The sequence below is a fragment of the Ixodes scapularis genome, unplaced genomic scaffold (genome assembly GCF_016920785.2).
Source record: "Ixodes scapularis isolate PalLabHiFi unplaced genomic scaffold, ASM1692078v2 PGA_scaffold0__279_contigs__length_252992795, whole genome shotgun sequence".
In the NCBI taxonomy this organism is placed as follows: Eukaryota; Metazoa; Arthropoda; class Arachnida; order Ixodida; family Ixodidae; genus Ixodes; species Ixodes scapularis.
Genome location: NW_024609835.1, coordinates 222,449,391 through 222,521,479, shown reverse-complemented (window position 1 = coordinate 222,521,479; position 72,089 = coordinate 222,449,391). Strand labels below are relative to the sequence as shown.

The 72,089-nt window shown below is 45.2% G+C and overlaps 2 protein-coding genes across 2 annotated transcripts; both read right to left on the bottom strand.

Annotated features, from left to right (window-relative positions):
- Positions 1-19,027: 19,027 nt before the first annotated feature.
- On the bottom strand, positions 19,028-26,986 carry LOC121838092 (cytochrome P450 3A9-like). Its single transcript, XM_042294156.1, has 3 exons — positions 26,902-26,986; positions 25,494-25,641; positions 19,028-19,227 (listed from the first exon to the last, which is right to left on the bottom strand). Exons 1-3 carry the CDS (start codon positions 26,983-26,985, stop codon positions 19,028-19,030), a joined length of 432 nt encoding a protein of 143 aa, XP_042150090.1. The 5' UTR covers position 26,986.
- A 6,058-nt stretch (positions 26,987-33,044) lies between these two features.
- LOC8030858 (cytochrome P450 3A25-like) lies at positions 33,045-55,602 on the bottom strand. Its single transcript, XM_042286687.1, has 6 exons — positions 55,538-55,602; positions 52,114-52,210; positions 43,909-43,961; positions 43,726-43,822; positions 35,657-35,773; positions 33,045-33,171 (listed from the first exon to the last, which is right to left on the bottom strand). The coding sequence occupies exons 1-6, from the start codon at positions 55,600-55,602 to the stop codon at positions 33,112-33,114; spliced, it is 489 nt and encodes a 162-aa protein (XP_042142621.1). The 3' UTR covers positions 33,045-33,111.
- Between the last annotated feature and the right edge of the window lie 16,487 nt (positions 55,603-72,089).

Sequence of the window (72,089 nt, the reverse complement as noted above, 5' to 3'; positions counted from 1 at the left end):
CTGCTCAATTTAGAGGATTTCGTGAAGTTCAAGTAAGCACAATGGGCAGCTGACATCCAAGCCAAGCCAACACTCAAGGTGTTTTCAAGCCAGATGAATGCCGGCGTTGTGTACAAGCTCCACTGATCTCAATGACAATTGCTGGATCGCGCTTGCCACTCCCGCAAGTGAAGCCACCGGGCGTCACTCGCTTGGGATACGATTTGCCGTTTTTGCTAGCCTTTGCTGCGGTTTTCCAGCGTGCTGACGACACGTTTTCTACTCGTTCGTCGTCATTCGCCGAAGAAGTTTTTTGAAGACTCTGTGTATTGTTGAGACTTTCCGTTGTGAACACGTGGAAAATTTTACGAAAGTGCAGTGTCGCAGGAAAAAGGCACAACGCGTCGAAAGGAAGGGCTGGCGGCGTGTTCAAAGCATCCTTGGCACGCCGAAGTGCCGTGTCTCTGTGCCTTCGCGCGCTTGGATACCGACCAAGAACCGACGCCGTGTGAATGTGTTTAGCGAGTGCAATGTGCGTGAAGCCGTATCAAAAGGTACAACTCGTCGAAAACGTGTCGCCGGTGTCGCGGCGTGATCAAAGCTTCCTTGGCACGCCGAGTGATGCATCTTTGTGCCTTCGCACGCTTGGATACCGGTCAAGAATTGACGCCGCGCCAAAGTTCTGAACGTGTGTCGCGCGAAGATGCCTTTAGATCATTTATATATATCGGCCACGGAGTTCTGGATCGTCCAGCTGTTCCGGTGAGTTGCTATCAATAAAAGGGGGAGATCTGTACGTATTCGTATGTACTATATTAACCATGGCTATGTCCCAAATCTACTCTAATAGATTCCGTGGGAGCACGAATAGGGCAACGTTGTACGTGGAGCCAGGGGGGTTTTCGAAAGCAAAAGTACAAGACGGCGAGAATGAAAATCTTTGAAGCGCGGCCGATATGGTCGTGTGCAATCTGTTGACCAATTACAATTAGGCGAGTCGCGTAGGTTGATAATAAGCCAGCACTGATCAGTGATGAGGAGCTGTTGTGCACGGTATTGTGTAAATCGTCTAAGGACGAAAAAAAGACGTACCTTCTCCCCATCTTCCGTCGCTAGTGGACGCTGGATTAAGCTCGTTCCTAAACCGCGAGGGGAAAAGACGCTGATCCAGAGGCACGAACAGCTTCACGCACATTGCACTCGCTGAACACATACACACGGCGTCGGTTCTTGGTCGGTATCCAAGCGTGCGAAGGCACAGAGACACGGCACTTCGGCGTGCCAAGGATGCTTTGAACACGCCGCCAGCCCTTCCTTTCGACGCGTTGTGCCTTTTTCCTGCGACACTGCACTTTCGTAAAATTTTCCACGTGTTCACAACGGAAAGTCTCAACAATACACAGAGTCTTCAAAAAACTTCTTCGGCGAATGACGACGAACGAGTAGAAAACGTGTCGTCAGCACGCTGGAAAACCGCAGCAAAGGCTAGCAAAAACGGCACATCGTATCCCAAGCGAGTGAAACCTGGTGGCTTCACTTGCGCTGCAGCGAACAAGCGGGGAAGCGCGATCCAGCAATTGTCATAGAGATCAGTGACAAGCTCCTTGGCAGTGTTGCCATTTTAGCGATTTTGTCGCTAGATTTAGCGATTTTCTATACATTTAGCGAGTGATTTTTTTAATTTAGCGGCTAGCGACTTTTTTAGTGACTTTGGTGTTCAACCGTAATCTTGTTATTTGGAACAATTTTAGAGATGCTCGTGGGCTAAACCTTTTTGCTTCTCTAGCCGAGTTTGCTTTGGGTATATGCTCAATTTAGCGGCGCACTTTAAAAAATTGTCAACACTATCAACACTGCAGACCATCTCTCCCGCGTCCACGTACCCACGTGCTCTCCGCCAAACGTCATCCTGACCATAATAGCTGGCCTCAAAAGGCACGCAAAGACGTGTTTCGACTAAGGATTTCCAGAAGTAGTTTTTCGGCGAACTGGCACAGCTGAAGCCTACAAAGCTGGCAATGAACGGTCGACATCGGCAGATTTAGGTGACTTGAGCGCAGTCACCATCGAGGAAGAACTCTTCTTCTTCTAGACTGTTCCGTTGAACTGTTCTTGAAGACAAAACAGGCATTATTTCCGTGTTAAAATTACCAAGAACCCGTTTCTTATTCGTACTTTCGTACTTACCGCCTAGTTGTTTCCCCCCCCCCCAAAAAACATTACAAATAGAAAACGTCCTAGTTGTTTTTCAGTGTAAATATAACCTCTCAAAATACCTGAGATAAGATTATGTCAGGTTCACTTACTTTAAAAGGGTTTAATAAGCTTTTGGAATTCAGCGAATATTTTAGCGACTTCCCGGCGAATCTAGCGACTGTTTAGTGACTTCCTGGTCTCAATTTAGCGACGCGCGCAAAAAAAAGATGGCAACACTGCTCCTTGGTTGTTTACGTGCAAGCGACCACGAAAATAGCATCGGTTACTCACGCACTTCTGCTCAGAATGGTGAGACCACATCGGTTCTATTATGATACATTCCTTCTTATCCTGAGATGTACTAAAGCGAAGGCTAGACGTGCGAGACGGTTCGGGCTCACAGGTTTACTGTGAGCCTGTACCGTAAAGGTCGGTTCCGACACTTGCGTTTGAGTGTGTTTGTCTGCGTTGCGTTTAGAACCGAAAACGAGTCACCGGCACATCTGTGCTTCGTATGAAGCGTGGATTCCAATTCAAAGAATCATCTTGGCACGCGATATAAGCAGCAGGGATGTCCTGGTTTCTCGCAGCCGCAACGCGGTCAAACGCAACTGTTTGAACCAGGCTTTACGTGGTTGTCCTGTGCTTGTCCCTCGCGCTTTATTCTTTCGATTTTAAGCACCGCGCGCCGCTCGCCGCTATGCGCACTACAGGCGCACCGCGCGGCATTTTCCGTACCGACCAGCGACGCGACGCTGCGAGGCGCTTACGTCACGGCGACGTAGGGACGCGCCAGCACCGGTTGCCGGCGAAGTGCCGGGGCAGGCGAAGTGAATCGGTGAAGTGCTGACAGTTTAAATTAAGTATTCATTTTCAACTCGCTCGCTTTTAACAGTACTAGTAGATACTCAGGCTGCACGAGGGTTCGTGCAGTGCGACCATCTAGCGATGCTATGAGCTTGTGCTCGAACCTTGGCTTTAATGGGCAATCATCGGGGATATATGACACACGATGATGCCAAGTCTGTTCACGGCGGACTCTCGTGCTGTTCTGATTGGAGGAGAAGGGGCGTGTAAAAAATTGGCAAATGGAACATGGTTAGCGACAGCGCAAATATATGTTGGAAAAAGTTCAGAACATTGAAGTGCAGCAGCCTGAAACTTTGGAGTTAAGCAATTAGAGAATCATTTGAAGACATCTTTAGAGGTTCAGCCTTCTCTCCCCCCACACCAATATCGAAGGCTGCTAGGATATTGGTTCAGGCTAAGCCCTCTGTCTTTCAGTCAGCGAACTCGAGCCGTTCCACCTGACCTTGTTATTTCATAACAGATATGTTAGAAAATGGAATGCAGATTTTCTTTACACGGCCAAAACATAAAGTGTTATCAAATAATACCTGCCATATTCATATTCTACATTTACAGACCGGGGCTAGGGTGAAGATGCGAGCAGCCTCGAAGCCCACCAACAGTGGTTGTGTGCTGAGAGCGAAAGCTGGTGCCTGACGAAGGCCAGATTGATCTTCGAAAGGATGCGACTGCCTGCAAATGGCTACATGTGTTGACATTGATGGGCATATAGACTGCACAGAATGCTTATCCCTACCTGATGGATGCTAGGAGGGTATGCGTTCCATATTTTTTTACTGATCTCTACGACAATTGCTAAATTGCGCTTCCCCGTTCCGTGATTGCGGCTGCCGGACGACCATCTTGGGACACGGAAAATTAACCTTTTGGAGCATTGCAGAGGCTGGCCGGCAGCGTGCTGAAGACATGTTTTTTGCTCGTTTGTCGTCATTGGGAGCGTTAAAGTGGCCCTGCAATAACTTTTTGACTGGTTTTTAATTTGGACCGAACCTGAGCGCATTGAACGTAGTAATTTAAAGAAACTTTTCTTTTCTCAAATTTCGCTTTATTTTAAAAGTTATAGGCAAATTAGACTTACAGAAACAAGCAAAAAATAACATCCTTCATGACGTCGTAGGTCCTGGTTTGAGTGGCCGTGAAGTAGTGAGCTCATCGAGCGCTCACGGCTGCCGCACTCAGTGTCAACGGCTCGAGAGGGTGCCACTAAAGCACGTGTTGACTAGGCTGTATGAAGCGGGCGGCCAGGGCAGCTCGCATTGCATTTGCCGCGCGATTAAAGACTAATTCGGCATAACACTTCATTGGCCACAAACGACGGCAAACACGGGGTAAAGATCAGTTCAGAACGAGAGCCACTTCGCGCTGCCATACCGCCAAAGGGTCAAATCGCCAGCCAAGCCCGCGGCGAAAGCCTTGGGAACGCTCGGAACCGGTCGGATTTTCGAGCCGGTATACGACCGCAGTGCCACCGCGTACATCCGGGACCTTTCTAAGCCCATTGTTCGTCGGAGCCTCATCCCACTACGCCTTTCTAGTATGCGCCGTTTTTTTTCACCGCTTGGTGGCGGGTATGATGAGAAGTCATTTTTTGTTTCCGTACTTTATAAACTGCATTCGTTTCTTTTCTGATCTAAAATACTGAACAAAAACTACTTTCATACATAATTGAAACGGTTCGCGACACCTATATTTTGTATCGACTAAAAAAAAAAGCTTTTAGCGGCTCTGACCAGTAGTAAGCCCAGGACCAAAGACGTCACATATTCCGCGCTTTCGGCAACACGGGTCGCCCTCGTAGGTGGAGGAGGTTTCCGCGTCGTCCGGTTAAAATATGACTCACTGATATTTAGTTATTCTCTCCGTGCCCGCTGGCTTACCCGAACCCAAAGAGACGTGGAAACCGCAAAAGAGGTAGACGCTTAAGTATGATTGCAGCTCCCCTTTAAGTCCACACTCCTTTACTCCTACTCTGACGCTCCGAGTTTCATACTCCAGGCACAGCAACTAAACGGCGCATGGCGTACACACCAAATCTATTGACGAGCCGCACAAGCTCCTTCCCACCGCACGGTTATGACGAACCTGGCATCCCGTGGATACGGGTGGGAGAAGCCAAAATTATTTCGGTGGTAAATTAATTAAAGCCAGTGTAGAGCGGCAGGGTACAAAGTAAAAGAGACGGCGACGTTATGAAGTTTCTACGAACGTTTAAGTATTTCTGAGAGGTTTGGAGACTCGCTTCGAGCACGTGCGGGGAAAGGCACCTTGGCTGATCTATTTATTGACCGTGCAAGCTGTTTATATTTGACCGTGCAAGCTGTTTTCAGGCGAGATGCACGAACAAACCTTTCCCGCAATGCTAACTGATGCTTCGGCTTTCCAATCTAAGTATCTTTATTCGCTGCAGCTGGACTAAGCAGTTTAAAAAGGGCAGCCGTCCCACTGTCTTCTCGGCAACTTTTCTGTCGCCGAGCTATCAGCACGCTCGTTCGATAGATCACTTTGTTCTCAGGCAAGGCACATGAACAAACCTTTTCCGGAATGCTAATTGCTGTCTTGGCTTTCAAATCAAATTGTTTTTACCTGCTGGATTAACCACTAATGGACTGAAAAGGAGCAGCTGTCCGGCTACGCCTTTTGTTTCAACAATCTCAACAATGGCACAGCCATCTTGTTTGTGGACGTGACATCACGGAGCGCAAAGAAGTCACTTGTGCTCCAAGAAATGCTCGGAGCACGAAGAGCACGCTCGAGTGTCAGTCTCCGGCGGCGCTCCCCTCTGTTTAGTGAAAGGAGCGCCAAACGCTCGCAATGTGTAAACAATAAGAATTTCCTTTGAAAACGCATAAAATATTTTGCAACAGCGCGGCACCGCAGGAAAAAGGCACAACTTGTCGAACGTCGAGTCGCGCCGGTCTTGCGGCGTAATCAAAGCTTCCTTGGCCTGCCAAACTGCTGCGTCTCTGTGCCTTTTCACGCTTGGATACTTATCAAGAATCAATGCCATGGCAGAGCTTTGAAGGTATGTCGTACATAGGTGTCTTCTCTATCACCCAGCTGTTCCAGCGAGTTGCTATCAATAGGAAACGAAATCGGTGGTTGCTATTATGGATTAATCATGGCTATGTTCCAAATCTACTCAAATGGATCACATGACAGCACAAATAGAGCAATGCTGTGGAAGAAGGTAGGTTTTCGAAGGCAAAAGTATGAAGCCTGTCCATATAGTTGTGTGCAATCTGTCGCCGTCGCCATAGCCTCCTACCCCTCCTTTTTCGCCACTGGATCATGCCCGCTTCTGGACTGCAAGTGCCGCAAGTTACAAATACAGTCGTAAGAGTAAAGTAAAATGCTGCTCCAGAGGCACATGCATCTTCATGCTCTTTGCACTCACGAAACAAATCCACACGGCGTTAATTCTTGATCGGTATTCAAGCGTGCGAAGACAAAGATGCAGCACTTTGGCATGCCAAGGAAGCTTTGATCATGCCGCCAGAACGGTAAGATTTGCGTTAGACGAGTTGCCCCTTTTTCTTGCGGTGCTGAGCTTTCATAAAAATTTCCACGTGTTCTCAAACGCAATTCTCACCGTTCGGGGTTTTAACAAACTTCTTCGGTAAATGACAACGAACGAGCAGAAAACATGTCTTCAGCTTACTGCCGCGCAGCCTCCACGACGCTCCAAAAGGTTGACTGATAATCTTTGTCCCAAGGTGGCCATCCGGTGGCCGCACCTGAGCTGCAACGACCAAGCGGAGACGCGCGATCCAGCAAATTGTCGTGGAGATCAATGGTATTGCTTGCACAGCGTACTATTAGTCTTCAGAGCAAACACAAGTGTCGCTGCGGTCGCCACGTCTTGATTGGGTGAGGTGTACCGTGACGTCTGGTCACGGACTCCGCTTCGCGTTCTGGCATCTAGCTGGCTTCCCTGCACCCGTTTCCTCACGATCGGAGGTTTGTGATCATGCTGACCTACTGTTCAGCGCTGCAATGCAATTTCCAAAAAGAAGCTGGTATCATATTCTACCACCCGAAAACTTCGAGATTAAAAAGAGCGTGGACAGTCAGACTAAGGATGGGAAAGGCACCGTCAACATCGGCCGTTGTGAGCTGTAAGCACGTTGAGAAGCGGGGCTTTGTTTACCCAGTGTACAAGGCGCTGGGTGAGACTTATGCCGACAGAATTTTCATAGCTTTTCCAACCGTGTTTGTCACGTTTACCCTTATAATTGGGTTATAAGTATGGAAAGCTATCGGTGGAGGCAACTCCGTCGATGAACCGCCCCCGCCCCCTCCACACGATATAAGGCGGTTGTGCAAGGGGTTGTGGAAGCGGCGGTGTAAGTGTTTCAGACACTGAAATTCTGTTCTTTGCAGATTCATGAGTTAAGCACGAGACACATGCGCGAAAAATCCATCCGATCCGACGTCCGATCCGACAGTACGACTGCCTGATCCGAAAAATTTGGTCGCTTCAGGCGTCAGATCGGCGATCCGACATGCGTCAAACGCGCCAGATAGTTTCGCACGGCGGACGGATTGTCGGATGCGTCCAGCCAATGACAGCACAGCTAGCGCGAACGTCATGATGACATACTTGGTCTGTCGGGACGAATAAGAAAACGGGACGGGCGACGGGAAGCCGGACGCATAGATCCCGCTGATCCATTCGAGAAAGATGGCCCCGGCAAAGAATGCACGCGCTAACAAGAACGAGCTCCTAGCTTCGCTCGTGCGAGCTAAACCATCAATCTGGGACCAGAGATCTATGAACGCGGACCTCCGCTGGAGTGCTTGGAAGTTGGATCTCCTGGGCGGAGCCGAACGGATTGTTGTGTCGCTTGCAAGGTCGGAAGCGTGTGCGTGTGTCTCAATTCGGAGCGGCGTTCGGACTGTCGGATCGGACGATTCTGCCGTCCATTTGTCTCGCGCTTTAGGAGAACATCAGACCCCGCTTTGCGGGCATAGAAATGGCATCTAAGTCAAAGGCCTTTGGGCGGTCTCACTTGTGATTTTCTCCCCATGGCCCAGAATATATTTAACATGTTGCTCGAGCAGAGTGCAGCTTTTTCGCTGAGACGTTTTTGTTTAGAAACAAAGTTGAAAAAAACCTCTTAATTTATTCAAATCATCAGCAGCGTTGATTGTGCGAGATGTAAATATACTGCAATGCTCCTGCAAGTGTGGTGGCATTTCTTCCTTTTCATATACCATCTGTGATTCATGCACTGTCTGCCCTGGAAACCATGCTCGGAATGTTGGTTGAAGTTTCGCCTGCAGCTACAGACCATACCTCAATAAGGCCGCATATAATAATTCGCATTTCCTACGTAAAATGCGCACAAAAAAACAAGAAAAAAACGAAAGTAATATGCCGACAGCTAACGCCGTCTCGGCCTTTGTAGGGCGAGTGAGGGGGTAAATTTTGTCCTCAGCAGGACGTCGCCCCGGCTCGCTGTAAAAGGTCGCCTCCCAAACTTCTCGGTGCGAATACTCTCACCATACAATGCACCTGTTATTTGTTTGGCCCCTGGTCATGAAATCATTCTCAGTTTGCCATTCCATCTCACCGAGAGCCCGATTTTGGTCATTGAGGTCTCAACCGGCTTGCACTGAAGAAGTATTAGCGAGTTTGTTTCACGGCACCCGCAGCGTGGAGCGGGTTCGTTTCAGCCGGCACTCCACAAGTGGTTGCACTCTCCGAGTTCGTTTCATTGCTGACACCCCACGCGTGCATGCACTCGCTGCACCGAGAAAATCGAGATTGCGCCAAAATGCAATCCCGTCGTGCCTCGCTCCGGCTAGGCCGGCAAGGTGCTGGAGCAGATGACGAAAGTTTGTCTGCTACGATGTGTCGCAGAACTGAAAGGAAAAAAAGTAGATTTCCTGATAGAAATTGCGTCCCGCGGGCAACGGAATCAAACGCGAGCTTGAACTGTGAGCGTCTCCTATTTCATGAAGGAAGCAGTTGACAAACCGTGCTTTATTTGGAGGTTTTAAGTCACTCTGTTGCCGTAAAAACGCTGAAATATACCAGTGTGTAAAGAAATGCTCAGAACAAATGCATCAGCGGCCCCCGAGATATTTATCACCAACTTGTGCGGGTGAAAAATTGAACATTTGTCGACAAAACTGCCCCAGCAGAAACTTTGACTGCCCAATAAGCATCAGAGAAAGCTAAATTTAGTGATCTTACCCGAGGCTTGGGCAACATCATCATGTTTAACATTTACCTACTTCAGCTAACTTGCCCCGTCATATTTTGTTCGAGAAAGCTCTCGTTCTCGACGCCCTCACCAAAGCTAATATCTGATCCACCTGTAATGACGATCGAAATCGAAAAGTTTTGCTGGGTATTCCAGCAGACTAGTTTTAAGGCGTACCCTTTTAGTGGTCCACGCATAATGCCATGCTGAAATGGATCAAGCTTCTGCTCGGACAGCATCATCCATTTTCTTCAGTGTAAACGGTTATGAGAATTGAAAGATCGCAACCAGCTGCTTTGTAGACAGCTGGTTGCGCAAATTTACGCCGTCTGTAACTATCCCTATGACAGCCGAGTTGCTTGAAGTCATCGCAACTATAAACTACAGGCTGCAGCGACCAACGTTTGTAGATAAACGTTGGTAGCGACTGTACTCTCGCATTCCCACCCATCACTCCGAACAGCAAGGCGCCAGTTTCGGTTTGAGGTCGGTATTCTTTCTACAACATAGCAGCATCAGTCTTCCGCACTTGGTGCATTTGGCGAATTCGTTTGAGTCCAGTTCTCAGTGCAACACTCTGCGAGTGCGATGCATTCTGGGAGAGAACTCGAACGGTGCCAGTGCGTGTGAAGCGAACTCGCTATAAAATACCGCTACCAGACGCATCGTCTGCTAACATGAGGGAATAATAATGAGTTTGTTTGCTACTAGGTAGGTATCATTCTCTGACAGAAACAAAACGACGAACAGACTTGTTCGTCGATTGTCCCTTTTTGGCTCTGCGAACAGAGCCAAAAAGGGACAATCGTCTGCTATGAATTGTGTGCTGCGCAGAGTGAGATCAAAAACTAATTGAAATATGGAACATCGGCTATTTTACGGATGCAATTGTCCTGTGCTTCGTTTGGCTATGCTGATTTGTTTTCTGGCTGTGTGTAACTTGACACCCACTGGTGCTAAAACAAGAGCTTGGGACAAGCACCCACCTTACCACGATACCAATCTCACTATCCGAAAGAGTATTGGATTTAATTACTGAGTGCCTTTTCCATTGACAAGAAGGCCCCAACATTTTCTAAGAACTCCAGTAGGGTTTTGTTGTTGCATCTTTATACTCGCAACTCATTCACTTTGCCAATTTCGTTTTTCTAGCCTGGCTCAGCTGGCAAGCTGAGTGGCGAGTCTGAAACTGTACCAATATTGTTTCCGGTCAGACTGTCCATTATTATTTATTGTTCTTCCCTGCTATTGTGATATGTCTGCACAGTAGTCATGACAGGGGCTTGAATGGTAGCTCCTACTTTCTACACATGGGTCCTAGGAAACATTTTGTAAGTGATGAGGTGCCCACAATCATGGGCGTCAGCAAAGTGGCGGAAAAGGGGGGGGGGGGGATTATTCTGAAGGGGTGTAGCTTTCAAACCTATAACTTTGAAAGAAAACAAGGTTTGCCCCCCTCCCCCTCCTTTTCCTGCAAAACGTACTGCAGATGCCCATGCCCGCAATCTAGGCCAACAGTTCTGGAAAGAGGGTTTGTGAAACCTCCCTCTTTCTTTTGAAAAAAAAAAAATTATTGCCGGCAGAGTTTTGCAGACTCCTAAAATGCCTTTACGGAGAGGTTCCACAAACCCTCTTTCCAGAACCTCTCTGTAAAGGCATTTTAGGAGTCCGCAAAACTCTGCCGGCAATAATTTCTTTTTTTTATATATGATTTGGGGCATTGAGTTGAGCCTGGTCCGGCCATGGCACATTCACAGCTCCGGGAGAAAGAGGAATCTACAGAAGAATACCTCCTCTCACTCTTCCCCCTTTTTATTACTGGTAAACACGTTTGCAGTCCACCCCCTTCCCCTTTTTTTACACTGCCTGGCGTCTCCCATCACTTCTGCCAGTCCAAAAAGGGTTTGCCTGCCACGATTGGCAGTTTCCTTCTTTTCTCTATAGCATCCTTTCTGCTAAAGTGGAAAGAGTGTAGACGGAGCTTCTTCCCCTCACCGTACCGTCTTAACCTGCAACATACTATACCCTCGGGAACAAGATAATAGCCTTGTATCTTTTCTGCTGCCACAAATGCTGTGCTTAGCATGTTTTTGGCAGAGCCTTTTGCTGCCACCACATGCCACGCTATGAAGTGGAGTGCCACGGTGTGTGCGTGCCACCTGTCGCATAAAGCAGTGCACTTTCAAACTGCGTGGATGCAATGACGGCAGAAAAAACACCAGCAGAGCGGACAATACAGAGCATGTTATTAACAGCACTGGTTAATTCCCAATAAATCACTATCTGGATCATTACTGTAAAACCATTTACTTTTGCAAATCGGTCACAGAGGACATAATCGCGGCCACTAAATTTTGCGAATTCCAGACGCCTGCATTCAAACTCTTAAAGAGATTATAAAAGCAATTTTGAAATTTTATTTGATGTCTGAAATGGGCGTTGGGCTCATCTCAGACACTGTTGACCAAGTTCCAGCCCGAACAGAAGTTTGTGTGCCGCACCAATCAATTAAACAGTTGTGGTAATATTTGCGCGGGGACAATGCCTGAGACCCCCCCCCCCCCCCCAAAAGACGGCGGCAGAAAGGTGAACTAAAGTGCGCCGTCAAAGCGTGACGACAACGGGCTCCTCGTCAGGCGATTGCTTCAAACGGTTTAAACGAATGATGCGCTCTTGGTTTAGAATTCGGTAGTGAGATGTCATACAAAAAAGTAATTTGAATGTTGGATAATTTTTTTAAAGCTGTAGTTCGGAATTAATAGGTTTCATAGTGTGTATAGGAATAGGTTCCATAGCATGTGTAGCGTGTGGGATGACAAGGAAGATGACTTGTGGAAATAAATGACAGCTGTATGCTGTGCTGGTTTTGAGACGGTGGTGTGTATGTTCCTTTTTGTTTTCCTTGTCTCAAGGAAACAAAATTTTGACAGCAAATTTTGAACCCTGCTAGTGTACACGTTTCTGATCCAAAACTGACTTCGAGACCCAGTAGGTTTCAAAGCCGGTTTCAAATAAGAAAACCAACGCAAAAGTCAACTTCGAAACCTGGGATGTTTTGAAGTGATTTTTGGCATTAGTTCCCGAAAAGATATGTCATCAGTTTGGTGGCCGGGAGCTAAAAGCATTTCATGCTTAAAATCATACTCATCAGTGCGGCCTTTATTATTCTCTGACTGAATCAATTCTGCTTTAATATGCAGGAGGGAACCATTTGGCTTTTCGAAGGCTTTACTGTGGTCATGGCGGCCTACTGGCTTTTCGGCTTCGCCCATGGCCAGAAGACGTACAATAGGAGCTGCCTTCTTGAGAGGCTTTGTCTTATTCTAATCTACTCACAGCTACGGCCAGTTGCAATCAAGGTGATTAATACAATCAAGAAAACACCTGTAGCCTGATTGCTGATCACATAGTGCAATCGCCAAAGTCTGTGAAACTCCTGCCAGGATTGTTCTGATTTTCGAAATCATTAAAGGCTTTGTTTGTTTTTCTTGAGATGGCAGCTGCAAGTTGTGTGGCTCACATACCTAAGTATGCTTCAATTCATGACCAGCTTTATTCATTTATATTCATCACATTTCTCTAGTCCTCCGTGTTGTTTCCTAGTCATCAAACTATTAGGCACCTGTATGGAGTAGTTACATTTTGTTTTTACGTTTTTATCAAAACGGTTTGTGTCACCCTGTCTGGAATTCATCACCCTTGCTACGAAATGTCAAATTAATCTCACGTTGAGATACTTTTTAAAAGTGGAGATGACCGGCATTAAATTTTGTGTTTCTTTATCACTCCTGTTCATATTTTGTATATTACTTCAGTCAAAAGACACCACCAGTGTTCAATACGCCCCGTCCGAGCACAAGCTTTTCAGCCTGGATAAGGTGAGCGTGAGTGAGCACGTACTAAGCAGTACCGAAGGTAATGAGCGTGCACTGCTGCATTTTCAAAGTTTCATAAATGCTCTTTTTTAGAAAAAAATAAAAGCCAGGCATTGTTGTGGTATATTCATAACATTGTGGCTTTCTTGAAGAATGCGGGCATTCTGAAGGTGTTGCCGAAGGCTTGCCAGGGTGACAGCGCGGTCGAAGACAAGTGCGAGCTAGTACACGCTCTATCGCAAGCTCTTGTTCTGCGAAAGCGCTTCTCAAAGTCGCTCTTGCATGCCTGTAGCCTTTGCTGCCCTACAGTGGTAATGGTAGGCAACTCCGGCTGACACAAGAAATCATCCAATCGCTGCCACACTCCGTTTCCCTTTAAAGGGCTGGTGAACCGAAATTTGGATTTCAGAAAACGATGCAGAAGCCGTAGGCGGGAGGCTACAATCCCTAAAACACTACTCGTAGTCACAAGGCGATATCTCGAATGGACGGCCGTATTTTTGGAGAAAGAGGTTGAGATTGAACAAGGCCGATGAGGCGCGTGACGTCAAGATATCTCGTTTTCTCCTCTCTGCTTCGCCCACTCAAGGCGGCGAGGCGGAGAAGACGCGAGGTCGTTCCCTTTCCTTCTCGGAGAAACAAGACAAACAAATCTGTCAAATGCGCCTCCTATTTTTAAAAGTAAGGTCATCCATTCGAAATATCGCTGTATGAGTGATGTTTTGGTGTTTGTAGCATCTTGTTACACGCTTTTGCCGCCGTGTTTTATGGAATCCAGATTTCGGTTCAACATCCCTTTAAGTGCAAGTGAAACTGAAATGCCAAGAATGAGCACGTTGTCCTGAACGACAGTTGCACTGCACAAGCGCGCATGCTTAGCAACATTCAAAGCATGGAGCTTGCTCTTAAAGCCTCTGCATCAGGCTTCCTGTTGCAGCTCGTGGTACCGAAGCAAGCTTTTGGGCAGACACTTTTTTATAAGCAGAAACTTCACCTGGCACCGCAGAGCTCCGACCGGTACTCGGAGTACTTAGTTGCGGTACTTTAGATAAAACAGAAGGGCAACAGGTGAAGTAGAAACTTCACCTGCACCGCAGTGCTCCGACCAGTACTCGGAGTACTTAGTTGCGGTATTTTAGATAAAACAGAAGGGCATTGAGCAGTGCAAACTACGATTATTGTCAGGTAAGAAGTATTCAGTTGCAGTAATTGTTTTGCTTTACATACAAAAAGGCTGGAGTATGCTTAAATGCTGGGCTAGCAACCGATTGCTACCAGGGGCCCTATGCTACACGACGGGACCAAGCGGAATCAAGGGACCGGGAGCCATCCAGCGACCTGGATGCAAAGATGGGTTCAGCTTTCACGGGATTGGTGCCACCTGGATCTTGTCCCAAAGGGCCAGCAGCAGCTGGATAGCCTCGCATTGCGATGCGGGGATGGGGATGCCGAGCGAGCTCGGGGCATGCCGCCCACTCAGTGTGAGGGCCAGGTGCTCCCACTGACTGGCTAGGTGCATGTTGATGAGTTCCTGGAAGGTGTTGTTTACACTTAGCAGCCGGAGCTTGGCGCTCGACGCGTACGGCGGCACCCCCAGTGCCAGCTAGTACCCCTTGCGAATAATCACGTCCATCTTGCCCTTACCTCTCGACAGCAGGTCAGGTTGAGATACGGATTTGCGCAGGCGATGTGACTCACGACGAGTGGTTGGGTCAGCCGGATCAGGTCCGACTCCTAGAGCCCGTGTCTGTGACTCGTTATCCTTCTCACCATGCGCATGACTTGCGTGGTTGTCTTGACGAGTCGGTCGACCGTGTACCTGGCTCCGCCGTCCCGCTGGAGGTGAAGGCCCCAGTATCCGAACCCGCTTCACCACCGGCACGGGGGTACCATCCTTTAACGTGAGGCGGATGTCCGCCTTCTTCTTCTTCGGGAATTGGCTTGCCCGCGTGGAGGAGCAACAGCTGAGACTTATCGGGGGCGCGCTGGAGGTTGCCGGCCTCGAGGTAGTTCTGCACCGTCTCAATGACTTCTTTGAGGAAGTCTTGCCTCCCGCTGTCCGATCCCGACGTAGCCCAAATCGTCAGGTCGTCCACATAGAGTGGCATAGAGTGTATGCTTCATCCGGGGAATCCGTTCCAGTAGAGGAGGCGGCTTGCACATCGCCAGGTAACAAGGTGGGTGACAGGACCGAGCCTTGCCGGTTGCCCTTGCTCGGTATCGGGATGGTGCTTGTGCGGATGGACTCGATTCCGATGGTAGCCATCCAGTTGCTCAGGAAGTCCCGCACATAATCATACATCCGGGGCCCGCACCCAGTTGAGGCCAAGTTCTCGAACACCAGCGTGTGACTGACGTTGTCAAAGGCGCCCTTTATATCCAGGGCCAGGACCGCCCGCGTTGTCGTACAGGAGATTCTGTCAAGGATATCCTTGATCTGAAGCAGGACATCCTGCGTGGAGGTGTGACCAGAACCCAAAAATGGTGTTCATGGTGGCATTGAGTTCAATACAGGATGGTCCCCTCAAATATCGCTGTAAACAGCTCATCAGGGCATGGGCATTTAAAAAACTGAAATGGAGTGTCCAGGTCTGTGACGCTCGGCGGTATACCTGATAACCTCTATTTCTTTTGGATCCTTTTCAAGGGAGTATATTTTCCACTTCGGGGCACTTTTCTTGTTTCTGGCACTTACTACTGCAGGAACTGTTTCACCCTCACTTTCTTCTTTGCTTTCACAGCACTCATTTGATGTTAATGTGGAAGGGAATTGGCCGGATTCCACTCTTCGTTCCTACGTAAAATGTGCTGGCGTCCAATACCTGCCACAAAAAGGGTACTTAAGATTCCAAAAATGACTAAGAGTGTGTAAACATATGATGCCAGCATTTCTTTTTTTTATTTCCAATGAGCAACATTATATTATGCCAAAACTCTCCCTAAATGCACACTGCATTTCACAGCGCGCTAAACTCTGCCGGAAAAATCGGCGCCTGCACGCAAAGGGGCGTCGTTTCCTCAGCAGTGTATTTTACCTTGTAAAATTTTAAGGCGCTCCTTTCTTTTGCAGCTAGAACATCCTTAAAAATACTAAAAATGCGTTCGCCACGGACGACCGAGTCTTCCGCTGGCAAACGCTGTCGTTTGCGTACAATACGCCCTGAAATTTTCACCCCATGGTCGATCAGGCGCCGATTTTTCCGGTTGCTTTCCCATACCTTGAGCCACCCAGAAACACCGCGCGCCCCCGTAAATAAAAAAAAAAGAAAAAAAAAAAAGAATGGAACGGCATTGAGTGTTTTGTTTACTTACCGACTTTGTGCGTGGACCGCGCCACGTTGCGCTGCCTGATGCACCCGCGTTTTGGAACTAATTCAGTTGACAGATCCCTCCGAAGATGAAGCCACTGAAGCCACGGCGGTAATCGTACTGGTAGGCTGTTCCCTTTCGAACGGGCGGAAGAAGACTACGAAGAATTCGGCAGCGAACGGGCGGAAACTCGATTACGTACAGCTTCAGTAGTCGACGCTTTGTTTTTTCGATTGCGTTCGCGGCGTTCACCGTGGACTCGCGCACTCGGCCGTAGCCGAACCAGCCGAACGGCCGAACCAGCTGGACGGCTGCCGGCGCACGTACCAGGGTTGCCAGGTGTTTGAACTCCAACCCGCCAAACGTCTACGAGATATAGCCCAAAAATAGCCAAATGTCGATCCAGAAAAATAACCCAAAAAAAACTCACCATTTGAAACGTTTATTTTGAAAAGAAAAGACACATAATACATTTTTATCCATCAAATGCCCCAGAAATTGCGTCCCTTGCACGTTCGGCGAACTTCCTGAAACGCGCGTACAAGCGCATGACAACATACCTTCCACTACATTGGGACGCTTGGTGACCAGAATGACGTCACGGGAGAACTATGCAGAATTCAGACAACCTAAAGAATGCGCAGAACAGGTGCTGTTAAGGCCGCAAGGAATCGCGCCGTCACTTCTTGAGATTGAGGAATAACAGCACATGCTTGGCATTCGGAGATAAACAATTGCACAAAGCGCGCAAAAAGAAGACGAATTAGTTTGCTGTCGCAAACTTATCAGGGTTAAGGGACTGAAGCGCCAAATGTTCACGTAACTTACTTTAAAAATACATTCGAACCTATAAACCCAAGTGCTTTCAGACATTTTGGTTTCAGCACAGGTCAGAAATTGCTCAGTGCACAGGTCAGAAATAGCCCAATGCACAGGTTAGAAATAGCCCAATACTAGCCAAATAGCCAACTACCATTTTTTCCCGCCAACTGCAAATAAAACTAGCCCAATTTGGCTATTTATAGCCCAACCTGGCAACCCTGGCGCGTACCGACAGCGTCGCCATAGCAACCACGCCGCGAGTGTGGTTGCCAGACAGAATTCACACAATTTTTTTTTCTCGTCACTCACGTTGAGTTACTAGAAGTTAGGCGCGTATCATTATAATACATTATGCTGTAAGAAGTTATTAAGGGATATGTGTACCTACCTAAGACAAATGCAGAAAAAATATTATTGAAAAATAAAATTGGCGTAATCTTTTCATATCTTGATTAAGACTAGCGTGGTCACTGGGCTAACCGATGCGCGAAATAGGAGGGCATATATACCGCTCGGGGCAGTTGTCGGTTTGTATAAGTAGGTTGTATGTACTATTTGTTGTGTGTTGTGCTATTGATCAGTGCTTGTATGCACGTGTGTAAGTAGAGTGTTGTGTGTATGTCGATGTCGTGAGTGAATGTAACCGCGCGGTGGGCAGCAAAATAACTGCTGTTTTCTTTTTTCAAATGTTTATCACTTTTTGTTTTCGTCGCTAGATGGGGGTTGTCGCCGCCCAATTTGAAAAGTGTGGCGGTTGGTGATCTATAACTACTAGAGGTATTAGAGGGCTGGATGCCATTAGTCCATCCGTCGTGTTGATCGCTCCGAGTTGTTCGGTTCCGCTGGCAGCTGTGTCGCCGTGTTATGCTGCCTGATTGCAACAAAAGGAGGTTAGGCGGCTTCCCCAGCGCGTGTTCTAGGTGCTGAATGCCGCTGTTCACGCACAAACGTTCATGAGTGGATAACGCACGTAACAGAGGTGAGCACAGGCTATAGTTAATCGAGAGCCGCACGGAGCGCGAGTGCGATACCTCCTAGCCGCTGTCGACAGAGGGTGTCGGAGCGATTCATTGTCAACTTGTCCACGGCAAGTGGGCGTTTTGTTCAATAAAGCCAGCCTGTCAGTGTTTTGTAAAGCTATCCCTTCTTTATAAGCGCTTCTGATGCGATGAAAATGCGACCGGCATTGAGCAGGCCGAGCGAGACTTCGGCGACAGTCTCGGCTGTTCAGTCTCCAGCGGTTTCGGCCTTACTCGTATTATTTGCGGTGTTGGCGCTTGGACATAGAGATGTTTGGAAAGTTTTTTGCGCCTACAGATGACACCAAACGAGCGTGCGAGCCGTATGCTCTTGCTCCGGCGAGAAGCCGCGTACGGCTCGCCAGGCTCGTATCGCCTGTCGCATACTGGCCGCCATATTGTTTTTAGGGTGTTAGCAGTTAACACGATTTTCACCACCTCCGGCGGCTAACACCCTTACACGAATAAAGGCGTTAGCCAGAGGACGAGCCACTTACACGAATAAGGGTGTAAAAATTTTAAGTGTGTAGAGTGAAAGCTCGCACCGCAAAACCCCGAGATCCTCGGATCAAAAGCAACCCCTGCCCATTTCAATAGAGATAAGCATCATAATGGCGTGCGGTCGTGTACCACTACTTTTCGATGCACATCAAAGATTGCAACTTACCATTGGAGCTGCACTGGCTAATTTTCTGTTCTTCGGAGGAAGCACCAGACGATCGTTCGGGTCAAATAACTTCCCGCTGTCTTAGCTAACCCACAACACAATCTTCATCAAACTACTTACGTGTTGTTGGAAGCACTCATCCGCTTCTTCCCTCAGCTTTGTTTGGATTTCAGGATGAAGCGCCAGAAGGTACAGAGTATATGCGATCGTGGACAACGTGGTATCTTGACCGGCGAGAAAGAAGAGAACGCACTGAGCCAAGGCCTCGTCTTCGGTTAGGGCTGCGAGAAACAAAGAACAATGCGAATGAGCAAATCTGCGAAATATTCATAGCGTGATATCATAATTGGTATGGTCACTGACAGGATGAGAACGGTCTCTCTTGAATGTCCGGCCTCCAGCACGTGCTCTTTACATTTTGTCATAGCCTCCTCTATACTCACAAAGCCTGGACGTTCGACGACGGAGCCATACAGAGCCGTGTATTGGAAATGTTTGGCCAATAGGCGGAGCAAAGGCCGCCGCCAGCGCCGAATATTCCTCCCACGCTCAGAGCGTTAACTGAATTTGTGAAACAGCGTCGACCAATCAGGAGACCGCGACGTCAGAATATTGCAAACGACATTTAAAGCATGAAATTGAAGTGTTCAATCTCAGCCTCTCTACTCCATCTCACAAATGTCGGCAGTGAACACAAAGGCAGAGGCGCGTGAGCCTAGCTCATGCAAAACGCTTTTGTTTGTACGAGAACTCGTGCATAGAAGGCACTTTCTAAAGCCACGCGCTCGTGCCCATGCCTTTGTCTACACTGCTGATGTTTGTTCGCTCTGGGGCGGCTTGCTATGACAGCGTCCTGAGACTGGCTGAAAGAAAACAGTGCAAACGGTGGAGCGCGCGAGCGTCTTGAGACGCAGAGTCCCGCTCGGCTCGTGCGGTGACTTTGGCAGTGCTTTCTTTCCCCGTCTCAGCTGAGACGCTGTTTCTAGCAAGTCGGCCCTGGTTTGGAGCGCACGTTCGTTTATTTATTTATTTATTTATTTATTTATTCATTCATTCATTCCCTCAGGGCCCGAAAGCATTATAGAGGGGAGTGGACACACACATCCTATGGACGTTTTCCACATACCGACGGCACCAGGCGGTGGCTGCACGAACTAAAAATCGAGGAAGTGACCTACCTGCGCTACCAATCGATAATGGGAGCTACGCTACCAGTTTCTTCGCTCTCTGAGCAGCGGCGCCTGCCCAGCGCGACTTTAAAGAGGGGCATCGGTGGCGTCACCCCAAACGTCGCGTTTTCCTTTCCGTCGACGTTCTTTTTTTTGTGTAACACAATTATATATATGCTGCAGTTACCTGTTCTACTCGCTGATATACAGCCTCCTTCCGAATTTCCTCGATTTTTCGTTCCGACTTCCGTCGCTTGGCATCGGGCGCTCGCGCGTGCGCAGAACGCTTCTCGGAAAAGGTCCATTGCACACGAAGACAAACAGTAATTAGGCAGGTAAGCATAAAAATCCAAAAACAGAACATTGTTAAAACAAAACACTGTCAACCAAAATCCAAAAAATATTCGCAAAGTGCAGCTTTGAATCCGGCACTCTCGGCTATGCTGGCAACAGGTGCGGGAAGGCGATTCCAGTCCAGTGATGTCATGGGTATCAAAGACTGATGAAAGCTTGAAGTGCGACACTGAGGGATGCCAACTTTATTTTGATGGTCGAAACGTGATAAGACGTATGATGGTTGTGTTAACAGATGCTGACGAATATTTGCATTAATTGTGGTGGTAAATTTTATAAAATAAACATAGACGAGATATTTTTCTACGTAGGGAGAGGTCAGGCAAGCTTAGGGTAGTTTTCATTGCTGTTACGCTAGATGTGCGATGATAGCTATGTAGTAGGAATCGAACGGAACGGTTTTGAGCAGCTTCTAATGATAATGCAAGCGTTACACCGGGGTCCCAAATAGCGGAAGAATACTCAAGTTTGCTGCGGACCAATGATTTGTAAAGAAGTAGTCTTCAGGACAGTGGGGCAAGAGAGAAGTTCCTTTTTAGAAAGCCCAACATGCGGTTAGCGTTTTTAATTATATACTCAATATGAATGTTCCATGAGAGGTTGTTACTGATGTGAACACCAAGATATTTAAATGAGGACACGGATTCCAGCTCAACAGTTCTTATATACGGTACGAGGGACAGGTGTTATTTTGACGTGATACTCTCATAAATTTGCACTTGTTAATATTGAGTTCCATTTGCCATTTATGACACCAACGAGAAATACTGTCAAGGTCAGACTGGGGTGTAAGAACGTCAAAATCATTAGTTACTTCAGAATAGATGACACAATTGTCTGCGAAGAGACCAACTGAGGATGAGATATGCGAAGGAAGGTCATTAATATATATTAAAAACAAAAGAGGGCCGAGTACTGAACCCTGGGGGACACCAGAAGTCACAGGAGAGGGGTGCGAGTTAATGCCATTAACATGAACAAATTGCGAACGGTTAGTTAAAAAGGCGTTGATACAAGTCAAAACATGAGAGTCAATGTTCAGTTCACTGAGTTTATACAAAAGGAGCCTATGTGAAACCTTGTCAAATGCCTTAGAGAAATCTAAAAAAATGCAGTCAACCTGACATGAACGATCGAGGCAAGCGTGAAGGTTATGCGTAAGTGTTAATAGCTGAGTTTCGCACGAGAACAGTTTTCTAAAGCCATGTTGAGCAGGAGAAAAGAATGTATGGGAATTAAGAAAATTAACGAGATGCGAATAGATTATGTGCTCTAAAATTTTGCAAGGGACACTTGTTAAGGATATCGGGCGATAATTACTTGAGCTGGATTTGTCACCACCTTTATGGATAGGAATCACCTTCCCCACCCTCCAGTCCTCGGGAAGGCTTCCGAGTTCGAGTGATTGCCGAAATAGCTTTGTTAAGATTAATAGAGGAACACATAGTATTGTTTTTGAGAAACTTCGAGTTAATATTATCAATTCCACACGATGACGATAGTTTAAGGTTGGCGATGACTTTCACTATATCCGCAGATTCTATATCAATGGAATTCATAGCACAAATATTGTATTCATAAACATCCGGATAGGAACTAGTGGTTAAATTTGAAAACGATTTTGTGAATAATTCGTTTAGCACAGCTGCACACTCATTCGACGCTATCGTCTCATCATCCTCGTTTTTCAGCACTACGTCAAGCCTCTCAGAAGGGTTTACGACGTTCCAAAATTGTTGAGGGTTGTTGCGCAACATGGTGGGTAGGGTACATTCGAAACAACTGAGCTTGTCTTCGGCAGTAGACGTCTTATCCACTGCTGCAGTAGAATAATATGCTGCCCAACGATGCTCTGCGTTGGGAAACACGGATAACTTTGCAGCACGAAACATCCTTTTTTTCCTATTTGAGAGCCTTCTGAGCGTCTGGTTGAACCATAAGGAGTGAGTGTAATTACGTACAGTTCGTGCAGGTACATATCTATTTGTAAGGGAGGCAACTTTTTCTTTGAACAACATCCAATTATCCTCAACAGAGCGCTCAGAAAAATTACGCAGGAAGTCGCTTAAAAAAGTACCCAATTCATGATTAATAGCTCCAAAATCCGCTCGGGCATAGTCAGATATCCGTTTTACTTGCACTGGAGAGCGACACACGGGAACAACAAAATCAAAATGGAGCAATGAATGATCACTGACACCAGGTAGGTACGTGAGAGACGATATAAGCTCGCGTGACGTCGTCAGCACAAGGTCCAGCACCGTGGCCGAAGATCAAGTAACCCGAGTAGGCTGCGTACCAACCCGAGTGAAGTTAAAATCGCCGCACAGATTTGAAAAGTCATTGGATTCTGTGGAAAACGTACTTAAACAGGGGCCGTCGTTTGACCACGTAATGTTCAGATAATTAAAGTCTCCTAACAGTAAGACTGGGACGTCAGGGAAACGGACTGTGACAGCATTCACGACGTCATGAAGGTCATAAACAAAGGTAGAACTTCTCGAAGGAGCACGATAGCAAACGCCTAAAACATATTTACGATGATTAAAACAAATGCAAATCCACAGGATCTCCAGATTCGTGGCAACGTTTACAAGAAATGAAGAAATATCAGTTACAGCTTGCATAACACCACCGCCACTTTTACCAACTCTATCTTGCCGATAGACATTAAACTTCTTTTGACAGTGCAAAATTTCACTGTTACAAATCTTACTTGTCAGCCAAGTTTGTCAAAACAACAATACTAGCATTTGATGATTCAATTATTGAACAAAGGTCGTCCCGTTTATTGATAACACTCCTAATATATGTAAAAAGAATCGAGAGTTGCGCAGAGCACGATGTCCTGAATAGGGCCACCACCCCTCGCAACATGCTACAACGTAGGTGCTGCATGACTGGCATTTTGAGTTTGGTTATTTACAGCGATAATGGGGGCAGACAAGCCGCCACTGCGCAGGTTTGCTTGTCGTACTATTAGTAAGCGGATCATAAAAGTAGCTTGTTTAGCCAATAAGAAGTTTGTTGTACCGGAGTTTGAAGGTTGCATTTTGAGATGGTTCCGAATTGAAGAAGTTTCTTTCTTGCCTGTCGTGTCGCCAGACAGAAATCCTCGTTCACTGTAGTCCCAGCGTTTTTCAGCGTCGAACGGAGCGATAAAACCTTTTCCTTTAGTTTGTACGACGCGAATTCCACGATAACCGGTCTGCATCGGTCGTCCGAGAAAAATCCCAATCTATGGGCACGATCGATGCTCTCCAAGGTTATCTGGGGGTCAACTGAACGAGATAGTATTTCAATAATTTTACTTCCTGTTTGTGCCCACATCTCCGACCTTGAATCCCCTGTTACCCCGTAGAAAAATTAGGTTTTCGCGTCTCGTCCGATCTTCGAAGTCATCCAAGTGACTTTGCAAAGACGCGTTGTCTTCTTGCACAGATTTGATTACTTCGCGTGCCTCAGTGAGTTCTTTCCGGATATCAGTTGTTACCGACTCAACAAAATCAATTCTTCGGCCAATTACTTCAATTTTACTTTCGATTAGTGTTTGGTTAGCTTTGATTTCGTTAACCGTCTCAATCAGGCTACACTGGCCCTCCTCTATCTTGACTGAGCACGTCGAAAGATCCTGGAGAAGCTTCAGCATATCAGCGAACTGTTTTGCCTGAGCATCCGTCATCGGGCCCGGGTTAAGTTCGACGTCTCCAGCTAACAGCAGTAATACATAGCGTACGAAGTAAGCACAGTCGGCAACAATACAACAACAAGCCGGGGCACAGCAGCACTATAAGGCAAACGTAACTGCTCTTGAATTTGAAAAAAACGCTTCTTACTAACCTGCATGACAACAAGGAAGTGGTTAGACGACATGTTGCGTGCGTTGCCGCCGTGCCCACTGATGGCCTGAGGGCAGGCTGTGGCTCTTATAGTCGATGGCGCTTGTGTCGATGACGTAACGAAGCCGAAGATCACGTGGTCCAGTTGCCCAAAATGACACGCTGCTTTGTTTGATTCTGTTCCCGATGTCTCTGGTGATGGTGCAGTTCGATCGAAAGTACGCCCGCCGGCAATCAGCAAGAGCTGCATGACAACAAGGAAGTGGTTAGACGACATGTTGCGTGCGTTGCCGCCGTGCCCACTGATGGCCTGAGGGCAGGCTGTGGCTCTTATAGTCGATGGCGCTTGTGTCGATGACGTAACGGAGCCGAAGATCACGTGGTCCAGTTGCCCAAAGTGACACGCTGCTTTGTTTGCTTCTGTTCCCAATGTGTCTGGTGATGGTGCAGTTGAATCGAGAGTACGCCCTCCGGCAATCAGCAAGAGCTGCATGACAACAAGGAAATGGTTAGACGATATGTTGTCACCAGTCACCGAGAGCTAAACCTTTTCACTCTAGCGACGCTAAAACGGCTCAAATTAGTCGTGTCACAGATATATATATATATATATATATATATATATATATATATATATAATTGTGTTTAAACAGCCGTAATGGACGTCTCGTGTCTCAGCCTCTAGCCTGGAGTCTCTAATGTGCACCACGCAATAGTGATACACGACGGCACGCCGGTACGATGCTCATCCAGGTCGAAACGCTCAGGGGTGGGGGGATTGAGCCCAGGATGCCTGGATTCTGCAGAACGAGTTTTCGCTCCGCGTACGACAAGCTGCGGTGTGCTAACACACTCCATCCCTGATGCCCCCAGGCATATTTGGCGAAAATAGTGATTTAAGAGAAGTGCAGGGTATATTGGAGAATAATTAAGATGGTAGGAAAAAAGAGAAAAGCAAAATGGGGAACACACGCACTGAATGATAAAGTGATAAAACCAGGGAATCGGGAACACAAACAGAGAAACACATTGCGGCAGTTAAGCTAGGTAAATGTTAAAGCACCGGGGAAAAGACGGCAGATAGAGCAAGCTTTTCATACACGCCCAAGTTTCAACTGATGTCAATGAAAAGAGGTAGCCTGAGCGTTGAACACTGCTCTTGTAGAAAAAATACGACAAGCAGACCTTTTACGCCTGCAGTGAAAGACGTGTCCGTCTTAATCTCCGAGTCGAGGTTGAAGAGTTTCTCGTCGGTTGATGATTCATTCTCAGCTTTTGATGTAACTTTACCGTCTTGGGCATCCATCATAAGTTGCAAAAAATCTTCTTGCCTCTAAAAAATGCAAGTTAAAGAAAAAAAATATTTTAAGATTGGTGTACCGAGAGCGGCATGTACCATGTTGCTAACATCCCGACTTATTTTTTTTTTAATTACTAAACAAATAACGCAATTGACATTAAAAAAAAATACTTTATTGATTGCAAACAAGTTAATTCTCTACCCCGCAAATGAATGAAGCAGTTAAAAGGTAACACGCCAATTTGTATAATGCCAAGCATCTGCTGTTATCCGTGACCTGCGGTTACTTTAAAGGAAACTAAAGAAATTATGTTGTTGAAGAGAAAATACCTTTCACCTTCAGAAATGTATTGCTTTGATGGTGTTCAAATAGTTAATATGTCGCTCACCCACGACCCCTTGGTCATCTATTTTTTACGTCAGGATTTATGTAGAAATATTTAGGATCTTCAAGATCCCGGATACGAAGTTTTTTCGTATAAAGAATGAAAAGGTAGCACTAGTCACCTTTTATAACACTGCAGCCATTTCAAGGTTAAAAAATCCTTTCTAAGTAAAATATTATAGACCAACTCAAATATAAATGCAGGGCAATTGGCTTATTTTAAGTCAACGTCTACAGCTACAATAATCGGTGACTGGTTATGTGTTTAGATGGATCTCTTCCTACCTTTCTCCACTGTAGCGGAACGAACGCTGCAGAGGAGGCGACATCCTCTCCAGCGTTCGCTCAGATGAAGTGGAAAGAGGTTGGAGGAGCTTCCACTTCACACTTAACCTGTCACCAACTAGTCTTAGTTTTGTTATGCTCATTAATACAAACATTGTCTTTAAGAAATTGTTTTTTCATAGGTATTTAAACTCTTCCTTATTAAATTAAAATTTTTAATAAAATTACGCTATTTTTATTTTGCTGACATTACACAGTGTAATGAGCATAATTTTTTTTAAAATTTCTGTTAGTTTGTGAAGACAGTTTCATTCCGCTGTCTTAAGAACACTTCTCATAAATTACCTATCGCTGCGTGGAATACGTGCAATGCGTTTATTTACTGGCATCTTGTGTTTTGTTGCCCAAGCTGGTCTTTACTGTCGCGATGCAATGTACATTTTAAGAAATATTATCAGCCTGGCATGGACTCTTTCGTTAATGCGTGCACATTATTATCGGGGAAATACAAAGAGCTAGGCAAGATATCACAGGCAGCTGCACCGATTTGAGTAAGTACTCGCCCAATAACACAATATAAAAGAGAAATCACAACCAAAGCGTGTATCTGTATAGATACTTACACTTTTATTTTCTTTCCGATTCTCAATAATCTTGAGGCAGATGTTCTTGAAGTAATCCAATATATCTGAGTTGAAGGCCCTCATTCCCAATAGTTTGAAGATTCCGGGAACCAAAACTGAAACAGAAGGAAGCACAACCAAGATTGTAAGCTCAAATACCATGAAGTTTTCAGAGAGAGATTAGGCCCCTCGTCTTTCCTCCTTAATGGAAGCGGGATATCACGTTGGCAACGCAGCCTAGGAGAGAATGCAATAGTGCTAACATTTTTACGTCACTAGTGAAGGGCTTTGAGTCAAGTATGAGCCGAAAGTGGACGCCATTGTCGTGTCCGATCTGCAACCAGCGCTTGGCCTTCACTGATGACGACATCTCTATTAGCACTACGGCTTTGTTATCTAGAAGGTTTTGTTTAAGAACGAAGCAAAGCGAAAGTGGGGAAAGAACATCGAGGTGATGTGGTGAAGGTAATTATGGACTCATTGTAATAATAATACCAGCGTTGGCGATAACGCGCTACGATCAACTACCAGTAATTCTTTACCTTTTTCGGTAACTTAGCAACGTACTCATTACATTTTCAAAACAGCAAAGTGTTACTTATATCTAGGGCTCTGTGTTTTCGGAGTTTATTTTTCGTCAAATTCGGAGGGTGTTTTTCGGAGTTTATTTTTTGCCGAAGATTAGGAGTTTATCGGAGTTTATATTTTTTTTATTCCCAGTTCTCCGAAATTCTGAGTTGAATTTCGCTGTGTTTCCTATTAAAAATAAATAAATAAATAATAACCGAATGTAAACGTATGGCAGATAAAAAAAGAAGACGCGCTTGTATCAATTGAAAATTTTTCAGTTGAATTTGGCGATGGTGCCCATTGCCACTGGCAATACTAATTTATCCATCGGATTTAAAAGCAGCGCCAAAAGACGAGGACCAGACAAAGAAGTGACACGGACGTAGCGCTGTTTATCCACGACAAAAGTTATACACAAGTGGCACTTCGATAAACGCCGATTACTTAAAATCAATAAACTCCCGGACTTAGTCGCTAGGAAGCTCGTAGCCATCCGATCCTATTTCATCAATCTAGCCCGCGGCCCCGTGAGGTGCAGTGGTTAAGGAAGTAACAGAGAGTTTGAACTGCCCCTCTTCCCAACTTTATACAATCCCTATGGTCCATAGCTTTCACTGTTACCAATACATACCCTTTCCTTTCTCTAAATCACAAATCGCATGGCCCAAACCGGAAACCAAAAAAGTGAGTTTTGTCGGGACCCGAATGTACAACGAACGACCTGTTGCCCTGAATCAACCTTGAAGAGACAAGCGGCAAGACCCCTGTTGACAACGGTCCGAGATTTGAAAGATAATTACGGTGGAATTTTCCCAGAACCATTGACTCACTGCTAATCAAACTGTAAAAAAAAAAAAAAAAAAAAAAACCAAAAAAAAAACGGACACATAAATATTCGGAGTTTATCGGATAAATCCGAATTGACCAAAATTTTACCGGCGGGTGTTTTTCGGAGTTTTCGGATTTATCCGAAAACATACGGAGCCCTACTAATATTGAGTCAAGGATAATAAAGTTACGTTCCTGGTTACATGTCCTGTCCCATGACTTGAAAAGAATTACATTTAAATGTTCTTTTGCGTTTCTAGGAGCCAGGTTATACGAATTCTTCCGCTCATCCAAAATGCCTTCAAACTTTTCCCTCTCGCTTCCCACACAAACACCGCCCCTTTAGAAAAACATGACGCTTACACTCTTCGTCTAAGTGTCCAAAACATGCTGCGGCCGTCAATAGCAGGAAGAGTTGAAAGAAGCCGTTCGAGGTCCGCTCTGTACCTCTCGACCGGAAAATTATTCGGGTCCATTCCAAAAGACGCCAGCAACATTTTGTTGGCTTATTGTGCGGGTGTGGCCTAAACCGTGACCTAAATACCAAATAAGGCCTCTTCCTTCTCTGGTTGCTCCGCGGGAAGAAATAAAGAGTGGCAATTCTACACCACTTTTGTATTTAACTTTTGAAAAAAAAAAAAAGAAAGAAAGAAGATGGATGGCTGCAGAGCTAAAGACTAAGACATCACTGAAGACGAAGGAACCCCGTACGAAAGCCATTTGCATCGCAAGCTGTTCTCGTGATGGCTTCGTCAAGTACGCCTTCAGAACCATGGTCAAGATTATGCAAATATTTTGTACCGGCAGATGTTAAACAAAAACATTTAATTTTTAATTGTCTTCTGCGTTTACCAAACCTATGGTGGCTGGAAGGGTAAGTGTACCGGGCGGGAGCGGACGGCTGCGGAGCTAGAGTTGTGATGAAAACGGCTCGTATGAGGACCGCAGTGCCCCGCGCGGTGGCGAAGAGTCTCATAGCAACACACGCACAGCCTGCAGCGCGTGTGTTGAAAGGTCACGTAGCTTTGTTATATTTTGACTCACGTTTCTTTAACTACATGAATTCACCGCGGTTAAATGGGTCGTGTGCCAAATTCTCTCATAAAAATTCTGCGAAGAAATGTTTGGAGACCGCTAGGGGCGCTGCAGCCCGCCGATGAGTTAAGCGGTGCCAAACAGTTTGAGAGAGCCTACATTATATAGAGTTTCCAACTGCTCGATCGCGGTCAGGTGGTTTCTGGGGCCGTGTTTGCAATACGAACTGCGAGGAGGTGACGAACACGTTCGTCGTCTGCGAGCGTCTCAGCCTCTCCGCTTGCTTTCCTCCTCGCCACGCGAAAACGGGGCGCATGCGCAGTTGCGACCAATATTCGCCGGTGGCGTCCGCCATTAAGCTGCCAACGCCCCCCTGGCTTGAGATGGACTCTCTCTACGACCTGGGCTCTCTCAAATATTTTTTTTGTCGCGTATCGCAGTCGCGTCATCGCAGTCAGATTGATCGAGGCTTGAGATTGGGCACGAGTGCTACTTAATGTTCGGCCGGGGCTCGTGTTCAATCAGCGCGTCCAAGGTCCGACTCGGGCCCTATAGCCGAGTTAGCCCGATCCTACTGTGATGACATTTCATGAAGGGAAAGGAGGCGATGCGGAGGCTTTGATTATTCAAGGTGGTGTTGATCGCGCCCCTCCTTATTATTGCGCGCATGCGGCGGCCTGCACACGTCCCCCCTTCCAGCCGCCGTGCCAAAACTCAAGCTCTTAAAGTTGCACGAGGTGCTCAACCTCCAATCTAAAGGAGTATGTCAATGAATGTGAGAGTATTTTGTTTGCTCCTTAGTTTCCTGTATGAGCATAGTATATCTTGAAATATACCACTAACGTCGAGGGCATAAAATGTTTCTGTTTGTAAATAAAAAAGTAACGTGCGTTATAATTTTTATCGGTAAGGGCAACGCGTTCCTTTGGTTTGTTACTGACGAGCAACGTATTCGGTACTTTTTTTGTGTAACGCTCGAAGCACTGAATAAAACCAATGCGATCAAGTAGCGACACAAGTATAGGTCACTAAGATATCATAGATAATGGTGGAATACGCAAGCTACCAAGAGTTGAGAATGGACCTGCGACAACACAACCTACTGTAGTCAAAGCCTGTGAACTTGAATTTTGACCACGTAACGGTGAGATCGAGCTTCGACTCAGAGAAGACGCGACTGCTGTGCCTCGTGTCCCATCAACGCAGTAAAGAACAATCGACATCAGGTCCGGGTCCAATCGCTGAGTACGCGCCATGCGACCGTGATGATGTTCTATGAGGTAGACGAAGATTTTCACAGACCTTATGCATTCTAAAGTCACTGGATCAGGAAAACTAGAGCCTTTGCCTCCCCACCGGCTACCCGGACACAAACAAATACCAACATACAAATGAAAAAACCTCTCAAGGTGATTGGCTCATCGCTTTCGGTTGCCACGGTGATCGCCATTTTGGACCCTTTCAGAACTTCTAAGCTTCGAAAGGGTCATTAAAATCAGTCACACCAAGATCGCTATGGAGCATCCTCGTACTGAAAGCGTTCCTTGGCCAATATGAGCCTCTTTGGCACTGTGCATTAAATAAACGTATCACTCATGCGCATTTCCCCGGATCTCTTGAAATTGTGTTGCATTGTTGCGTGTTTTAAAACAGTAAAATTATTTTTTAATGACTTCAAGCACTGACGTTGCGTTTGAAGGCGGTACGAAGATGCATGGCATCACACGCGGCGTCGGTGTTTGGGGGCATTGAAAATTAATTTTACTGTCTTGGAACTCGCAAGAACAGCAACATAACTGCACGAGAGCTAGGGAAATAAGCATGAGTGATATGTTTATTGTGTGCACAGTGCCAAAGACGCTCATATTTGCCAAGCAACGCTTTCAGTACGAGGATGCTCCATAGCGATCTTGGAGCGACTGATTTTAATGACCCTTTCGAAGCTTAGAAGTTTTGAAAGGTTCCAAAATGGCGATCACCGTGGCCACCGACAGCGATGAGCCAATCACCTTGAGAGGTTTTGTCGTATGAATTTTGGTATTTGTTTGTGTCTGGCTAGCAGGTGGGAAGGCAATGGCACTACTTTCCCAGATCCAGTGACTTTAGTTCATTCTAGGTGTTGTTGCCTGCAACCTCAATCTAGATAGACACGAACACGCGTTTGGTCCCAGCACAAATGCCACCATCATTCAGAAGCACATTATTAGCGAATCATTATCGATCAGAGAATATATGCCTCGCGCTCTCTGGGGCGTACGTTTCGAGCTCCGTGATTTCACGAGAGAATTGTACCGTAGCACAGAAAGCGAAACTGCGCCATCACCTTTACCTTCGAACATAAGTGTATGTTCAGAGAACGCCGTTTTTCGTGTTTTTCTAAATGTATTTTTATTTTGAAAATTATTCTTGCAATGTAATAACATAAAAATCAAGCAATGGACCCTTCTCACAAGTCCGAGCTAACGCATGCCCGCCATTGCTTGCTCACAAACTTTGAGTGTGTATTGGTCACGAGTGCTGACGTCAGCGTCCGGCGTGAACTCGGGTCCAATCACGCGCTTTGTAGCCAAGCCATGGTGACTGCCAATGTTGCTCGATGGACTTTTGAAAAAGAGTGTTTCCACTAAAAAAAAAATATAAGGGCGCGAACTAACTTGCGTAAATTCAAAATAAGTACGAAGAATTACGAGACTAAGGCAAAAGGATAGCAGTAGACGAAGTTTAAACGCAACTCACGCTTTATATGACAAATTATATGATGATAAAGGGATGGTTGAAAAATATTCAAAACACTTAGGAGGTGTGATAATATTAGTTTTCATGAGATATCGCGGAATCTTAAAGCTGCGGCAATCAAGTTTCGTGAAAGAACTGTTTAAATATTACTAATATTAGACTGAATCTCTTCACCCCCTTTTTAAAATGTAGTATTTGTTTGCGTTGAAAAAACCTCAGAAAGAAAGATGTAGATTGTGTGTCCTTTGGGAAATCCAACATCCCCTTTGATCGCGGTTTATGTTATACTGGAAAGACTAAACCTTGCTTCAGTAGTCATTTGACTAACAAACATAAACTCTTTGTAAAGAATGAAGACCAGTACTCGGAAGTGCAATACAATTTGTCTGAATGCAACAATTGTGTTCAGTTGTGAGCTTTGACCCTGTGGTTTTTGTGAAGGACGATGATAAATGGTTGGTCAAAAATTCATCGGGATACTTAAAGATGGAAATGCTGTGAAAAAAACTATCCGTTGAATCCGACATGGATTCAAGAAGGTTTCTGCAAATTTAACTTCAAGGTTGTCTTTTTCGTTTTCCATGTCCTCCCCTGGTTTCCTTGTTAGTCCCAGTTGGGAAATCAACCTGGTTCTCCTTAACGTTTTCACTAGGTAATAAGATGCCTTCTTAACTTATTTGTGGAAAAAGAATGGATGTAACCTACTGTTTTCGTTGCGTTAATTTCTTGCTACTTGTGCTCGGGTAATTTTAGGACAGTTTCTTGTCAGATGAGGTTTCTGTCATGTTAGAGACATTCTGTTTTTAGTGTCCTTATTTTTTACCAGTCTCAGCGTTCTTTGAAATTATACTGAATCAATTCCAACTTACATTTTTTTCTGCCTTACTACGGAGACAACGGGCCTGGATGTTAATTATTATTTTGATTGAGGCGTCGAATAATGTGTACTACTTACAGAGCAAGATGAGTGGCAGCGTTACTTTGCCTGAAAAAGCCTGTCTAGCTTTCGTGACAAACTCGTTGGTCTCATCACTGTGCGAGTCAAGTTGGGTGGCGAATGCGCACCTGGCAATGACATCGAGAGTGTAGCTTCCATAAAATCTGAAAAAATACAAACATAAAGAATAAATGGTAAACAGCGGAATGTGGTTCCTGCACTGATAAGCTTTGTTTCTTAAATTTGTTTTAAGCAATTATGCAATCTAAAAAGCAATTTCCGGGCTCATTTTGAAAATGTGAGTATAACACAAAATGCTTATTACTTCAAAGGTCTCCAATGGAGATAATAACTCAGGATTCGCTCATGAATACGTCCCCGAACTAAATTTCTTATCGATACCATCAACCAAAAGCTGTATTTGAATCTCCCAGCTAAGTTCCTTTAAACAAATATTATTCAGTGCCTATATGTAATTCTTTAAACGAAAAGCCCTATAATGTATCTAGAAGTATAGACAGAAGTTTTCCCATAACAATTTAAGTATTCAAGTAGTTTGCTGAAATACAGTATCGTATTACTGCCGCTTCTCAGTTTTTACCGCTCTGACGCTGATCACTTTCTATCACTGCTCAATCGCATGTTCATATCACAAACATTTGGGTTATTTTTATCAAAATGGCAGAGTGTAAATATCAGTCTGGTAATCGCTGCAAATAATGTGACCCACAAGTTCTTATATTCCCTACCAAGAGGCGAATCCCAAGCTCCTTGGTAAAATGTCTAATAAAACGGCAATGCTGCCGGTGTTATTGCACACATACCGAAAGGTTCCCCCCTCTCCGCAGTCAGCTGGGGCAAGAGCTAATCTGTCTATTCGACTTGACACCTTTTTCGGTTCTCAGTAAAACTTTAAATAACCCGGGCGACACTTTAGAAGCTTTCCCTGATATTAACGTCGGACAACTCTTTCTGTTAAGTGGCGCACTCTCCTAAAGCTTCGAGATTTTATGTAAGCAAAAGATCAAGGTTCTCAACTATTTTAATGTTCAATTTTGGTCCACATGAACTCCGCGCAACCATATTCAAATATGATTCCTAATTTTCTTCACGAGCCCAGAATTTTCATGACAGCTAATAAAAGGACATTCACTATGCCCCGCCCCCGTATTTGATGTTTATGAATGTTCCAGTGTTAGGTTCCTTCCATTCTTTAACTTACCTTAAAGACACCCAACTCAGTTCCAACAAGGTCCCGTGAGTGAGGTTTGTGCCAGAAGCAGAAAACTGCCCCATAAGTGAATCACTGAAAGCAGACTGAGCAACAGAATCACGGCCTATTAAACGGAAAATTGCCTAAACGTTGCCAACCTAAGCTTCAAAGTTCCTGTTTGCACCATGTCCGCGTTTGCCAGGTATATGTGGGTCGACGGAATTTCTTCGCCATCTTTTTTGCAAACCAGCATCATTCACATGACCTCGACGGCCGCCAATTTATTACGCCTTCTTATGCCCGTGTCCCACTAGAGCGACAGACAGAAACAAAAGACAGCGACAAGCCTCAAACCCATGCAGCATGCTTGCGATGGTACCTTTGGCGGGTGTTTAGTCGTTTAATGCTCGTGAATTAAGCGCAAGCGATTGCAAGTCTGCCAAAGAAACCCTCGCGTGCACGATGCTCATGTTTGAGCATAGCCTTCTTTATTCTACAAAGCCTCTCAAATCAAGAAAGACTCTGGTTTGAGGCTTGTCGTTGTCTTTTGTTTCTGTATGTCGCTCTAATGGGACACTGGCATAAGATGTAAACCACTATTGTATGAAGATTCAAACTCACCGTTTAATGTCTAGCTCTCCCTCGATTTCAGCTGTTTTCTTCAAGTGCTCCGCTGTTTTTCTGGCACAGTCCGCGATCAAGGAATTCATCTGTACCAAATAGTGTTGCCTTGTGAATTTTACGCAATATACCTCTTCCCGGACCTCTTAATGTTTCGATTCTTGGATTAAAATTGTGGCATTGATAGGGCTCGTGCGAAAATAACCTGAGTAAGTCAAATATAATATGAAAAAAAAAATAAGTTTTACATTTTTATACTCGCACATGTATACATCTAAGCTCAAGGAATGTATCTCTTAGTAAAAAGTGTTGGTGCAAGCTATAAGTATTTGTGATAGTTTCTGAAAGAAACTCCTTGAAGGGGGTGCCAGTGCCGCAACACCCCTAGAAAATGAACGGTGTTCTCATTTCAACGTACACTTTTTCCAGAGAAAGGAAGTCCCATGCAACAGCGCTCTCTTTAACAACCAAAAATGATGTAAAACTATAAATAAATGTGCTGAAAGTGCGTAACTATAGCTGTGTAATAAGGACACTCTCCCGCCCCTAAAGGTGCGGAATGGTTTTGCGTTAATATCAAAAATAAATAGCGAACAATGTATGCCAAGCATCATATGTCTATCTTTGCTTGCAGTGTATTTACTGTTACAAAAATTTCATTTTTATTTGAAATACGCAATTCTATAGATCAATACGGCTTGACCACAGCTGAAACTAGAATAGCGTAAAGTTTTCTTTTTTTTTTTTTTTTATTCATAAAGGGCATGGACAGAGACACTTGAGCCCTAGAGCATACCGTATAACTGTACACAAACCTTGCGCAGCTTCCCCGTAGAAAACGCCGGGCTTACTGCCGGTCGGATCCTCCTCCACTTTTCTACTGGGGTGATGAGCATCATGTTGTCCAGAATGGGATCGAAGAGGTTAACCACCTGCGCAGCCCCCAGAACTATTTTCACACTCTCTTCACTTCGTACCAGAAAAAAACCAGGCCAAGTGCGAAAGCCACACTTTGCCTGAGCCTGCCCTCAACATGAATGCTTGGGCATGAGTTATTCAAGGAAATATTGACATCGCTTGTAGTTTTGTCTGGAAGCGTTGGCATGACTACTTCGTTTAGATTTGAATCAGGACTATTGTACTGACCTGCCGTCGCGTAGACGCTACTGCGTAATAAAGTTTCCAAGTTCAGTGTTTTATGATACTGACTAATTTACTCCTCGACTGCAGGGATACCAGGCAATATTTAAGGCAGGCTACCTGTTTAAATTTTTATATAACAAATTTCCCTATGGAGTATTGAATCACGCAACAATTCCTCTCCCGTGCCCCCGAAATAATAGTTCGGTAGAGGTGCAGCCTAAAGTCCCTGCCAATATAAAAGACACATATCGCTTTGATGGGAGCGAAACTTGATAACGCAACCAAAATGAACCAGCGTGCAGTAACGAAGCGCCTTCCCTTCCCTCCGAGCTGCCGCGAGCCACACCGTCTTGGCAACGCGCTCCCTCTTGGTCTTTTATATTTGTAGAGAGTGTCCATGTCATACCCTCGTTTCTTACTCAGTTTAACAACACAGTTTCTACAGCAGTTGGTTGCGCACTCCAGGAAGGTATTTTGTCAAATTTAAGTTCGCTTTTGTTGGGCCTTCATACTGATTACCATTTTCGGGCGTGTTTTACATTTTCTTGCGTGATTGACCAAGTACAGTGGCGTAAAAACTTGTTTTTGAGTGGGGGGGGAAGCAAACCAGACTCCCCCCCCCCCCCAGGGCCGGGGGGCGGTGCCCTCGGTATCCCATGGGCGCCGCCAGACGGTGCTTGCCCTGCCGAGTGGCGGCTGTTTCGAGGGGGGGGGGGGGAGGAGTAACTCTACAAAGTTACTTGGCCATGGGCGTAGCAACCGGGGGGGGGGAGGGGGGGGGGAAGGGGGCAAGACAGATGCCTTGCCCCCCCCCCCCCCCCCCCACTCTGAGGACTGGGGGGGCAAGCGCCCCCCTTGCCCCATCCCCCCCCCCCCCGGTTGCTACGCCCATGGTCAAGTAACTTTGTGGAGTTACGTATCATTTAAGTGCAACAAAAATTACTTCTAAACTCTAGTTATAACATTTCAATATTCCAATATTTGTACTTCATATATATCACAAAGTAAATCTGTTCAAATTAACTTTTGACATAAACGTCAACATGTGTGGTAAGGCCAGACGTGAGAATGATCAAGCTAAGCGCAACAACTATAACAATATTATAGCAGGTGGAGGCTATTCACTGAGGAAATTAAAGTGTAACATCTATTAAGCAAGAGATCGTTCGATTTCTTGCTCTCGGGATATTTCAAAACATCTTCAAGACACGGGTCAAGACGCTGCGGTGCGGTCCGCGCCATGTCGCCCAGTCACATCAAGGGGGAAAGGGGGGGGGGAAGGGGGGCTGTTTTGCCATACTTCTCTTTGGAACGCTGCAGAATCAGCTGAACTCCATCATCCTACGCCGTGACACCAATCTCCCACACACTCTCAGAAATGGGGGGTATAGGGGGTATACCTCTTATCCCTTATGTAACACCCCAAAAGTACATTTCGACGTTGAGTCCCATGACGTGGAGCTGGTGAAAGCAACTTCCACGAGCGTCTTGATAGCTATTGGATATAACGTACTAAATAGCTAACGTGCGTATCAAAGACTAGAAAAAAAAACACAGGGGTTTTGCAGCATCACCAAAAAACCCTTGATTATCTTACTGTTGCACGTTGTATCGCTCGACACTCAAGCCGCTCTCGAAAGTTGGTATCGTCTGTTTGACGTCGGTGGACTGAACGTCGAATTGATTCTTTTTTTGGTAGGTGTCACATATGGGACAAGGGTTGTGCGTATCCCATACACCCCCCATTTCTGAGTGCGTATCAACAATGGTCCGTCGGCTTTCTATAGACTGTTTTATCGTGGGTAGCGCCATTTTGAGAGCGAGAGAGAAAAGGGGAAAGGGCTACCGGCACTTTCCCCCTTTCTGATTGTGTAGAAAGAGTAAAAGTCCCGGATGAGAGGCTTGGCCGGTGTTGGGTGTCTGCTGTGCCCCAACTTCGTTCGCACTTTCTTTTCTGTTTGGACTCGCAAACTTAAATAGAGCCACGGACTTTGATGGCAACAGTCCCCCAGTGATCGGGACACCATTGCTCGGTCATAGGGTGCACGAATAACGACAGAAAGCGTCGAATACCGCCCAAGGACCTCGTAGCTTGCATGGAATTCGGTAAGGCACGTGCGGCTGCAATGTTTTGAAGCTCCACCGCTTTCCGCGTGACTGGAAATGATGAACCATTCATAAATTTTTGCTTGCAATAGGCTCATTTCAACGCAGCCGTTTTTAGTAATGAACAAGCGATACAAGAAACGGGAACCTCAATTAACTTTTGTAAACACCCGGAGCTGCTACATATCGTTTTGCTGCGCTGCTTTTATCTTGCGTGTCCGTGTTCTCATATTTCATTGTGGATGAACGACGAAGACGTTCTAGATGCGCTTATACCGAACCGCAGAAAGCGTCAAAGCAGCCACGAATTATTTTACTATTTGATGCAATATTTTGAGTACTAACCTCCAATTTCTATCACTGACACGTTCGCTGCGGCTGTTCCCCCGTTGCCGCACTGGCGGATGCCATGACTCGAACAAAGAAACGTACACACTGGGCTCGAAGACGCAGATCGCAACACACGAGTCGTACCCTGGAGCGACTATCCACCGCTTCAAAGCGCCCAATCGACGGAAACAAACCAAACAAACCACCAGCGGCACTCCAAGGAGCGCTTTTGTCGGCTCTCTGGTATCGCACAGGGGATCGCTATTCAGGAAAACCGATAGAACTACGTTTTCAACAATTTCTAGCCTGACCCGGCGGCGGAAATAAGCCTTCAACTAAGTGTTGTAAATGATGAAATCGAGTCAGTCACCACTGCAAATTATCAATATTAAGATAAATTCAGTTACAAAATTTTACAAGCTGAAACAGCAATTATCCCGAGAAAACTGGCACGCACCTTGCGAGCGTACCCCATGTTCATCGGCGGTACAGCGTTCGGTGCGCGCTCCATTCGCAAGCTGTTCCGAGCACAGTCGAGAAGATTGCAATCTACATAAATCCTCGGACGGTATTCGACGCTTTCTGTCGTTATTCGTGCACCCTATGACCGAGCAATGGTGTCCCGATGACCGGGGAACTGTTGCCATCGAAGCCCGTTACTCTAATTAAGTTTGCGAGTTCAAAACAGAAAAGAAAGCGGGAACGAAGTTGGGGCACGGCAGACACCCAACACCGGCCAAGCCTCTCATCTGGGACTTTCACTCTTTCTACACAATCAGAAAGGGGGAAAGCGCCGGTAGCCCTTTCCCCTTTTCTCTCTCGCCCTCTTTCAGTAAAACGGTCTATAGCAGGGGGTCTGCCTGGGACCTGGTGTTGGTGCACTACGGGGGCGCGCATAACCACCGCATCACGCTACGATCGGCAACGGTGTTCCCGTCGAGGCCAGACTGTACCAATTTTATCGACAGCATACTCTCAGCGATCCACCATCTAATCCTGTTTCGTTTTCCTGCCTTCAGGTAAGCTGGGAATGCTCATCTATGCGCAGTAACTGCTTAGGCCTTATTGTCGTGCCGAGCCCCAAGGCGATGCTCTTCACTGCCAAAGAATGTTCTGCGAAATTGATATCCACTGTAATGCTTGGTGGTGCTATTGAGCTAAACTCCGGCCCCACATTTGAGAAGGAGGTGGACATAATTCTTGAGGAACAAAAAGAGCGAACTACAGTATTAAGCGATATCAACCGTGACCAACGTCTTCTACAAAAATGTGGAAACGAAAATACCAACGCATGAAGAAAACTCAAAACACGAATCGGACAATTTGAGTCCATTCAACAACATGTCGCAAAAAGAGAATAACTGCGAAACCTGAGGAACCAATTATAACACCTATAATCGCTACTTCATGGCATATAAGAAACCCGGACTACTCTAAAAGGCCTCAGCAAGGCGTTTGCGTACTAGCCTTAAAAATGAACGACTTCGAAAACCAGTCTAGGCGGAACAACCTGCTGATTTTGGGCTCAAAAACGAAGCAAATTAAACGGCCGCTGACCTGTTAGCTTTGATTGAAACGGCTGTGCTTGATAAAATAGAGGTTAAACCAAAAATTATCGAACGCGTTTATGGAATTAATAACAACAAGATCACCGCTCGACATGTCGCCTTGAAACTATACGAATTCAGAAAAAAATATTACAATTCTCTATAACTAAAATACCCAAAAGGAAGAAGAATATTAGTAAGGGAAGGCTTTATTAAGCGCGTCGAGATTACAAGAAAGGAAACTATGAGACATTTCTCAAGAAGAACGGAGTTTCGGTGCTAAAGTTCTCTTGGTCTACGGCAAATTATCGCTTGATAACCAACTGTTTTTCCGGCAAATCAATAAAAAGAAAGGCGCACTGAACTAAGAAGTTCACCCCTCAAAAATGCCTGGTTGCGAAAATCAATACTAAAAGTCGAAGTTCCAACATCATAATATAGCACTTTCTAACCTCCTAAGGACCGAACGTGGGAAGATTTGCCGTCATATTTTTACAAAACATAATACTCCCAAATCCTTTCTAATGAATAGCGTTCTTACTCAGAATAGCAAGATGATAGCAAATATTACAGCTCAGTTGTTTCGATTAATAAATTCCCAGTTTCTTTGTTTTTTTTTGTTTTTTTTTTTGCGTCCGAATATCTACCTTTCCCTGACTTCGCGATTCCAGAAGGTGTTCTCAATTTACTGGTTAATATTAGAGAGTAAAAATCACAAGGGCTCCGATAGGTTAGTTAATGCGTTTCTAAAAATACAGGCACCATGTATAGCAAAACACTTATGTACAAGTTTTTAAAAATCACTGACCGATGCGGATTTTCCAAATGACTCGAAACTTGCTAATATACAACCAGTTCAAAAGAAGGTAAAAAAAAGCTGTCAGGTTACCGTCCAATTTCAATAACTTCTGAGTGCTGCAAAATTCTTGAACCATATGACTGCAAAACAAATTACTAATCTCCTAGAAAAGTACAAAAGACAGAGTTCCCACTAGCACGGGTTTAGAAGGAGATATTATTCTACAACCCATTACAATAAACAAGTTGATGTTATATTCCTAGATCTGGCAAAGGTTTCCAATAGCGTCTCACACAGTAATCTGTTATACAAGCCCAATGCTATCTTTAAAAAAAAATGCCGAACTTCTAAATTGGCTGAACGCGTATCTAATAGAAAACAACTCGTTCCTTTTGGAGGAGAATCGTAGTGTATTTGTATTCTAGGAACAACGGTCCCAGAACACAGAGAGCTGGGCGCCACCATTTCAAACAGTCTTTGCTGGGAGGGACTCGCATAACGCCTCTATGGCATCAAAAGCTACTAACAAATTATGGCATATAAAACGTTCACTCAAAAGTTTTCACGCCTTAAGTTAAACTACCTGCTTATAAAGCATTATGAAGGCTCACATTGGAATATGCAAACGTAATCTGGGACCCCTAGATGGCTGTTAATGTACAGAGATTGGAATGACTCAAACGAAAGCTCTACTATTTTTTTAACAAATTTTTTCGATATAACTCATTGTTCGTGTTAATAAAAACAAGCTGATTTAACACATCGTAGTTACCGCGCGAAAATATAGATTAAAAACACTCTACCGAATCATCCCGAGTGACTTTCACATCAATACAGATGACCTCATTAGCTTTTCTACTTGAACCGGCACTAGAGCCTCCCACACAAGAACGATGGAAAACTCCCAGATTTGCATTGACTGCTTCAAATATTCATTTTTGCCTGGGAACATTTCAGATTGGAAAAACCTTCGTACCAGCATCATTCACGCCGACTATAGCTTGACACTTTCCTGCCCCAGCTGAACGTCTCTTCGTGAACAGTTCCTATTTCGTTCTCCTACTATATGTACTTTGTTTTGTTTTATCAAAGATCTATGCTTTTCTCCTCTTTCACCAGACCCCTGTCGGGATGCATATTGTTAACGCGCAGGCGATACACACACTAGCAACGGCGCCCACGCCAGATTGGCTGACTCGTGGAGGTTAGACGCTGCCGCCGTCAACATAGGCAGCGGTTACGACGAGTTTCCGAAGCGGTAGAGTAGCTTAATAGTAAGATGTCTTCATACGCAGCGTACCCGGGTTCAATCCACAGAGTGGGCTTACTTTTCTTAATTTTGTTTCTCAAACATTTTGTTTTATCGAGGCATTTGGCGATATTTACGAAATTTCTTTTTTACGACTAATACTAGAAAAAAAACACGAATGTTGCTGCAGAAACTTTGTTGAACTTTCCAGACAAATAAAAATGCTGTAATAAATGCTAAAAAATTTAATTGATGTTAATCTCCACAATTTTATTAAACCATCTCCTGATAAGTTGTAAAAATACTTGTCTCCGGAAAAAAAAGAAGAAAAAAACATTTCTACATTGGTTGTTGAGGAAAAATCGTCAGCGATTTAAGCAAAATTTGCACATTGCTCAAGTGTTACTTTCAGTCTCTTTTACACTTGATAATGGGACCAGTCCGGATTACCAACAGACCCTCTCCGAAATTCAGTGCCATTTGGTGCTTAAAATGGCAGTTTAGCATTTGTCGTACTAATGGCGGCAATGAGCCTGTAGGCGGCTGCAGTGTTGTGTCAGGCACCATCACTTTTGCAAGTCAACGGCAAACGAGAATGTGTTTGTACAGTTCTTTCTCAATCTCTCTGTGTCGATAACCACGAAGATGCAATCAGTCAGAACGAAGCGCCAACCCAGATAACCCAGCACATACGTTTGACATCATCAAATGCGCGTGAAAATGAACTGGATCTTTATACAACCGCGTTGGCAACCGCTTTGCGAACGCGGATCCGCTTCCAGTGTGAATGCGCCATTAGGTCAGTTGAGCCTTCAATAATCGCACTCAAGTTCATGTCGTGTTGTATGCACGCTTTCACAGCGGGAAGTTACCATGAAATCCCGTAGGGCCATCCTCCCCCGAGAAATCGCCCATCCCGTTTGTCTGACTAAATATCCCTAACATAAAAATTTTGAAACATCGCACACTCCCCGATTTCTGTCAGTCATCCCGCGCTGTCCGACGGGAATCACATAAACAGCGCGATCTGTGGTACCGGTATGTGTGACAAACGGGTTCGCAGCGGGTCCCCGCGTTTTTGTCCTTAATATGCGCGCGCAATATCGGTTCCTGTGACACGTATGTTTAGCCGGTTTCCGCGTGTTTATCGCACCGTGAAACACGAATCTACTGCATGCCGGAGTCTGCGGCATTCTTTTCCCTTGACACAGGAGTTCGTAGCGAATTCCCGAGTGTTTATCACGTTGCGAAACACAAATTTGCCGTGTCCGCGCGATCTGCGGTATCAGTTCCCGTGTCACGTGGTTTCTAGCGGGTACCCGTTGTGTTTCTCATTAATATTTGTAAAACTTTTGCTCTCTCATCCGCAAAGATAGCTCACCTCATGTTTTTCATCATTTATCTCTTGATTTTCGGTGGGCGCCCTTAAGGGAGTTTACGGTAGTCAGCCCCAATAGTAGTATGATGTCTTCGCTGTAGATTAGAAATTTCGCCAGTGCCGCCTGGGGTCTTCACCCTGAAATAACGCTGTTGTCAAGCGACCGCCTGCCGGTACAATGCTAATTCCTTTTGAAACGATCAATGGTGAGGATAGAGCCCAGGATCCTTATGTTCTTCAGCACAAGCTTTCGCTCCAGGCGCTCCGAGCTCCGGTGCGCTAACACATTCGATCACCCCTTCTCGAAGTAAAACTTCCCACATTTCACTCACCCTTCTATTTGGCAAGGAAGGGAAGTCTTTGACGAGAACAAGCTTCACCAATTCCGGATCAGCTACGAAGAGCACAGGTTTCCCGCCTTCATAGACGCTGCGAGTAAGGCGGAAGGTAAAGGAAATCGTGATTAGGGTCTCATCAACAAAAAATACAAAAAAAATATATGCATGGAGACTTACCCGAACAATTTCCCAAATTCAGTGTACCTATCTTGATCCATGCGATGACAAGGCTGGAATAAGGGAATAAACAACAAATTAATGTTGTGACTTCCAATGTTGTAGCTCGAGGTCGCATGCCTGTTCGTTATAACTGTGTGAAGCTCTATGCAACTCTTGGACTGCGCAATTTGTTTTTCAGAGTTCAACGGTGCGGCGCCCATTACGAATAATTAAATTATTTGTAATAAATAACTCTTTACGGTCACTCGGTAATAACTTGATTGATTTTATTAGGTAGTTATCACAAAAGTGACTTTATTCTGCGTAATTGGTACCTTACCCATTACGACTAATCCCCCTCCATCCCAACGGTTTCTAGTTTACTACTACTTAGCATATTTTGAGCTAAAACTAAAGCTATATTTCTACATTATAATGTACGTATTGGCAATAAGAAAAGAAAAATAAAACGTCTGTTACAGAGCTTTACAAAAGGAGGCCACTCTTCGTTGCACAGTTTACACAGTGGTTTGTTGTGATTCGAGCTGGGACTGTTCTCTGCAAATGCCTGCAACTGCGACCTTTTATTGTTAATGTAGCATGTGCGCCTTAAGTAACCGTTCAGACAGTTTACCCTCTTTCTTTAGAAAATTTCAATCCGGCACAAATTACCAACCCCTACATCCTGGTTCCCGGAAGGTAAGCAAAAACTGGGTAATACCAGGATTAATGTGCGACAACAAAATAATATCTTTGCTTATTTCATACAAAGCCGTCATTATGCCACATGAATTGAGAAAATGAGAAATCCGGTGACTCTATTCCACAAAGGGGACTGTACGAAAGGTAGGTTTTGAGACCGATAGAAAAACTTTGAATAAATCGTGTGTATTCAATACAGGAGGCTTTGTTAAAGCTTTCTTTTACGACGTTGCAAGTGATAACTGCGTGAAGCTTCTGAAATAATTGTAAAAGTACTGATTACTTTTAAAATAACTGTCGATCACTTTTTCTTTCAAGTAATCTAACTTAATACATTTTAACAAAGAGTAATAGTAATAGCAATCCATTACTTTTAGAGTAATGTGTACAAGACAGTTTTTAGCGTACAGACTGAATTTTATTAAACCTGTTTGCGATGAGGCAATGCTTCTACCACTCTTGAATTTGCGGTACAACAAGCTTCCCTACAGAAAGAGAATCTAAGTGTAATGTACGGGTCTAAAGTCTTCTAATGCGCGAAGCATCTATTTTAGAGGAGCTGCTTCTATTGAGATATATTACAATTTAAAAGTTGCTTTTTAGTTATAAAACACAAGCGACTGCCTAAAGGGCAATGTGTTTTCATAAAATGCGTAATTACTTATTCGTGTAATATGGCTATCACTGTTTTTTTTTCCATTTGGGATTAAGAAAAGACACCGAATACCCAATTTAGTGTGTTGAGCAGAACGGCTAGAAACATCAAATGCTTGAAGACCTCAAAGTCACGCATAAGGGATCCATGACTATAATAATCTATATTAATAATTTTGCTCCGAACCATATGAAAAATGTTCCAGAGTGGTGCAGATGTACATATTACGGTTGATACTGCTCACGAACGCATACTCCAAGGAGACACAGTCGCGCTGTCGGATTCACAATGCATTAAAATTGCAATACCAGCAATTTAAGCAATTTATTACTTTTAAATCATCTGGGTCGTTTTATTTAAAATCGAACACCCTGGTCGGGTGGGTATTTGAATTTTTTTTCAAGTGAATATATATATTATCCCCATACCTGGGAAAAACAAAACCTCCTAAAACAATTGTTTTCGCTTTATGAAAACTATTCGTAAAACAAAAACAAGGTGAAAATAAAATGTTTTCTTTTTGGTTTCTGTAGGAAGTTCTCTTACTTCTTATGAATACTGAAAATGTTAAAATATTTATAGAATATTTTCGTGCAAATCTATTGTACGCCGAGTGCTTTTAGTTATACACTTCGCAAATAAGCCAAATTCCTTTTCCGAAATAAACAAAATGCCAAACATTCAGCTTTGGCGTTCGGATGACATAGTTGGATCCTTGTCTACCCATATTATCGTTAATTAGCACTTAGAAAATGCTGCCCTTGTGTATTTCTGTCCGTGGTGCATAGGCTGATAGTACTTTTTTTAAATTTATATTCACGCATCATTTTATATTTAGTTTCAAACTACATACAAATCTAAATATGAATACATTTTGAGGCTGCTTTATTAAAAAGATATTTATAATTATCTATTAATTTCCAGTCATATTGCTTTTCTAGTGGCATAATCGGAATTCCAACCTTTTTGTTGCATTTTCGTTAGAAAACGTCAAACAGACATCAACACGCCCGAATAGGCAAACCGGTCGTTTCCGCAAGTTGGTTTCGCTGCATGGCTTATATCTTTTACTTTTTAGCTTGAAAGACTGCAGGTTGGTGCCGCTTCAATAACAAGAGTCGTTCGAGGGAAATATTATTTGACTGTATTAAAGATCTATATTATTTTAATAAAACACATTTGAATTGAACTATTGTTTTGAACTCAAGTTCTAAAACGTTAAGCCGAGATTTCTAACTATCATTCTGCGTTTTCGGGCTTCTTTTTGAGCATATTCGGAAGATGTTGATAGTGGTTCTTGAATTTTTCAGAGCTTTCTTTTATGATACACGAAAGCCCGGAGTTTCGGGATTTTATCTGCAGCAAATAAAAGCATAAAAACAGCAGTTTGCAAGTTTAGTCAGCAGTTTTTCATACATGAGGCCATATTCGACAATTGCCGTAGATATTTGATGACGCGTTTGGCTGACAGGGGCTGAATACATTTGTTTTGTAGAGCTTACGCACAAAACGTAAAAAAAAAGAACAAAAGTGCCAAAGTTGTTCGCAAGATTAAAAAAAAAAACGGAGTTTACAGAAATTGGAATAGCAAAACGTTCCACCGACGCGTGTCTACCGAGTAAACGCCTGTTTAATGCATAACCGGGCATACCGGGATATCAGAAGCTTGTTCCGCCTTTGTACGCTTGTGGGTCCCAGAATTAAATCTAGAATCGGAGGCAAGAATGGTTTAAGAACATTACGAACAAGAATTGGTCAATAAGAACGTAAAATTCTAAACGAGATATGTCATAAATGCTTATTATAATAAGTATTTACATAAAACGATGACACTATTTTATTGAACACGCGCTGTTTATTTGAAATAAGATAAATATGAATAGATATGCTGGTTACGCACATTTCACCATTCAAGTAAAGCACATTAAGGTGTGCATATTGGTTCATCCAGTTCATGAACAAGGTATTATTTACCAGACAACGCTAATAGTAACTTATTCACTCACTTCCCTCTTTCTTGAACGCATGGTCACTGCGGGTTCAAGGACGAGACAAACGCTTGGAACCAATGTCACCTCAGGTTCTTTACCATGGACTTTAATTTTGGGCCAAACATGCGAAGAGCGCATCCCTCTGTGAGCACCTAGGGATGCCCACTGTTCTTCCTTGTGCTGCCTGAATGTCTCAACGTCTTCTTTTGGAAGTTCAAAAGGACGACGTTTCTTGTTTGTTTCTGGATTTCTTCGACGAAGCCCTGCGATGTCCTTATTAAGATCTCGTCTCCGTAACGAAAATTGTGCACTGCGAAGAGGTGCTTGAGTAAGCCACAAACTCCTTCGCATGAGTTCTTACCATGGCTGGATGCCGAAAACAACCATGTCGCTTTATCAGAGCCGCTGTGCTTGAACTCGAAGATCAGGTATCGGCTTTTAAAGTGATATGTAGCTCCATCGGAAATATAGCTGAAGCATGCATAAACCGCAACGTTGTCTTCCAGCCGTTCTTCAATTCTTCTAATTGCCAGCAGTGCGTGTGATGAGTCGTGTCAGATACCTTCAGACACGACGCCGAAACTTAGCTGTTGATGCGACGCACGTGAAAATCGAAAGCTGGTGTTTGTGTCAATGGCGCTCTTGAACTTCATTCTGTAGTGAAACGGTTCAATACTCGGCAAAATCAAAATTGAGGACAACGCGCTTCTTAGTTACTTCGCTTCTCACAAGCAAAATTCCATCTCTTTGAAGTTTCCGGATATTATCAAGCGTAATGAACCGAATGGTCCAGTTCAGAATTTCTTCAAGAAAGACTTGTGGTTGAGTTGTCTTTTCGATAAGATCTCCTTTCTCCCACACGCAGAATGTTACTTGCCCCTGTTCAACATTTTCTAAACGTTTTAACGTAAGATTATGGGTGTTTGGGCCATTCCTTGCATTCGCATCCCAAACGCGCGCGTGTCAGATACGGATCTGACACGCGCGCGTTTGGGATGCGAATGCAAGGAATGGCCCAAACATCAGCTCCCGTTTTGTGATTCCTTCGTCGCGCCAAGAGTTCAGGGCGGAAAAATAAAGTTCAAAATTCGTGCAGTACAGGCAGACGGATACTGCTTGTTTCGGATTCACCCTCACCCACTTTGGACGGAGCAAGTAAATTTTTGATATTTCTAATTTAGTCTCTGGGTTGACTTTGTTGAACATTAGGTACGTCTCCCGGTGAGACCTTTTCATGAATCTTCTGATTATTAGTGATTTCCTGCCATCCTTATTGACGTTTATTTCGTCTTTTTTGTTCGTATTTTGAATTGAAGTATCAAGATCGTCGTTGGTATAATACTCAGTCGCCAGGCGTAGTACATCGTCACTGAACTTGTGGCCGCTGTATGGATCTGACTATTCCCAGACACCACAGTCAGTCTGCAGTTGACTCGACTGGTGCAGCAGGTATTTCGATAGTTCTGAAATTAATATCCTTGCTTCAGTAAAAGTAACGCTGGCAAGAATAAGTGTCAAAAGCGGGCATCTCTCCCGGTTTGTCAGCGCCTTGACAAAACGATAGGCGAATATTCAGCCACCACTCGCCGCAAGTGAAGCAATAACGATCTGTTGGGAGACTTGGGCTGCTTGGTTCTGTGCCATAGGCAGTAGCCGATTCTTTTCGACAGTTCACCTAAAGCCACTTCTATTTCGGCTTGCTCCTTTTTTGACGCAGGATTTTTTTGTGTTTTGGATTGATAGCCAACTGCACTCTCAGTGGGGTTGTATCGATAGCCCGCCGCCAGAAATCTCTTCATTCATGTCTCTCAGTAACACATGCTCGGAGACAGCCCTTGTGCATGAACTTGAGCTTGATTCACAGGTGCGGGACACAGAAAGTTTACCACCCAGACGTGCAAACCAATTCTGGCACAACATGCCGGTATCGCCCACTGCTGAAATACTGTTAGGGTACGGTTAGGGGGGGGGGGGCAGCAGGGCTGGCTTCAATAGATCCATCTTCAGGTACTTCATAGAGCGAAAACGTTCATTCTAATATATCTTCTCTAGATAGTGACCATCGTAGTCAACGCAGGACACTCGACTAAAACAGTCAGAGTTGGCCATTGACCAAGCCGGACAGGATCAACTGCGACTGTAAAAGGCTGGAGCAGGAAACGGCAATGTTAACTACGTTACTGTGACACAACAACAACTCTGATTCTTCTAAATATTCTCAATAGTGTAGTCTTTAACAATTTTGAAGATACAGTTGGTACATCCCTCCTTAGGATAAGACCACGACTAAAAAAACGTGCAGAGACGGTGCGGCTTGTCAACTGCCGACCACACGCGATGTCACAAGCAGCGCGTCAATTGCGACAACGCAAGCTGACATAGTGGCAGCACAATCCGGTGAACAATAAGAGAAAGATTAAAGTAATCGCGCCTATGTGATACCGAGCAAGGCATTGGCGCTAGGGATAAGGGGACGAATCTTTCACGTGTTGATGTCACCATACTGGCCACAAGGTCATGCTGCTTGCTTCTGCCAGCTGGTGAAAAAAAAAAACTAAGTATTGCCGCCCCTCGTCAGTTGAAAAGAAAGAAGAAATGTTTCACTTGTTGCTGTGCATTAAATCAGGTTTTAAAGATTTTCAACCCAAGCAGAAGTGCATTTTTTTTATTAATATTTTCACCATGAAAATGGGGGTGGATATTTTAGTTCCAGCCGATAGTGTGGAGATTTTTCATTTAGTCGAATAGCATCATTCACCCAAACATAACTTTTCTCATTAATGTGGCACAAATACTTAACCCTTCAGGCTGAAAACTATACTTGAGGTCACCTTTCTGTGATAATGGAGTCAAAAGTGGGAGCGCGCACGCGCATGCATTTTGAAGGCCAATTGAAGCTGAGCACGCGCGCTCCTCGCCAAGCGCTCCTGCACAGCTTCACTGGGTGCTCAAATTGCGCGAAAGAACGCACTCCTAATTTTGACTCGGCGCCACAGAAAGGTAACCCAAGTATAGAAGATATCAACATTGAAACAAAGCCAACTTGCGGAACCTAACTTTTTGCCGATTCCGGTGCATGGATCAGATTCTGACGTCTCCTCGCAAAAATACTACAAAGAAAGGCGGGATTAGATTAGACTAGAAAAGAAGTAGGACCGGGAATCATTAAGAAATTATAAATAAAACAAAAATAGGTTTTCTAATAAAACAGCCTCAAAATACGACCAAATTTAGGTTTATATGAAGTTCGAAAATTAGTATAAAAACATTTGTGAACAAAAACGAAACCAAACTACTATCAGCCAACAGGCCACGGATAAAGACTACACGATGGCAATATTCGATAAGCGCTAATTAACAAGAATCTGTCGATACAAGGCACCGAATAAGCATACTTGGACCTTCTTTGTTAAACGTCTACATCAATGACCTAGTAGACATCGATAACCAAGCGCAGTTCGTTATATATGAGGAAGATACGAGTATGTTTTTCTCTGCGGCCGATGCTGATACACTGTTGTGCCAAGTCGATTCTACTCTTACCAAATTTGCATTGTGGTCTGATACTAATGGCCTTAAGGTAAATACAATGAAGTCTAAAGCAATCTTATTCAGATCGAAAAATAAACCCATTTCAATAAATTACACTCTAGTCAGTCAGCATAAAACTTTAGGAGTATTTGTTTCAGAGAATATGACGTGGGATTGTCATGTAAATTATTTGTTAGCTAAACTCTCTCGGATCGTTGGTATTGTTTCTCGCTGCCGCAACGCTTTACCACTCAACATTAAATTTAAAATTTATCACGCATTATTTCAATCCCACTTAAGTTATTGTCACCTTGCATGGGCTACTACAACAAAAACAAACCTTTAAAATCATATTATTTCTACAAAAGAAAATAATACGATGTATTGCTGATGTTCCCTGCACAGACCACAAAGAACCTTTATTTTTAAAATATCAAATAATTCCGGTTGAACGCATGTATGAGTATCGTTTCCTTTGTTCCATTCGTTTCTCCCGGCCCTACACTATTTATTGATTTCTTATTCATTATTTCTGAGCTTGTAAGGCATAGCAGTGATGTCAGCATACGCCACAGAGAAGCATGGGTCCTCCCTTGTTCCCGCACAAACTACAACTTACAAACTTTACATTATAATGTACCACTTGTTTTAAATAAATGCCTCACAAACAACATAAACATATACACGATTAGCAAACGAGACTTGCGCTCTTATATCTTCGTTTTTCGCTAACTTAGTGTTATAATGTTTACAAAGTTCCGATTTTTAATTTTTAACTTATTTTTTGTCTCATCAAATGTCAGGATGTAATAAGGGTCCCAGACCCAGTCAAGCTGTCCCAACAGCTTTTTGACTGGGACTCCTTCTAGTGTTTCTGAAAAATAAAGCTTTGATTTGATTTGATTTGAAATATGTCCCCCTGAACGTCAGGGACACAATGTTTGGCATTTTTTTTATCTCGGTGATGACATTTGGCTTATTTCTCAAATGTATTACAATAAAATACTTGTCATACAATAGATTCACACACAAGAAATTCTATAGATGTTTTAATCTCTTTAGTATGCGTAGCAAATAACAGAACTTCGTAGAAAAATCAAACGCAAATTTTGATTTTCATGTAAAGGGTGAGCGTGTTGTTAAGGTACTGAATATGAACAAGGGACAAAGGGACGGAAAACAACGACAAACGACAACTTCCAACCACCTTGCTTCATCTTCGTGAAACGAAAATTTGTTATATTCTTTTTACATGGGATTATTTAATTGAGAAAACTCCAAATACCCATCCCGCCAGTGTGTTCGATTTGAAATGAAACGACCCATCTATAATGGAATGCTCACCTTGAACAGCATTCGCCGCATTGCTGCAAATATCAAAGAGAAGTTCTCATGGACGACATTCTGCTCTTTCCAGTAGTTCCTGTGTCTGGCTGCGTACCTTTAAAATAATCAAAGTACAAAACGGATCTCCACGTATGTGCATAAAGTCCAACATTCTGAAAGATAGATTATATTCATATGAAAAAAGGAGGGACCACCACATTGAAAATATTATCAGACTGGCTTTTAGCTTGCACTAGTATATTCTATCCTAATCTTATAATATTGCTCTCGGAGTGGGAAAGGTTTGTTAGGTAGGTCACGTAAAGGTTCACCGCAACTTAAATAATTTAAAATATACAATATTTTCGCAAATCATGAACATTATGCTGGAATATCAAACTAAAAGCTGGCACTCCCAGTGCTCCAAACAACCAAGAAGTTTTCATCCTTCGAACAGCTATCAAAAAGGGCTTCAGCCCCTCTGCGTTGATCTCATGGCCCAGATAGCAGAGTGATTCTTTGAAGAACTCACATTTCTCTCGCTGGAGTTTCAGGCTGGAGTCCTTTGAGTAATTTACTTTTTGGACAACTTTCCTGAGGTTCTCAAGATGTTCTGCCTCAGTAATTTTCAGTCACTAGAACACCATCCATGTAGACATATGTTCCTTGGATTCCCTGCAGGGTCTCTTCAATTGTTCTTTGGAACAGTGCCGCAGCTGAGGACACGCCGAATGCCAAACGGTTGTAAGCAAAAAGTCCACGGTGTGTTGATGACCATGAGTTTGCTGTTTTCTTTATCAACGAGTACTCGGTTTTACGCTTCAAGGAAGTCCAGTTTAGAAAACTTTACTCCTCCCTGCACAGAAGCAAATATGTCTTCCACTTGGCAGTGGGTACTGGGTTGTCATCACCACAGGATTCACACCTAACTTGCAGTCCTCGCAAATCCTGACATTCTTGCCATCGGCTTTCAGCACTGGCGCGATGGAGGATGCCCAGTCAGAGTGGTCTGTGGCCGGGATGATGCCTTCTTAGATTGTATCAGTTCCAGTGCCACCTTTTCTTTGAGTTCATATGGTACTGAGTGGGCTATGTGGTACCGTGGTTGGGCGTTGGCTCGAACGTCCACATGCACCGGTGGCCCTTTCAATGCACCGGAACCTGGTTTGAAGATATCTTCAACTTCCTGGAGTATTTCCAGTACCCTTCGTTCGGTTCCAGTTTCTCCTAGTTGAATGGAGTTTACTTGCCGTGGAAGCAGGTCAAATGCTGCCATCCAGTCCTTGCCACAAAGGTTAAGGTTCTTGAAAAGCAACAGCCAGAAGTAACTCTTGAACTCTGATCTCTCACCAAGCTTTATGTCCACTGTCAAAGTTACTTGCACAGACAGGAATTGTTCCACGGATGCATTTGAGCTTGATGTCCGTTTCAGCTGGTTTAGGCAGACTTCTCTGGTATCTCAGGTACGTATCCTCCAAGACCAGCAAAATAAGGGATCCTGAAGATAGCTCCATCTCAAGTGGAAGTCCATTGACCATGAATGATAGCGTGATTGGTTTCAAAGTTGACTTTGCTTGCAGTGCATGCAAGTAGTACTCGGATGGTACACCAACAGGTTCCAGTGCGTTCACTTGTTTCGTGGACTGTTTCTTCTTATCCCTCTTTTGACAAACAACAACTTGCCAAATGCCCACCTTTTTCGCACTTGTGTTGATGTGCGGGCAGTCTGGGGGATTGCGATCCCGAAAACCACGACGAATGTTGGAACTTGCTTTTTTTTTTGTGGTCCTGGCTTCTCTTTAGCTATTTCTTTTGAATCCTTTCATTGTTGGCCTTTAGGTCCCAGTTCACCAGTTTTCTTCCTGTGGAACTTGATATGATTGGTGGTAGCTTCTTGGTTTCCCGAAATGGGTGTGTCCACGTGGTCTCTTTGTATCTCGGTCGCGTTGCGCTCCGCTGATTTCGCCGACCTAGAGATTTCGACCGCCTTCTCCAGAATTGGATTTTTCTCTATTAACAGTCCTTGCTGCACACTGTTGTCCCGTACCCCACACAAAAGGCGGTCCTTCAGTATGCGGTTGAGAACTGCTCCGAAGTCGCACTGTTCTGCCATTTGTCGAAGTTCGGCGACGAACGTAGCGACGCTCTAGTTCTCGAGCTGTACTCGCTTGTTGAAGCGAAACCTGTAGGCGCTTTCGGACGGTGGAGAGCTGAAATGACAGGTCAAGGTAGCCATGAGCTCCTTGTACTTCTCTTTTGGCTTTGCAGGTGATAGCAGAGCATGGAGTGTCGCGTAGGTGCTGGTCCCGACGGTTGATAGGAAGCACAATTTCTTCTTCTCGTCGTCTTTGATGCCGTCTGCACGGAAGAACGCGTCAACCCTTACCGTGTAGGATGACCAAGGCTCCTTGTCGCCGTATGCGTCCAGCTTGCCAAAAGTCGCGATGTCTATAGTTTCGGAATTCACGCGCGGGAAGTTCGCGCAGAGCTTAGATCCGTAGAATTACTACCGAGATTCCCCGTCTAGTCGTGGATCCGTTTCTCGTCGCCAAATGTTATGTACATCGGGGAGTGGCTTTAACATATTTGTTTATTAACTAATAACAAGCGGCCGGAATCAGAGCAGCCTTCAAAACCTCGCGGTTCCAGAGTCGGCTCCTCGCCGTAGTCGTTGGAGGGCGGGTCGGTGGCGCCATCTAGTTAGGGCATACAATTACACAGCAGGAAGACAAAAAACGATCGTTGCCGCCGCCGCCGCCCTGACATACTCAACCCTTCTGTTCCGTCCGTACGGGAACAAACTCGTTTCTGGCCCGCCAGTGCCTCAAGTTACAAATACAGTAGTCAGAGTAAAGTAAAACGTTGCTCCAGAGGAACATACACCTTGACGCGCGACACCGCAGCACTTTGGCATGCGACAGCATGTCCTTTGATCACGCCGCAAGACTTGCATTCGACAGGTTCTGCCTTTTTCTTACCGTGCTGCGCGTTTGTTAAAAATTCCACGCGCTCTCAAATGCAACTACGACCGTTTACACACTGTTAAGAAAAAGAACTTAATTGGCGAATGACAGCGAAAGAACAGAAAACGTGTCTTAAGCTTGCTGCCTGCCGCCCAGCCTCTGCAACGCTCCAACAGGTCGACTTTCCGTTGGCTAAACTTGGCAGTCCGGTGGTCACGTTCGCGGAGTAATCACTGGTTCTAATTTTCAAACCTGTTTTCTTTTTCTTTTTTTTTCTTTTTTCGCCTGATGTGACAGTATTTTAGTATTTCTATGGCTGTGATTTGGTCATGCGTCCATAAGAACTTAACAACGCATAAATAATTTATAAAAACCTCTAGCATACTGAAGATACCAAATGACGGACTTTAATGAGAAAGTGGTCGCTGTGCCCATAAACTTATCAATAAAAAAAAAAAAGAAATGAATGCCTCACTTACAGATACAGCAGAACCAGCGCTGTCACCACCAGTATAATCCAATCCGGAACACCCAGGAACTTCATCTCCGCTGACGCCGTGTTCTGCGCGCGGAAGAGACAGAATTGTACAGAACAAAACGGAACCTTCAAATACAAATTGCATGTCAGCCGAATTCCCACCTAATAGTGAATTTTAGTATATTCTTCCGACACCTCCGATAAAAATGCCCGATAACAATACGACGCATGCGTAAAGGCGTTGGCGGAGTATTGGCTATCGTTATCAGACCTTATAAAACCATATTTTAAAACTTTCAAATAGCAATTCATGAACCTGAACATTCGACGAAAATTTGTCTGGGGTGGGGGGAATGGATAGTTAGAGAAGACGTCCAGTCAAACCCTAACTAGGACGCAACTCTACGAGGACATCATCTTCCGAGCTAACGGTGGCGATGGTCATTGAACGAAAACGAAACTACTTCCTGTCGAGTCACGTCTGAGGAAGAGGACAAATACGACCCGAAACGTTGGGTCTTTAATTAAGGATAGGTTGTACGTGCTTTTGAAGTGTGAACATCAATCCCCACTGACGTTATAAAAAAAACCAAAAGTGAAGCAACACGACCGTGCACCTGGTAATGGATGCACTAAGCGATTCCGCATGCGGAAACAGGGGTGACACAACTACGCAGTCGGAGGAAAAATATCCGACTGAGCGTCAAGGGCAGCCGGGCAATCACCCACTCCAATTGCAGACTGCAGCGCCACATCTCCCCTTACGGCCGGCGGGTTGCTAAAACAACAACAAACCAAACAAGAACACGGTCGCCGTCGTCGTGGCAACGGCGCCGCTAGGCAACGCCTCCTAGATTCTAAGGCCGCAGCACTCTTCTCGTGACGTCGGAAAGGAAGGCCATCGGAAGCGCGGCTCGAAGCGCCGGGGCGAAGCAACGCGCGTGGATCGACCGTCGTAACGACACGGTTTTAGTCACATAAGCGCTTCTCATCAGCAGAAATGAGAGCTGCACATAGCAACTTGGCTGAAGACCATGTTATTACACGGGCAAAATATTTCAGCATCAAATGGCACGAGGTATATGTATAAGACGTCTACAACAAAAAAATGCAAACGTTTTAGTTAAAAAAAAAAATTGAGTCACGAAAAGATTGCTGTAGTGATGCATATTTTATGCAGAAATGCTTTGACAAAATGGTGAGACACACAGTGATTGAACACAGCAAAACAGATCCCAGTTAAAAATCAGGTAGACGCAGTCAACATGGACACGGCTAGACAAGTGTCACAATCATGTAAGCGATGTTAACGCATGAGTAGGGTGATTTCAGATAAGATGGACCAAAGGGCGGTTGGTCGACACTTTTAAATCAACTGATATGCTATTGTCTAGTTTCTGGTATAAACGATTCCACACTTAGTTTTGACCAGAAAAAAAATGCGGACAGGAAAATCATAAGGCATGAAGAGGTGGACACATTAACGCACATTGATGGAGGGGGCGTGTTTGAAAGGGAATAACTAAAATGATAAAATTAGGAGAATTCTAATACTTTTTAGAAACAAGCTATGGGTACAGCGTGCTTGTAATATAATGTAATTATATTTATTTCTATCATATTTCGTTTTTTTTAGAAAAAAAACCAAACATGGCTGCTCGAACGACAAATCTCAAAATTCGGAGGCCTGGATCTCATGGAATAGTATAATCATTATCATATACTTTTCAGATACTATTCTACTTATATATGGCTATTATTCTTAAAACTACATATAAGGTACAGAGCGCGACACTGTTAGCGCGAACAAGCGATCGCTGGTTTTTCCAGTTTTTCTCTTTGAAACTAGGGGATGTCATCCAAGTTATCATTGCTACGGAAAGAGCTCAATTAGTTCTATAAGGTAAGCGATAACATTTTGTGCTCGCTAATACTATTTAGAAGTCAAATGCGAAAATGCGCCCATGCCGTGTTCGCGCTAACAGTGTCGCAATGTGTACCTGAGTGACACGCTGGTCGGGATATATTTAGGCAAACATGGGGAAAAAATTAATCAACAATTTATTCCGATGCAACTAAAGAAAAAAATAACTTCGATTTTTTTTATTTGGGGTTGTCAGTCATACTCTATTTTGCCATTCATTTCTATTAAAACATGTTGCATTATTTGATTGAGAATGAAGACATAACTCCCCGAAGTAGGGTCCTTTTTTAATGCCCACACTTGGCAGTGCCCGATACAAGAAGTGACTCTGATTTCCAGTTTCATGAAACTAACAAACATTTTTTATATATCTTTATTTCTTTATTTAGATAAGGCCATTGATAATTATAGCAACCGTTTACACAGTAAAAGTGAGGAGAAACTGCTGTGTACCAAAAGCTATCATATTACGAACTAGGGATGCGAAAAAAGGTCCTGCAGCCATCGGCCACTGGGAACTTTGTTTATTTTCTTACGACACTATAGGCTTCTCTGTCTTCCTCTCTATCTCCATCTCTCGCTCTCTCTCATATATATTCCCTGACCAGGGGCGGACGCAGGTATTTTTTGAGGGGGGGGGGGGGGGGGGGGGGGTCAGGTGTTGGTCGGCGTATCATATGTTTAGGACCCCCCTCTCCCTTTCCCCTTTCCACGCCCTAAAGTTTTACACATGCAGAATTCAAGAGGGGGGTCAGGACATCCGAAACCCTCCCCCCCCCCCCCCCCCCCCCCCTCTGAATCCGCCCCTGTCCGACTTATATCTAGAACGAAAACATATTCAAGCATTCCCTCACTACGAGATAGGGTTCTGTGGCTAGCAGCTATCGTTTCCTCGTGAAGATCACGATTATGGCGCAAAAGTTGACGGAAGTAGCAGACGACACTCGTTGCTAGTTCTGGCAAAACGGCCGATACAGTCTTTTTTCCCCATTTCCTCGCTCGCTGTCAAGGATAAGGAGGTTCGCTTCAACCACCCACTCGCAACATGGCGACAGTATTTATGCTCTAGGTAAGGAAAGACATGGCGTGTGGTATGAGCCGGATCCTTACATGAGGTGCAAGGGGAGCCCTGAAAGCGTGTCTGCTGCGCTTGAGTACTTCACGAATGACGAGCTAGAATATGTGCGCCAAGGACCCAACCAGAAGGACGTGATCTCCGTCATGCTCGACGGGGAGAAAACACTCGTGCCAAAGTGCTTCGTGACACGCTTAATTCCAGAGTCCTTTCGTACATACAAAGACAAGCACCCTGATCCTGCATTGGGCTAACGAAATTTCATTTTTTGTGCCCTAGATGGGTCAAATGCATTCCACACCACGAAATGTGTGCTTGTGTGCGCTGTGCCAATTATTACCTATGTATTGCCGCTGTAGAGAACGTTACAGACTCAACATTCACAACTGGTGAAATGAATTCAGCATTTCTGTGCGACCCACTAACAAGTCTGTGTCTTTAAGGAGACTGTGATCGCAGCCCAAAATGCTAGTCCCTTACACTTGTGGAGACTCAAGAACAGACAACCGTTTCGCTGGTGTCCACACCCGTTCTAACCCGTGCTCGTCCTGAGCGCGCGCTAGCTTGACCCGCCTCACGAGCCATCTTTATTGTCGTCCTTTTCAATCCCCACGCACTCAAGGAACTTTATATCCCAAAGGATGAAGAGATTGTGCTTACAACATGGAAGTCCGGCGACCTTGTGAAAAAAAAAAAGAAAACATTGTAACTTGAGATTTTCCTAAAAGTGGTTGAAGTAACGGTTTGCAGTTGGCTATTTCAAAACCATATACGACAAATGCTAGATAAAACGATCTGCGATGAAAAGCAGTGCATGCAACGCGGGGGCACTATCTTTCATTTTTACGTTGCTGAAAACTGCACCATCGTGCTTCCTGCCTAGTTCAAGCATATATCACTGGAAAAAGAAGTGACGATACTTACATATGTAGTGACGACAAGAAAATAAACAAACAGCTTTGCTATTGTCAGCGAGGACCTGTGTGAATACGACGCTCACACCTGCTCGGCTCTAGAAAAAGTTAGAGTTGGTTGAAGACAACGTTGTGGTATACTCGCGCATGACGTAGTACGTAAGTGACGAGGCCACCAGTCATTTTAAGAGTCGCTACCAGCTTCACCAGTTTGCACTGAACCACTGCCTACAAGCCCAGTGGTTATTTTCTGCTTCTGAATATGGGAAAATGCATGCGACGGAGTTGGCGGACTCGTGAAGCACCAGGCCACGCTGAACGATCTGAAAGAGCGTTCAATAAACTCAATTTAGACGGCCAGGAGAATGGTGAACGTTCTATTCGAGAAACTGGGTGCATCTTGTGTGTCTGGACGAAAATGAGGTTGTTCAATATCGTCAAAAAAAAAAAAGAGTGACTGACGGTGCGCGCCTTTTCTGACATTCAGTCTTGGCACGCGTGGCGGCTGTGCAAGCCATCAACAGAAGAAACCTGTGACGCATAGGCAGCACGGGCAGTCAGATCTGGTTAGAGGAAACTTTATTAAACGGGTACGTCCAGAAAGGCCTTAGCATAAAGTTTCGAATTTGATTCCCCAATAACTGCTCATTTTGAATGCAGGGTCATCATATTTATTACAGTGTGCTTCGCGGGGCATTTGACCTATTGTTTAATTTTGCGCTAGATTGTAATTTTCATCTGATTATCATATGAGAATCACGAAACGTTATCCTCGCGCAGGATAACATATCTGGGCTTGCCACGATCCATTCCTACACCGAGAGTATCGAAGGTCTTACGGTCCCACGCAGTGGCACACCTCACCTGAAATGGTTTGTCTCCAGAAATGCATAGCTAACCTAAACAATTTTAGCATTACATTGTTATTTTTGTGTGCGGAAGTGAAGTTATGTCTTTTATTCTAAATATAAAATATACCGCAAAGTAAAACTTCACACTGCATCATCTTTTCTCGAATCACTAGTCTCTATAATGATACCTCTTTGTAGGCTGAATGTAAAATGCTGTATATAGTTTTGACAAGGTAGCCTAGGGATTAACCAGTCGAGTCGGGGTTCCATGTCAGACTATTTACTCAGCTCGTGCCGTGTGTTAACGTCGTCGTCGTTAGACTAGCTAAAAGAAGGGAAAGAAAATAAAGCGAATCAGAACATAACATTTTCCCCTCCCTTGTTTTTTTTTTTTTTTAGTTAGGGGAGTAAGCTACAAAACACTTTCCCCTCTATCTTTTTGTCTTTGTTTGAGGGTTAAAATAAAAGAGCGAAAAAAACGAAAATTTAGAAAAAAAACTAATGCAGAAGCACTGTCGTAAGAACCTTCAAGTTTTTTTCTAAACGTTTCTAAAAAGCTTTTCTAAATTAAGTTACTAATTCTTAAGCAAAATGACGAAAAGAAAGGCAGTTCAGTTCATCATGCGGCATAGTGCCCATAGCGCTCTGGTGGCTGACGATCACGTCCGGAGCGCCTCAGACGCATAGGCGCTCCGGATGAGCGGTCGAAACCCCCTTTCTTGGTGGTGAGTCTAAGGCTGGACTGCACACAGGCGTTAGCGATCCAGTTTGTTGCTGCCCGTTCCACTTAGGCTGCTCTGGCTGCCAGTTAAGGCCGGTTCACACATGTAGCGAAGCTCTAAGTTAGCGCTACGTGAGCGCTCCAAGGAGCGCTCATGTGGCGCTTCCTAGCGCGTGATGTAGCGCTCGGTTAGCGCTTCAGAAGCGCTTTGTTAGCGCTCTGTTAGCGCTACAGAAGCGCTTTGTTAGCGCTCTCACACTCCTTGTGCCGTGCTTGCTGCTGCGGAACAGCGCGTGCACGGCGATTCCTTTGTTGTTGTTTTTCCTTTGGCATTGAAAGAGAGTCGCCCTCCAAGCAAAGGGTCGGGCAGGCGATCCAGAGTCTTGGACTCTCAGCGACTAATTGATTGGGTACGACCTCATCGCTTTCTATTCGAGTTGCGTGACCCTGGTTTCAAAGACACGCACTTAAAAATAATCGCCTAAGAGCTCTGTGTCTCGGTCCCTCAACCTATGAACAAGGTTCGCCGGGTACCCGTCGGAATCTCGGTGGCGAAAAATTTCGCGCACCCAAAAAGCTCTTCGGGGCGTTAAGCCGTCCACACAGATATGCACTAATCGCGTATCTAAGAGCACTTGTCGCATTTCTATTTCAGCATCCCACATGTCCGCCATGGTGCTGCTGATGCACACCCAACCACAGGAACCGGTACCGCAGTGCACGCGCTAATCCGCAGCACCGCGGTACAAGAAGCGCTACTGAAGCGCTAACACGGCGCTACTGAAGCGCTAACAAGGCGCTACTGGGGCGCTAACAAGGCGGTAATGGAGCGCTAACAAGGCGCTATAGAAGCGCTAATCGCGCGCTATGTTAAAACTAAGTCACGCGCAGGGAAGCGCCACATGAGCGCTCCTTGGAGCGCTCACGTAGCGCTAACTTAGCGCTCCGCTATATGTGTGAACAGGCCTTTATGGTGCCTGTGGCTGACGCTAGCAGGGGAAGCAGCAACTTTCGAGAACCGAGTGCTCTTAGCAGGGGTCGATGTGTTCTGTCTCTGGCTGTGTCGGTTGGTCTTTGGGGCTGCTGTGAGTTTTGAGGCGAATGCGACCGTGAAGATACCGTTCTGATGGCGCTTATCGGGCTTGCTGACCGTCTCTCGCTGTTGACGTCGCTGGCGCTGGTCCAACGGGAGCGGGTAGAGTGTCATAGATGCGCTGGCCTTCGACTCCCGGGCAGTTGAGCAGCTTTGCTTGGCGCCGTTCGGCGGAAACTTCATCAGCACCTTGGCGACGAGGATGGGATCCAGGGCATCCTGACGTTCTGCAACCACGTATGCGTCGTTCGGTTTAACCTATTGCCTCCGGAAAGTCTGAGATTGCCGGGAGCCAGGAAGATCGGCGTATCGGCGATCGGTTTGGTTTGAATCGCTGCAGCGAAAGTCATCTCCGCGTCCACAGCCCTCTTCACGGCGCAACTACGGACACGGCAGGACCTGTACCAACTGCGGCTATGACGAGGAACGTTGCAGGGGTTACGACGTCCGCCCAGCTAGGGGACAGCCCTGCGACAATTGCGGCCGTCGTGGACACTTTGCTCGTGTTTGCAGAAGCGTGCGCCGATCCCTCCAGCGCCGGTCACATAACCATTGCGACAAGATCGTCAATGAGGACTATGACGATGACGACGAGCAGTGGGAGGTGTCTCACGTCACTGGGCCGTCGCCGACCAAGCTGTACTTGAGCATCAAGGGGTTCGAGGCAACCGTGCAGTTCCTTCTTGATAGAGGACATAGCCCGCGACGGATTACACGTTGATCCCATCCTCGTCGCCAAAAAGCATGTTAAGGCAGCCTAGGAAATGACCAGTCGAGTCGGGGTTCCATGTCAGACCATTTACTCAGCTCGTCGTATGTTAAAGTCGTCGTTGTTAGACTAGCTAGAAAGAAAATAAGGCGAATCAGAACATAACAAGTTTCTCCTCACTTTTACTGCGTGACCGATTGCTCTAGTTGTCAGTGACTTCATCTGGATAAAATATATGAAATATGTGTGTTAGTTTCCTGGAAGTGGAACTCAGAGTCAGTTCTCGTCGGGAAGTATAGAAGACAAATGAGGAGGCGCCATTGGCCGAAATCGGGCTGAACGTGTTCCAGGACTTCTTCACAAATTCGAATATGTCCCACCAGAAGCCTAAAATGATACCCCGGCGGTGGTCGCGAGGAATAAACTTAAAATGTGCGTCGAAGTAACTCTCGGTGACTGAAAATATGGTACACTGCTCTGCTAAGTGTAGGCTTTGAAAAAGGACCCTACTTTGGGGAGTTATGTCTTCTTTCTCAATAAAATAATGCAACTTGTTTTTAATAGAAATGAATGCCGAAAGAGAGTATGACAAGGTACCCAAATTTAGAAAAAATCGAGGGTGGTGTATATTTTATTCGCATCGAAATTTTTCGTTCTGTGATTTTTTCCCAATGTTTGCCTAAATATATGACAGCTATCATATCACTCAGATACCTGATGTAATTTAAAGAAGATAGCCATATATAAGTAAAATACTATCTGAAAAAGTATATGATGCTGATTACATTATTTCATGAGACACAAACCTCCAAATTTTGCCATTTGTGGTTTGACCAGGCATGTTTAGCAATTTTTAGAAAAACAAATAATTTAAATAAATATTATTGCCTTATACTACAAACAAACTGTACCCATAGTTTGTTATTAAAAAGTATCAAAATGCTCCTCATTTTGTTGTTTTAGTTATTCACTTTCAAACACGCCCCCCCCCCCCCTCCTATCTGTGCGCGTTAAGGCAGCTGTCCACCTCGTCATGCCTTAGCGTTTTTTCTGTCCACAATTTTTTTCTGGTCAAAACTAACTGTAGATTTGTTTATAACAGACACAAGACAACGGCATATAAAAAATCAGTTAATTTAAAAATTTTATCCAGCCACCCTTTGGTCGATCTTATCTGAAATCACCCAGTAACTGAATTCTTGCATTATACCCCTGCCACATGGCAATGCAATTTCCATCCAAGGTCATTATAGGTTCTGGAAATCAGCTCGCGACGCTTGTATATTCACTCAGGATCGCGAGTTGATTGAATACTATAATAAGATTTCATCAAAAGAGATTAATCTCTCCGTTTGGGAGAGGTAGTAAATTTACATACTATTTACAATCGACTAATCCACTTTTCTTTATTGGCTCAAGCTGCCTTAGAACAATATATAATTAATTTATTATGCAATAAGACTATTAACTTACTTCAGCTAGGATTGTGGCATGAACGCGGTAAAGGCAATAAAATAACATTAGAATAAATAAATATATAAGCACAAACAACGCACTTTCAATAATAACACATAAGATTGTTACTCACCTTCCAATGAAAACTTGAAAGTTACCACGCATATTTACAAATGTCGACTCAGTTGCACACAGATGACGACGAAGAACGAGATTCCATTCTATTGCGAGATTAAAGCTACCAACTGTAGCACTGTCCTCGCATCCTACATGAGCAAAAAAGCCATTAAATAAGTTATTTCTCACTTTTCGATCGTCTCCAGACGTCCTGCAATATCCGTCACGAAAACATTTGAACACGAACTCTATGAATAAAAACACCTGAAACTGCGTGTGAAGAAACAACGTTTTTTCACACCCAGTCTCAGGCGTTTTAACATAATGGTAAACTTACACCAGCTCGCTTGAGCCCATACTGTGTTGAATTTTTTTAAGTTTTTGGTCTCTTCGAACTGAATCCTTGGCCAATGCAGTGAATTCCGATGCAGCAACCTATTTCGGCGGTTGCACGGGCGGAGTAATGTAGATGGTGGCCTCTCGAAGCACGTAGTTACCGGTTCAATGAGCGCGAACTTGTGAAGTCTAAGAGATAAAGCCTATACAGTACTGCATGGTGCTCCCCACCGTCGTGTTCCGTGGCCGACTATTGGCGGCGTGAGCGATCGAAAGCGTCGCTGTGATCGGTCTTCCACGATAAGCCGAATGCTGATTATGACGTCAGCAAAGGATTTCCCATCGACGGAAATAAGAGGAATGGAAGAACTTCAATTTGGACTGTGTTGGCAGCGTTACCTTGAGAGCGCAATGATTTCAAGCTTCCACCATGCTCTTTCCAAACACCTTCAAACTCGTTGTTCACAAGGCAATGACGTCACGAAAGGTAACCATGCGAGGACGCCACCTAAACATCTCACCGCTAATAGGAGATCGGCTTGTGCCTCTGCAGCGACCGCGGAACACAAGGACCGTTAGAGACACGGGCCTCGTGCACTAGGGCATTTGACGCTGATCGCAAGATTAACGCAAACACATCGAGGGGCTTCAGTCGCAAGTATTCGCGCCTCCACCTCGTTGCTCGCCCTTTCGCGGCGGAAACGAGATGCGCTCTAGTGAGGGTCCCCTGTTTTCTCAACGGCCATGGCAGCATTTCTCGCGATCACGGCACGTGAACAGTAATTTCTGAATGCCAACGACACTCTTCGCTGTCCCAATGTAGTGCTGCAACCAGCATGGGATTGTACTTTACTACTGGCGACGTGAGCGATCGAAAGCGTTGCTGTGATCGGCCTTCCACGATTGGCCGAATGCTAACGATGAGTTCAGCAAAAGATTTCTCATCGACGGAAATAGGAGTAATGTAAAACCTTAACTTTTGATGGTGTCGGCAGTGTTGTTTTCAGAGCGCAGTGATGTCAAGCTTCCTCTATGCTTATTACAAGCGCCATCGAACTTGTTGTTCACAAGGTAATGACGTCACGAGAGCACCACTAAAACATCTCGTCGCCAATACGTGGTTTTCACTGGTGGCCATAATTGAGTACGCTGTTACAGAGTGCGAGCTCACAATGAGCTTCCACAACGCTTCCGCAACGTGCACTTCGCACCACCAAGAGTAAGCCTTCTTATACCCAATTCACACGGCAGCGTAAAGGTACCTTTAGCATGGGTCTCTTAGCTGAAGGTACTTGTAGCGAACGGCGTTCTTGATCACACGATAAATAAACGGAGCGCTTTAAGTTGATATCGATTGCCTTCCTGCTAAACCGCGAGACGAGGACGTGATAAACGATTATTCCTAGAAATCGGTTTCACGTGCAGTTTTTGGTTATTGTGTGTGAAATACCACATTTAAAACATAACTATTGGTTGTGTTTGCTTTTGCAGCACTTAATTTTTTTTTCTCCAAGTCTAAGGGCGCACCAAAACCAATCTTGCTTTAAAAGGTCCGACCCGTCTGACCATACTAGCCCTAAATCTTCTGCGTTTGCGAGTTTCCATCGCGACGTGAGTGATCCTCTTCTGTTTGCAGCTTCATTTTTCCGCTTCTTGAGTTCTCATTTAAGTAGCTAAACAGTTCCCGGCAGAAACGAACCATGGTGAAATCTCACGGTTACGCCAGTCATGCCATCGAAAGGGATGGACGACCACGAGGATAAAAGGTCCTGGGCGGGAGAGTCGGACGACTCGTGTACAACCTCGAAAAAGAGCTCGGTGTGGTCCTACGCGTTCGGGTTCGTAGCAGACATTTTTTTCCACTTGCCATTGCTGCTACGTGCTAGCTGGATTATATGCTCCTCGATAACGCATCATTCGATCACATTTGTGTTCAGAATCATTTTATAATTTCCTACTTATATATACTCAATTTGTTATAATGCATTAAACAAGATGTATTTATATATTTGTGATTTTTATTTTGAGTTCGTGGGTCCGAGGCTACTCGCTAGCTGAAGCAGTAAAGGGAGCTGGGCGGGCTCCGTTTAACACAGGACCTCCCTTAGGTCCACAGGTACCTCTACCAAAGGTACCTTTACGCGGCCGTGTAAATTGGATATCAGAAGATAAATGGGATATCGTTCTGAGCATGCGCTCAAGTTTGGCGCCCGGTGAATACCACCTATAGTCGGTGAGGGGTTAATACTAAAACGGAGCTCCTCCCACCTCTTTCCACTTCACCAGAGCGAACGCCGGAAAGGAAGCCACCGCCTCTTCAGCGTCCCTCTGCTTAAGTAAAAAAAGAAGAGGTGGGAGAGCTTCCACTTTACGCCTAACCTGTCACCGACTATACAGAATGTCAGTATTGCATAAAGTAGCAAACTCAAGCGCTGTGCGTTTGCGTTACAGTTCCGTGCTGCACGTGGCGCATGCGCGTCGTCGCCATGCTCCAATTCAAGACCACAATATCGGGCTCCGCGCAGGCGCAGTGTGCAACACGCAACGCTAACGCGAACACACCCAGTGCTTGAGTTCGCTCGATGTACGCAATACTAGAACTCACTACTGTTTCACGGGTTTCCTACGCCAAGCAAAGGTGCTGCAGTGAGCAGACGTGCAATCGGATAGGCGTTCCTTCGAACAGGAAAGGTTCAAATTCGCAAAAAGGCGGCGCGTGACAGATAAATAAAATAAATTTACTAAAGAAATGTGCAACCTAAAGCAATTTTTTTTTTAGAGAGGAGGAAACGTTTGGTCAGGATTGCTTGTACCTTAGACATTTGAAAGTTGTGTCTTTTGTTGGAAGTCGCGAATTCGATAGCACCAAGTGTTTTACCCAGAATTAGTATAATTTTGGGTAAAACAAAATTTTTCAGATTAGCTAGAATGTTTTCGTTGATTTTACACTATTTCTATTTCATTATTTATTAATTAAAATCCTGCGAATAACAAAAGTGATAATAATTTGCCGACTTTTGATTGCCGAACTTGTGCGCGTTTGGAATTAAATAATACGCAACAAATTATTTACAGCTTAAAAACTACGTATTAAATTATTTCATTCAAATATTATTATTATTAATAGAAACTACATAACGTAGGGCCCCAAAGCCAGGAATCTACTATGTATGCCTAGTGGATTCCTGGCTTCTATCTTCATTTTCGAAGTTTCCGTCACAATGATCGATAGGCCGCCGTTTACGGAAGCATCGATTGATCCGCTGACTTGACTCGAGGGCTTGATGTCGTCGGGTACCGGCCCCGTGGAGGATGCTTTGCCTCCTTCGGTTAGGCCTTGCACTCGTAATTATTGGTCGGAGGAATTCGGGAATCCTCGGTGTCAAACAAGCGTAAAGGGGAAGACTTGACAAAGGAAGATGTCAACCCCGAAGCTAAAGAAGAGCGCATGGAAAGAAGCGGCTGCAATGAGGAATGCGGCAGCAGCAATCAGGAATGGCAAATTCTCAACTATCACCGAACAACCAACCCTACATTATGTTTTCCCAACTATCACAAGAAATAGTTTCAGCGTGGAAGCCAGCCCAGCCGGAGACGGCAGCGACAAGATGGACCAAGGTACACAGTCATTGTCAAGCCCACCGCAGCCGTGATTATTCGTAATACGGAGTCGTGGCTCTTGTGGAGCACTTATTGAAAAATCTTAAGTTCGCCGTGCGAAAAGGACCAGATCAAAAACGCTTTCAGCAACGGAAACAAGTCCATCGCAGTTAAAGTGCAAACGAAACAACACGCTCAGGACTTCATGGTGCTCAAGCAGCTTCCAACTGAGGACCCTGACAAGAAGATACAAGTGACGGTCTACAGATCCATAACTGGAAGACAGCCGAGAGGAGTGATACACGGCGTTTCACCCGGCCTCGCGGCACGCGGCACTGTCGAGAACGCCATAGCGGACTACCACGATATCATCCACGCCAGACTCATAGGCAAGAACGGAACGTACATAATTATATTTGAATGTCCAGGCATCCCAAGGAGCCTCTGACTCTTCGGGAGGTACCAAAACGTATTTCTCTACAAGCCTACAACAGTTGTCTGCCTACAGCGCCATGGACTGCGGCACAAAGCCACGGTGTGCACCCGCAAGCAACGCTGCAAAACGTGCGGTGAGGTCCAGCCGAACAACCAACCCTGCCAAGGCAAGTACTACCCCATCTGCAAGAAAAGTGGCCACACGGTTTTCGCAACCGAAGCGTGTCGGGCCAGGAACCGAGCGGACGACGAACTCCAGAAGAGAGCGACGGACGGTCGACGCAACCATGGTGACGGCCGGATGGACACCGCTGCAAAAGAAGGCGGGGCCTCCACCCGGGCTCTATAGAACGGGGACGACTTCCCCTCCCTCACACCGCAGCAGCAGCAACACGCGCAACAGCGCAAGCCCAAACCGACTTACAGCCGGGCACTAGATCCGAAGGTCCAACGGCTGTAGCAGCAGACTGGCGACGGAACTAGTCCGACTTAGGGAGAGTAGCAGCAGAATACTGCAGAAGATTCAACCATTGGAAGTAGAGTACGAAAATCAACTCCGGCAGGAACAAGAGACTTGCCAAGCCCAAGCCAAGGCCACGGCCGAAGCTGACCACAAACCCAAACAGGAAGCCGAGAAGCGACGTCGAATTGAGCAACAGAAGATCGACGAAGCACGTTACCGGAGCCAACGCTGCCCCGTCACTTACAAAAAAGTCCTAAGAAAAAAAAATTGGAGCCGCAGCCACCAAGGCCAAATCAACAATGGTGAAACCGCTGTGGCCGCACTACAGCAAGATCTACAACAGTACCCACCGCAGAACGTGTCGCCGTCGCAGCACAAACCGCAAGACTCAGGCAGCCTTCCCGGCACGACCCCCAGTGGCGACGATCTCGTACAACCCGTAGAGAACAGAATACAACAATGGCAACAACAGCTCCAGCAACAACTTCAGCAACAGCAACAAGTCATGATGCAGCAGACGCAATAAAACCAATAAACCATTCATGAACCAAAACCAAAGACGAAACAAGTACGAGAAGAAGTTTACCGCCGTTCAATAGAATTGCCGGGGGCTGCGCGGCAAAAATTTGAACTCAAATTACGATTACACAATCGAAAAATGCCTGTAGACGCTATCATGCTTCAGGAAACCCACGAGGCCGAGATCAAACTGACCGGCTACATCAAGTACGACAAACCGAGCGTGACGCTGCATACCGTTAAAGGCAAGATCAGAGTGCGACCGCAAGTCGCTATTTTGGTTCGTAGAGACGCACCCCAACAGCAAGTGGACACGCGAGAATGGTGCACCGACTCGAAAGAGGTAGTGACCGTTCTGGCGGAGAGCGAGTGCGACGGCCCCGTCCTGATGGTGTCAGTGTACTACCGACCTAGGACTTCGACGGCAAAGAAACCTAGAGCAGAGATCGATCACGGCTGGGTGGAGAAGCTGGTACGAGAGTACGGTAAGAAGAGGAAGCACGCGATTCTCGTCGGAGGGGACTTTAATGCCGAACACGAAGAATGGGGCTACGCGAAATAGTCAGCAAGTGGTGCCAAGCTGCTGCGCAGGGCCACCGATATGAGACTCGTCCTGATCGATAAACCGGGCACCAAGACACGAACCGCCCCGTCAACAAGACACCACGCCTGATCTAACTTGGGCCGACCCGCATACTGCCAGGAAGACCAAATGGAGAGTTTTTAAAACACATGGGGCAGCGACCATTACCCTATTAAGACGTGTATCGTTGGCAGAAACATAGGACGGCAAAGATTACAGTGTGAGATGACTTTCGCGTCATCATCGAAGAATCCGCGGGCACGAAATTAGATGACCGACGAAATTGACTAGGAACGCGGCCAAGGCCGCCACAGTCGAGACCCTAACCGAAAAAGAAGCGCCCATCCCGGATACCAGATTATTATATCCATGGCGCAAGATAAAAAACAACCTGAGACGCTGCCGTCACACACGAAAACGACGGGATTTCCGCAAAGCCAACAGGTACTCGATGGAGGCGCAGCGACACGCCAACAGTCTGCGCAGGGACGACTGGATCAAATGTTGCGAAGAGTTCAAGGAACGAACGTCACTCAGACGCATGTGGGTTGTCTGTAACGCGATGCTGGGTAAGAGCAAGGGCGGCAACACAGCACCGAACATGGCCCTGGCGCAAGGTAAAGAAACCACGTAAATACTGTACGAGACCGGAGATGTCTTCTTTCCGCAGCGGACCACCAGCCCGGACCGAAAAATATATAAACCCGATGAATCGAAGACGAAGAGTACGAAGCAGATTTTACTATGTGGGAAATGGACGCAGCCATCGACAAGGGGCAACGAGCGGAGCGTGGCGGGCCCCGACAGGATTACCAACTCCATGCTCAAGAACCTCCCGGAGGTGGTTAAACGAAGCCTGCTAAAATCAATCGACGAAAAGGCAAACAGTGCACAGTAAAGGGCGACTAAAAGAAGTGCAAACAGGACAAGCGCTGACTCTCAACTGGACTTTAATCACATGAAAACAAACCAAAGAAAACAGCAACCCCTCCCACGTCACATGATACATTCAGCACGTGTGCAAAAAAAAAAAAAAAAAACAATCTCTTTACTACTTAAGCCTATTGAAGTTTGGCTTACGTAGTTTGCGCCTGGTTTGATAATTGTATTTGCCTCTAATTTGTTTTTCTGTTCACTCTGTCTCTCCATTTCCAATGATACCAGTCTTGCTGACTGGTATCATTAGAAATTGAGAGACATTTATGACAATGCAATGGCAGATGCTCCCCTACAGCTCCCACCACTGATCGCAACAACAAGTCATGCTACCGCAGTCTGCGATTAACATATATTCTCGTCTGACCGACGGGCATCATCATCATCGTAAACTTTATTAATCGATAAAGTGAAAGGACCTTGCGGTCTCTGGTCGATTCCCTTAGTCCAGGGCTCCGTTGGCCGCCCATTTTCGGCGGGCTCGCTCAACCAGTCGCTGCTGGTCATCGAGCTCTGTGCCAGAAAGGGCCGCCTCCCAGGAGGAAAAGGTGGGGGAAGGAATGGGGGTGATACCCTCACCGAGGGGGTGATGGCATTCCCAGATGGAGTGGTACAGGTTAGGGTGATCGCTGCCACATCCCGGACAGGTGCCTGGGTACCGGTTGGGGAACCAGCGATGTCGCTGGTGGAGGTTAGGGAACGTAAACGTTTGAAGTTGTCGACAGTCCGCTGCCTCTGCCGGGATGGCGCACGATGCGGAGGGGGCAGGAACCGGCGGGTTGTTCGGTAGTATTCTGTTACCAGGTGGTAGGTGTTAAGGTG

Bases quoted from the DNA above. Each gene is read 5' to 3' on its own strand.
- LOC8030858 (XM_042286687.1), bottom strand. From the start codon at position 55,602: ATGAAGTTCCTGGGTGTTCCGGATTGGATTATACTGGTGGTGACAGCG. The intron at 52,211-55,537 runs GTAAGTGAGGCA...ATTATTTTAAAG, and splicing joins GCGCTGGTTCTGCTGTATCT to GTACGCAGCCAGACACAGGA. The intron at 43,823-43,908 runs GTAAGTCTCCAT...CCTTACTCGCAG, and splicing joins GAATTTGGGAAATTGTTCGG to CGTCTATGAAGGCGGGAAAC.
- LOC121838092 (XM_042294156.1), bottom strand. From the start codon at position 26,985: ATGAGGGCCTTCAACTCAGATATATTGGATTACTTCAAGAACATCTGC. The intron at 25,642-26,901 runs GTAAGTATCTAT...TGCATTTTTTAG, and splicing joins ATCGGAAAGAAAATAAAAGT to AGGCAAGAAGATTTTTTGCA. The intron at 19,228-25,493 runs GTCTGCTTGTCG...TGTTTCTCGCAG, and splicing joins TTTCACTGCAGGCGTAAAAG to CCCTAACCGAAGACGAGGCC.